Source organism: Pongo abelii, chromosome 2 (assembly GCF_028885655.2).
Source record: "Pongo abelii isolate AG06213 chromosome 2, NHGRI_mPonAbe1-v2.0_pri, whole genome shotgun sequence".
In the NCBI taxonomy this organism is placed as follows: Eukaryota; Metazoa; Chordata; class Mammalia; order Primates; family Hominidae; genus Pongo; species Pongo abelii.
This window is the reverse complement of record NC_085928.1, coordinates 6,720,769-6,782,478: the sequence shown is the minus strand read 5'-3', so window position 1 is coordinate 6,782,478 and position 61,710 is coordinate 6,720,769. Positions and strand designations below refer to the sequence as shown.

The window sequence follows — 61,710 nt, the reverse complement described above, 5'->3', positions numbered from 1 at the left end:
TGGGAATTCGTTACATATGGAATTTTTCTGTATTTAGTGAAGAGATCTTAATCTTTGAGAGGAGCCATTAAAAATCGGAGTCACTTTTATCCAAGGGAAACAAACAAAACACTTGGGTTATGACTCATATGTGGCAGGAGGCTGGCTGGAACCTCTTGTTGAGAAACAGACTGGGGTTGCTATGGAAACTGGTCTCACACTTCCTCACCAGAGCTCGGCCCTCCTAGAGGCAACTTGTTTTCTGTTATATATTTTTTTTAAATTATTTTTTGAGACAGGGTTCCACTCTTGCCCAGGTTGGGGTACAGTGGTATGATCCCAGCTGACTGCAGCCTCCACCTCCAGGCCTCAAGCAATCCTCTCACCTCAGCCTCGTGAGTAGCTGGGACCATGGGCATGCACCACCATGCTTGTCTTTCTGGGGTTTTGAGATGATGGCATTGCCATGTCTCTGCAGAAATAACTTCTTCAGGCATATGTCAGCTACAAGGAGGCATTATTTAAATGAAACAGTAGGTTCTGGAAAACAGGAGTAGGTTTGGGAAAGTTATCACTCACCTGCTTGTAAAAAATAAACTGCTAGCATCAGAGTGGGCAGTTAGCAGCCTTCTTTCAGAACAGGAAGCAAAATGAATGAAAAATTAATGCCGCATGTGTCGGGCATTCTATGGGCTTTGTCTCATTTGGCCCTCACAACAACCTTGTGAGGTAGACAAGTGTTGTTCCCATTGTACCGATGAAGGAACAGACTCAGATCGTTGATTTACCCAACATCACAGCCAGTATGTAGCAATCTTTGGCTCAGAACTCAGATCTCCCATGTCAACTCAGGATGCCTTTGGCAGTGGAGCACACTGCTGCCCCTTCCACTTTTTCTAGCACATTCTGAAGATGCATGAAGCCTGAGTCATTCACTTTAAATCAAGCCAAAACAAAGTGGGCTTCAGTATGGAAGACTTCTGAGTGCTAGAGATACTGAGTTACCCTTAAAAAAAAAATTAACCACTGAAAGCTCAGATTTCCCCAAAATTCAGTTCTCAATCCTATGGCTGAATTCTTTACAGAAATTTTGGAAAGAATGCCAAAAAAAAAAAATCTGAAACTAAAAATAGGATGTTTGTCAAAGTCCCACACCAGAAGATAATTTAGAAATTTATTTCAAAATTTTTAATAAAAAATACAGTGATATTACAAATTTGGTTTTCCAAAGCTTTCAAATTTTTCTTAACATTATTTTTCTTTTTAAGAACACTTTTGAAGTCGGCAGTAATTTAAAATCCTTATTAGAAAAAAACCAAAGCCCAAGGATTTTGCGTTTAGTCATCATCTAGGTATACTGCGTGTTTTCCATACTGCGTGTTTTCCGAAAGCATCCTTTAAGAGTTTGGAGATTTGATGAAATTGCTCATGTAATAAGCAGTTAGTGAATACTATTGAATCCTAAACCCAGATAAGTCATCTTGGGCTGGCTGTGTTTTTCGTGTGAAGAAACTCATTTATAGCACAGGCACCCCAGGCCAATAGAGATAGATGATTACAGATCACTGGTTTCAGAAGTTCTGACCCCTTATTCAGCTACCAAATACTTACTTACTTGCTAAAGGAATTACTCCCAGCAGACAAAAACGGTTTCTGAATATGACAGAAAAGGTACACAAAGTATCATTTAAGACATCCTGGTTACAACATACTTTATCTTTAAAAGGGTGTGAGAGTAGTTGGGGAACTTAGAAATTCTGTGACTTAGGTGTGGGTGGATCTTATTTAGGAGGACTAAAGCTATGGACACAACACGTGAAAGAACCACTCCGAAGCAGTCCTAGGAGGCCCAGGTGCCCACATCGAAAGCACTCCCGGGTGAAAGCAGCCAGGCAGGCGTGGGCATTGTACAGCAAGCCTCAGGCCTCAGTTCTTGATTGTGGTTGACGGGGGGTCACCATGAAGGAGCCCATTTAGTATAAAGCTTCCAACCTTTTCTCTTAATCGTTTCTTTAATCTTTTAAACCATCTTCAAGTGCATAGGGGAGTTTCTGATGCCAGAGGATGAAAGCAAGTGCTTTCTCCACCCTCTCCTCCCAGAGTGAAAACAAATCCTTTTGCTGATACTTGTTTCAAATGCATCCATTATAAAGCTTCTCAGTGACACAAAATACTGAAACTTTTTATCAGTCAAACCACATACCCCAATTTAACACCTTTCAGTGCTCTGAATTCAATTGACAGACTAAAGGGTGCTCCTGTAACAGTCTGAAATATTAATCATTCAAGTGTTTTTTTTGTTTTGTTTTTTGTTTTTAAATCTTATTTCAGAAAACTTCCTCTTGGGGTAGGAAAGTACACATGAAGCAGCAAAGTAATGAAGAAAAACTTAAATAGGGCCTTCAGAGATCCCACACACTACAAAGATTCTGCCAAGCCATAAGATAAGTGTGAAGCCCAATATATGTCCAGCTTTTCTCCTCAGGACATCTTCAGTGTTTCTTCTCTTTTAAACACCAAATCAGGTTCTAGCCACAGACTGTGTTTTGGGTGTGCCTGCTTTGTGGGGTCCATGCCCAGTGTGTCTGCTGGTGACCCAGGACTCAGCAGTAATGACTAACGGCTGCCCTTCAGGATCACAGATGTGCTTGGTGGTGGTGGCAAAGCATGGCACTTGTGTGCAGTGATGAGAAGCAGCACACAGCAAGGCTGAGCCCTTTATCAGCAGGCCTCCGTAGAGCGTGTCTGCATCGTCAGCTGCCAATGGGCTGAGTGGCTGGCCATACCCACTCAGTCCAAGAGAGGAAGGAAACAGCAGGAGAAGCTGTCAGCTTGCCATTCATGAGCTGCTGCTGCCCACCAAAGCTGCTTACTGGCAAGAAGTGTGGGGAAGACATGAGCTGGTGAACACCAACCTGGTGCACATGCTACCAAGTCTGGCCCCTGAAGAGGAGAGCGGGTGCAGAGTCCAAAACCGACCAGGGCTCCTGCTCTGGCATGGAGCTGGGTCAGAGGTGAGGGATGACCTGGATCCTAGGGCTCACGCAGGTGTCGGGCGGGTGCCAGGGTCTTTTCACTCCAACTTTTTGGCTGGCACCCGTGTCCGAGCAACAATGATGGGCACAAGGGCCAGGCCGGCAATGAGGAGGGCCCACAGGGGTCGGTAGAAGAGCCAGCCAGCCGCCACGGTCAGCAGGGTCAGCGAGGTGGCCACGCAGAAGGCAAAGGCTTTCAGGCCAATGTTGACCAGGTCTCGGAAAACAGGAAACCAGTCCACTGTGGAAAGGAGAAAGGTGATGAGGTGCCACCTTCTCTACACCTCACCAGCTCAGCAGATCACTCCTGTCCCTAGATGAGGATGGGCCCATGTTGCTACATGCATGAGGAGGGGAGAGGATCAGTGGGGTGGAAGGCAAGGAGCCTCATTCTGAGAGCTAAGGGAGCACAGGAGCCTCTGCTATGAGCTGCGTGGTTGGGCACATTGTCTAAGCCACCTACTCTACCCTGCTCCAGGGGAGAGGATATAGCAGTGCTTTGTAAACTTTAATAGTTTATGTGGAGAGTAGTCTGAGGCCAGTATAAAGACATTTACCTGTAATGCTACAAATAACCTGGGTCCTGCACACTCATACAAGAGGCTGTGGGTGGAGCCTCCTGTAGGTGCCTATTTAGGCCTCTCAGCCATTCCTAGAGGTGTTGGTTCATTCATGCAGCAGGATGTTACTGATGACTTATGTGCCCAGCACTGAACCAGCAGGTGCTAGAGGAAACAAATTAGCCTAAGCATTGGCCTCTCCTCAAGAATCTCACAGACTATTGGTCCAATAGGATAAAGCCCAGAATCCAGCTACATTCATGAGGAATTACCCTATGCTTGCCTTGTGTGACCTCTCCAGGTTGGCATTCCATAGCTGATGTCCACTCAGGGAATCTTCGCTCAGTTCCCAGGAGGCCACCAATGGTCTGGAATCACTGGGTTTGTAGAGCAAGCCCTGGTGCCCCATCATGCCTGCAGCACACCCTGCAAGCCACTACCTGGCCTCATCCTGATCTGTTCCCATACACCACTGCTACTCAGCCCTTATAATGAGCAAAGTTCATGTTTCTGAACATTGCCTGTGTGTTAGGCACCATGTGCACCATCTCATGAAGTGCTCATGCCCACCCTGTAAGGTAGGTACTCTTCTTAACTCCATTTTACCCACAGGGTCACTGAGACTCAGGGAATTAAGAAACTCACCACCAGTCCTCCTGTTAGAAAGTGCCAGAACCAGGATTTGAACTCAAGACCATATGGACCCAGAGCCTGGGCTCTGAGCCATTGCTGTAAGCCCTGTCTGTCTCTTGCTGTGGAGTCTTACACACGTTGGTATTTATCAAATGCATGGGGGACTGTGTGCTTCCCTGCTGCGCTCCCGACTCTCCCCACCCACCCTGGGGGTCGCTCCACGCTCTAAGTCTGTCCTGAGTCTGGCGCATTCCAGATGTAGAGTGAATTGGGATCACAGACATCAGAGATCCAAAGAAGGGCCCACTGAGACAGACACGAGGAAACCAAGGCTCCAGAAGGGAACTGGTCTGCCCAAGGTCACACAGGAAAGAAAGAGGATTCCATTTAAATGCTGATCTCTCGCTAATGTGCCCACCACATCACTGTCTTTCTGAGCACAATTCAGCTGTCCAAAGAAAGGTTCAGGGAAAGAGTCCTTCCCTTCCCGGGCCTGTTTTCCCAACTGTAAACAAAGGAGGTGGTCCCCCCTAGCTCAGACAGCCCAAGATGTGCAGCCAGACCTATTCTGACTTGTGCATGCTGAGTAGGGAAGAGTTTTCTATTGGCACCCAGAGAAGACTTGACCCAATCATGTGACTGGAAGGGACACACACCAGGGAAAGGCTTGGATGGAGGGTCCTCTGAGGAACCCCATCCTCCTGGGCCCAGAACATACTTAGTCACCCTGGGCACTCAGATGCGGAACCACGCTGGGCCACGGGGCTCCTACTGGGCTTGCTGGTGCCAACCTCAGGTGAAGGAGCGGCCCAGAACTCTCCTTCATGCTCCAGACTTGCTGGCTGCCCAAATCTAGCCCAGGTTTTGGAGTGAGAAAGGAAGCATGATAGTTTTGGGTGTTTCCTATTTGCCACATTTCATAAAACTCTGCATGTGAGGGGTGAAGTGACTGAAGCTGAGATGGGAAGGGAACGGCCAAGCATCCAGAGCTTGGATGTGACAGATTTCAAATCCAGGTCTGGCAGGCTCCCATGTGGTATTCAATTGTGGATCAAAGGAATGAGCAAATGATCGAGCCAGCAGATGGATGAACCTTCAGGCTGTGGAGTGAGACCAGTGCCCCAGAGTCAGCCCCACCCAGCCTCGCCCCTGGCAGCTCCTGCCCTCAAGCCTGCCTTCCTCTGCTCCCTCATCCCAAGGCTATGGAGCCAGGACAGAGATGAGCCGAATACCTGGTATCTGCACAAGGGCCATCCCATCAGGCCAGAAGGGCTGAGATGACGTGACAGGCAGAGGAGGCCCTTTGGGGGTGCAGGAGGGAGGGCAGTGACCCACCCCGACACCTACCCAAGGTGTAGAGGATCCGTGTCATAAGGTTGAGGCCCATGAACATGGCCATCCAGCCGGCTGCCCGCAGGCCCCAGGTCTTCATGGAGTTGCTCCTTAGTTCTCTATGAAACACCTCCTGCAGGACAAGGTGGGGGCAGGTCAGAATGCTGAGGGCTGGCGGCATACCCAGTCGGCAGGGCAGGTCCTGAGGGGGCTGTACCAACTCGGGAGCTGTTGGCCATTTCTGAACAGGCCAGAGGGAGTTGGGGCAAGCCTCCTATAGGGCTAAGTCCTTCTGCCCATCTGTAGAGCACAGGGCAAGGCATGAGATCTCTGTGGAAGGTACGGGCCTTCCTCAGCTCAGAGCCTGCCAGCACCTGGACCCTTCAGCTCACAGTCTCACCTGGAATGAGCGGGACCCTCCCCCCACCCCTGAGCAGGTTTGAGCATGCCTGCTGGGCAGCATGCTCTGCGCTATGTGTGTGATCTGTTTAATCTCAGACCCTCTCCACATGGCTTGGGGACACTGCACCCTCCTTCTCAGGCTCCATCGCTGTTGCTGCCCCTCTTCCTGTCCATTAGATGCTACAATTCTTTAGCTGCTTCAGTCCATACTCTCTCCCCGGACATCCCATCTGCTTCCTTGGCCTCCATATGCCATGACCCTCCAATTTAAAGCTGCAGCTCTGGCCCTCTCCTGGGCCTCACAGCCCTGCGGCTCCCACCACCTCCACCACCTCCTCGACATTTCCACTTGACATCTCAGCCTGTCCAGTGCTGACACTGGCGCCTTCTCCATCTCAGCACATGGCACACCCACCCACCCACTCACATCTCTGGGAAAGGCATGGCCCGCTCCTCCCCTACCACCCCATCCAGTCCAGGCCACATATTCCCGAGTCTCTCACCACCGTCTGCCACAGGAGCCTCACTGGCCCTGCTTCTATCACCCACTCCGTGTTTTCCACACAGCCACCTGCCACAGCCCTGCCACACCCCCCGGACACCGACCCTACTGCCGGTGCCCTGACCCTGCTGGCTGCTGTCCCCAGTCCAGGTCGAGTGTCCTCTCGCCTGTGTGTATCTGTGCATGGGTTTGCTCTGCCTACAGCGATTGCCTGCAGTCATGCCTGGCCAGCTTCCTACATATTCTTCGAGCTTTGCTTGAACCCCATTTCTTCAGAGGGCTTTCCCTGACCCTCTGATCTGAATCAGGCCCTCTCTCAGAGTCCATAACAACAAAAACAGGTCACATTCATCACTCACCATTTATTTGATACTGTCCTAAGTGTTTTACAAGTATTATTTAATTCTCAGATTCACTCAGTGAGGTAGGAATACTTACCTCCACTGTACAGACGAGGAAACTGAGGCTCTGAGAGGGTAAGTCATGTGCCCAAGGTCTCACCTCAAGCAGTTAACTAAACGCTACATTTCCAAGAGCAGGGAGCATGTCTGTGAAGTACCTGGTGTTCAATGAAAACTTGCTGAATGAATGAATAATCCTCAACAACCAAACCAGTTAGGGATGATGTGACTATTACTAATAGTACTTAAACATTTTTCCCTTCACGAATGAGGAAACAGGCTGAGAGATCAGCACCAGCTCAAGGTCCTGTAGCAGGTGGGAGGCAGTGCCAGGGCCGTCTGCAGCGTGCCTGCTTGGGCAGCTGTACTCTCCTGCCCCGGGACTGGAATCGGGACATCCTGACTTTTGCCCTGAGCTGCCTGCCTGGCTCTGGGCCTTTTCTTCTACTTGGCAGAGACCCCAGACCTTGTGTGGGGGTGGGGGCTGGGCTGGGGGAAGACAGGGCTTTGGGGCTGCTAAGCAGCAGGAGGCCCAGGGGGTGAGGAGGCCGCCTGAGCATCTGCACTGCAGAGCCTTCCTTTCTGGGGCATTACCTAAGCCATGGGCCCCATCCACTCCTCTCTGGAGGGGTGGCTCCGTGAGCTGGGCCTCAGCCCTGGGAGAGAGAGCAAGGCCTGGGCTGGGCCTCCTAATTTTAGAAACTCGCTGGGGACCCTCAGCTGCTGGTGGAAGGGTGACTCACGGCCTTTTAGGCTGGGAGGTGGCAGCCCTACCCTGAGGTTGGTAACTGGGCTCCTGGGCAACAGCCTGACCACACCCTAGCCCTGGCCAGGTACCAGGAGTTGGTGAGGCCCAAGCACCACCACAGGCTGAAGGCTAACAGGACAGATGGCTGCTGAGGATCTAATAATAGGAACAAAAGGTCACAGCTAACCCCTGACACCTGTCTGCTGCCTTGCCCCTTTCTGGCCCTTCTGGAATGAAAACTCCAGCAGTCCTGGTTAGGGCAGGTATAGAGTGCCCCACCAGGGATACCTGTGTTCATCAACAACAGAAAAACTAAAGACTCGATATTTCTGCTGCAGAGAAGGATTGCCTGCCTAGAGAAGACAGGCTAACTTTTAAGGCATAAAACTGAACTAATCAGCACATCTTGGCACCCCTTCTCCTTGGGACCCAGGGGAGGCATAGCCCTCCCTATTTACAATGGGAGAGGGATACTCAGGTAGCTGAGGCCCAAAACCCTTCCCCGCCCTCCTGATGTTCTGGAAGGACAGACTTTGGTGGAGCCACCCCCACCCACTCCCTCTCCCCGCTCTGGGCTGTGGCCACAGCACTCCGGGTGCCCCCTTAAAAGGTGAACTCTTTTGTGCCCGGACTGGGCTGTTCTTGCTGGAACTGACTGACCACTGATTCTTCCAGGGTTAACCCCTTCTCATCAGCAAAACTCACTTGTCAGAGGCCCTGCCTGATCACTGTAGAAACGGATGTCCTATTCTAACGTCCACTGGTATCAGAGCACCTGTTCTCTTTCCAACACTCGGCACAATGCATCAGTACTTACAAGTTTCTGTCTCTCTCACTCCTCTACCGGACAGTCTGTGAGGCACAGTGAGTTTAGTGCCTAGCACAGTCCTGCACACTGAAGGTTCATGACAGACTCAGTTCATCCACAATCCCCAAACGCTGAAGTGCTCCAAAATCCAAAACTTTTTGAATGCCAACATAACACCACTAGTGGAAATCCCACACTTGACCACATGTGACGGATTGCATTGTATAAAATCACCTTCAGGCGATGTGTACAAAGTATACATGAAACATAAATAGATTCTGTGTTTAGACTTGGTTCTCATCCCAAAGAGATCTCATTATGTATATACAAATATCTGCAAATCCAAAAAAATCTGGAATCTGAAACACTCCTGGTCAAACACTTTGATGAGGCATACTCAATATTCCGCTATTTCTTCTTCTTGCCTCATTCACTGGCTATGACCCCTGGTAGTGTGATCTTATTAAATAACCACTGGAAAGAAGGAAGGACATGCTTGTTCCCCCACCGGACGAGTGGGGCACAGCACTCACCTCTGCTGAGAAGTCCCCGTGGTGCAGAAGCAGTAACGTATCCCCAGACTTGGTGGAGAATGGGACTAGCTGGTCACCCCGCTGCCGGGCAATCACAGTGACCTGGTCAGAGGACTTGGTGTTAGAGCTGAGGGGTGACCAGCGGGAGACACGCCCATGAGAGCCATGGCCCACCCTCCCGGGACTGGGTGCCAGCTGGGGAAGTGAGCACAGAGACCCTGGGGCTTCTCTATACATCCACCTGGGGTGCATCGACCCCTGTAGCTCTGGCCGAGCGGCTCCATTCAAAGCTCCAGGCAGCACCTTAGGCAGCGGGCAGAGCAGGGGATGGGGCGGGACTGCACATAGGCCAGGAACGCAAGACCAATTATTGACAGATCAAAACGGGCTTGGGGAGAGGGTCTGCGTGTGACTGGAACACCTGTCATAAGGTGCGACTATGAGACCCCTTTTGAGCTGCCCTTCTTAACGTGGGGTCCATGGATGGCTGTGGGGACATGGAGCTCTGAAACTGCTCAGAAGCGTGGCTGGCTGAGAGTGCGTGCGAGCGTGTGCCTTTCCCCAGGGAAAAGGGGGTCCAAGCACTCCTGACATTGACCAAGGTGTCTGTGTCCGGGGAAGTCGTGAGGCTCTGACTTAGTGTCTGCCCCTGGGAAGCCAGGTTACCACGTGAGCTGGGCCCAGGTCAGGGTCATCACCACTCAGTCCAGCATAGGAAAAGGAGACGCGCAAGTCTCCCACCTGGGGGTGGAAGAGAAGCAGGGAGAGTGAGGAAGGGAGTAGCTGGCCCAGGCCCAGGTCCAGGATGCCTTGGCTACGCCCCTCAGGCTCTTCTCCCACCTCCACACCCGTGCCCAGGCTGTGCCGTCACCCAGAGGGCCTCTCCCACTTGGCCAAGTGCAGCTGTGCATGCAACTGAACCGAATCTGCCTGGCGCAGGAGCCTGATCCTAGGGCCCTGACCCTCCTATTTGGAGAGCCCAAACCTCTCTGCGCACCTCTGGATACTTGGGATTTTCGCTGTGGTAGAAAAAGTCTCCACGGCGAATGATGTCCACATGAGGGTCCTCCAGCTTGGACAGGCTCAGGGACTTGAAGTTGTCGACTTTGTCGATGAGGCCTGAGGGGACCAGAGTGGTTAGAAACCCATGGGACCAGATGAAAACCTCAATCTGCAAAGTCCCTGGCCTGACCCCCTTCCACCGCACCCTTGGAGCCTGCACACGTGGCACTCCCACCTGCAGTGCCTCTTTCTGACTCTGTCTTGTCCACAGCTTCCCCTGGGTTAGACCATCTCCTCCAGGAAGCTTTCCCTGTGCCCTCTCCCACCAAGTCAGAGTGACCACAGCACTGGGGTGGCCTTAGCCCTTTTCCCTTCCATCAAGGTTACGGCCATCCACGTCCAAGCCTAACTTGCCTCCTGGGTTGAGAGCTACTTGAGGGCAGGCCCAGCTGGCACACAGGCACCATCCAGCAACAAAGCAGACAGAAAGCAGCCAGGCCAGGCCCAGGATCATCCAGCCTCCCCAGGACTATCTGGGCCCTTGGTATCTTCTCCCACCTTCATGGGTCAGGCCCAGGAACAGAGCCCCCAGGGTTACTCTGGCCCATGGTGCCACCTTATCCCTTGCAAGCTTCTCTTTGGAGTCAATGGGGGGTGCCTGTGATGAGCTAGTGCCTTCCCGGCAAAGGTGGAACTCAGAGGGGGAGCCCTAGGCCGAGAGCACTGAGCCACCCCATGTCTACTACTAGCCAGAGTCTGCTTGAGGAAGGACTGTCTCAGCAGAGTCTACTCAGCAGACACCGGCACGCAGCAGGGTGAGGATGCATGCCTGAGTCATTCTCTGGAACAACCCAGATTTCAGAGGAACATGGTAGGATGGAGTGGGGTCAGCCCTTGCTTCCTGGGGATTCGCCTTCCCCTGGCCCCCCAAAGCATGGTGCTGGGAAAGGTGCAGACTGATCCTGTGCCTTTAGCCATCTGAAGGCTGAGTGCTGGGAGCTCCGGCCCTGGGAGGGGCCTTGTGCTTCTGGCACGAGCTCCTCTGGAGAGGCCTGAGACTTACCTGACGAGAGGAAAAACCTGCCAATTTGGACAAAGGGGGCTGTTGCCGTGAATGACTCCACTGCCATGGCACTGTAGGAGAGAGGAAGCTGTCAGAGATGGGCACCAGTGTGGGAGCTGCCTGGGTCCCTTTGGGTTGTTTGTGCTGGGCAGGGTCCCCACCCGGGGGTTCCTGCAAGTCGAGATTAGCCCAGGCACAGCAGACATCTTGTCTTGTCCACCCCCAGGGGCCCTGTGCCCCCTCCCCTAGGCTGAGCGCCCTCACTCTGTCTCCTGTTCCCCGGAGCTTCCTACCCTCTTGCCTAGACCCCTGCCAGCCTGTCCTGCCCCACCCACCGCCGTCAGATGTATCTTGTATGGACTTTGCACCCCTCACTAGCCCCTCCCAGAGCATTCCATCCCCTGACCATCTTACTGGCACAGCCCAGACCATTGCTGAACAAGGCCTGCTCTCTAGCCACACCCAAGTGTTATGCCCACCTCACCACTGGCATGCCGTGGAGCTAACCTCCCTCTGCTGAAATCCTGAGAAGCCTGAGCAAATGCCACTGCCTCTGGAAAGCCTGTCCTGATTGTCCTCCCGCCCATGGCAAACCATTAACAAAATGCTTCCCTGGCCCCGTGTGTGCAAATCCCCTTAGACACTTAGTGCAGGCCTTACATTTGTGACTTATCTGCGGGGAGCTTGTCTGGGGTCAGGGGAGACAGGTCTCTGTGTTCCTGGTGCCCAGCACGGGGCTTGGTCTCAAAACCATGTCCCACATTTTCAACCCATGAGGCAGGATTAACTCAATCCTGTTATTCAGATGAAGAAACTGAGGCTGCAGACCTGCCAGTGTAGACAAAGCTGCACTCAGGCCTGGGGCCTGGCTCTCACCTGGGGTTTTTGTGGCCAATCTCTCGGTCGAAGTTTTTGCTGTTGATGATTTCTGACCTCCATTCGGTGTCTGCTCGGGGAGAGGAATCAACTCAGAGCCCGGGTAGGAGTTGCACGTGGCTGAGACCCACCAGCCCAGCTCCTCCTGTCTCACAGCCAAAGGGGTGGGTCAGGGAGCCTCAGTGGATGGGTGGGAGAGCAGGGCTCTGAAGACTGGCACCCAGGGATCCTGATGTCTGGTGCTGAATCCTTCCCATGGCCCCACCAACAGCCCTGCTGTCCAGCCACTGCTGTGGGCCCCCACCACGGGCAGAGACCATGTAAGGGGCCCAGCACTCACTGTAGGAGTACCTCGTCTCCTTCTTCACCTGCTCATCCTCGGTGTACTCCCTGCAGGGAAAGCAAGGCAGCCACGGGGGTTATAGCCTCGTTGCCCCAGGCAGTCTGATCTCTAAGCATCTGAGCAGGAAGCAACCTCGGGGCTACCAGATCAGACTCCCCAGATGGGGCAGATGCCTTCTCTACACCAGCCCCCAGACAGGGCACTCACTCCTGACAGACAGACAGCTCCTGCCCTCCAAGGCGCTGCCTGGAGGAAAGCGCTCTCCCATCCTGAGCTGAAATCTGCCCCCACTGGCCTTACACCAAGGGGCCCAGCCCTGCCCTTTGGGCTCAGAGATCTGGCTGCATCCTCTGCTCCAGGACAGCCCTGCAGGGGGCCTCCTGAAGCTGCCCTTCTCCTGCTCCTTCCACCACCTCCCCACCTGTCGGTCACAGTCCATATGATTCAGGTGGGGCTGAACCCACCCCCAGCTCCAGGTGACCCCAGCCCCGATCAATGAGAACCTGCCCCGGGACTCCTGTCAGAAACGATAAGCTGTAAGTGGAGAGAAGATGGGACCAACACAGCTGATGGAAGGCTGAACACAGACAGATGCAGTGGGGTCTCAGGGGTGACATGCTGATCCTAATGACAGTGTTTCAGGCCTGCTCCAAGTCATGCTTCAAGCTTGTGCATCTCTGGAACTTCCCAGATGTGGGAGCGACTCAATCCCCCTTTCCTCTTGGAGCCACTCTTCACTGGATTTTTGCCACTTCCAAATCACTGGCTATTAATTTGGGGATAATTTCACACTTTTCTGATAGGAAGATGTTATACTTGAATTTCAAAGATTATCAAAATGAAAGGCATCTGCATGTTATCCTGACACCTACACTTCACTCCTCCTTTACCCCAGCAGAGTTTTCACCCCCTGACAGCTCACCTGGACTCCTCAGTTTCCACCCATTGGTACATCTCCACGTGCCTCCGCAGTTTCACAGCAGGAAGATGGACCCCATAGTTTGGATCAGACAAAAGCTTCAAACAGAATCAAAGAAACCAAAAAAATAAAGGATAAGATTCATGTCAGCCCAGAAAGCCTGGCTCAGGCTCAGGGGAAGCTGGACTGCAAGAGGAAGAAATAGAGAAGGGGACAAAGGTGGAGAGCCCTACACTGCTTTGCAAGGGAGAATTGAGGACACTCCCTGTCCCAGGTTCTTCACACATAGCGCCTGTGACCGTGACCCTCACAGTACAGGCCTGGGCTGCATGGCCCAACGGCATGGTGCCAACAGTGTACAGGGTGTTCAAATAACAGGAAAGCTCTGGTGCCCAGCGTAGTTTTGTGGCCTTGCACTGGACACACATGGTCATCACAGTCATGAGAGCAACTCCCTGAGTACCAGCCACTGTACCAAGACGTTAGTTACCTAATCTCACCAAATCCTCAAGGCTGGCCACAAGCTTGTTACCATTACCATCCCCATTTTATACATGAAGACACTGAGACTCAGGATAGACAAGTCCACACAGCTGCTGAGCGGTGGAGTCAGGAATCACACCCATGTTTGACCATCTCCAGCGCTTTCAAATCCTCAGCCAGACAACATCCAGGATGAGCCCCGAGCCACTGACAGGTCAGCATCCCCTGCCAAGCCTACCTTGGATGTCCGCAAGGCGCCAATGATGTGCACCAGCCTTCCTTCATTCTCCGGAGCCACACTGTGGATGCTGTCGGGGGACACCACAAGCGAGAGCCCCTCAGCCAATGAGGTTGCCGTCTTCAAAGCGCGGCCCTGGGAGCAAAGGGGAGTGGGGATTTCAACAGCTCAGGGGTGGCTCAGCATGACTGTGCTTGTTGCAAAGTATTAGGGTAGGATGGGGCCTCGGGGAGCACTGAGACCCATCTCCCCACTGTACAGTTGGAAAACTGAGGTCTAGCAAGTGGACAGTAAGGACTGGAACCCAGATTCCTGCTTTCCCAGGCAGACTTCTTCCCACTGCCCCACTGGTTCCCACTAGCCGCCACCAATCTTAGCACTGCCCCACTGGTGGGAACAGCTGATGTTTCTGCCTGCCTGTCCCTTTCTCCCCATTTTTCTCTGCCTTCTTTTTTTTATCTTTATGTTTAAGTTTTTTGTAGAGATAGGGTCTTGCTATGTTGCCCAGGCTGCTTTCGAACTTCTGGCCTCAAGCAATCCTCCCTCCTTGGCCTCCCAAAGTGCTGGGGTTACAGGCCTGAGCCACCATGCCTGGCACTCCTCTCCCCTACTCAGCCCATGTGGTTTACCTAGGTCTATCTGAACCCTTGTTCAAATCATGTGACCCAGACCTTGCCAATCAGAACATGTGAGTGACCCCTGGCCATGCAGACTGATTCAGAGAACTGAGAGCCAAGCCAGGACACTGAGAGATTGCCTTGTAACTGTTGCTATATTGATTTAGAAATATACTGTTGCATCATGAGGTCCTATTTAAAAAAAAAGGAAAAAAAGAAAGAGAGAGAGAAAGAAAGAAAGAAGAGAGAGAGAAAGAGAGAGATAGAAAAAGGAAGGAAGGAAGAAAGGAACGAAGGAAGGAAGGAAAAAAGGGAGGGAGGGAGGGAGGGGAAAGAAAGGAAAAGAAGGAAAGGAAAGAAAGGAGGAGAAACAAATGGTTTTTCTCTTCCCTGGGCTAAGTGGTTGGATGTAAGCCAGTTGCTGGGGCCACATTTGCCATCACAGATGAAGTGCCTGCCCAAGAAAAACACCATAATAGAGAAAAACAGGCAAAAGATGAAGAAATGGAGATTCCTCGTGACCCAGCGTGAACACCTGGATCCAACTACACCTGAGGCAGGCACTAACCCCTGGATTTTCAGGTGTGTGAACTGATCTACTCCCCTTCCTGCTCACATCAGCTGTGGGATGGATCACAATGGAAAGAACTGTGATTAACTCAGTATCCTTCTTTCTCTTTTGTAAAATCTAGGCCCTTTATTACAAAATCCAGCCTCTGGGTTCATAGCCTTTGCTCTCTGACATGGTGGGGACTCTCACTCTCCACAGGAAGACCCCAGACATTTTACCTCATTGGTGAAAATTAGGTAGAAGGAGAGCAGGAAGGCCATGAGCCCCACGAACATCCCACCCCAGGTCTCGCTCAGCCGCTCCAGGAAGCCTGGCTGGGAGCCGGTTTTAACTTTGACATGTTCTCTCCGGGTACTGGTACTGGAATACTGAAGAAAAAGAAACATAGTCACAGAATGAAAACTATTTTGTAAAAATAAATTAAATTAGCTATTTATTTATACACAGTTTTTTTTTTTTTTAGTTTTAACTGTATGTGGTAAAAACACACAGATATTCAATGTGCAGTCTGGCAGGTTTCCACAAACATATATTCCATCTGACCAACATCTAAAGCAAGGTACAAAATATTTCCATCACCCCAAAAAGTTTCTTTGTGCCCCTTTCCTGCCAATTCTCTCCCTCTCCACCAACCAGAGGTAACTGGTGGGGATGGGGAGAATCTGAATTTGAATTTCTCCTACTGTAGATTAGTTTGTTTCTTCTACAACTTGAGAAAAATGGAATCAGGGCACCAACTCCTTTCTGCCCAGCTTCTTGGACTCAGAGTACTACTTCTGCAATTCATCCATGTTGTGGTGTTTATCAGGAGTTTGTTCCTTTTCATGGCTGAGTAGTACTCCATTTATGACTATACCACAATGTGCTGAATCATTCGTCAGTGGATGGGTATCTTGGCAGCTTCCAGGTTTTGGCTGTTATGAATAATGCTGTTGTGAATATTCATATATGAACCTTTATGCAGACATGTGCTTTCATTTCCCGTAGGAATATACTTAGGAGTACAACTGCTGGCTCACAAAGAAGATGTATGTTTAAGTTTTTATGAAACTGCCAAGCTATTTTACAAAGAGGTTATTAGAGATGTATTTTTAATTAAATTCAGCAAACAGTGGCTGAGTTTTCTGAGGGCAGTGCTAGCCCTTGTGGGGTCAGAAGTAGACAGTCTTAGGGCAGTGAGGTCACAACCATAAACAATACTAGAAGGTCACACAGAATGTCCTGTGAGGGGGTTGGACTCAGTGCTCAAGGAGTGACTCCTTCCACCTGGGGTATCAAGGCAGGCTCCCTTGAGTGGAATCTTAGAGGCAGACCTTAGGGGAAGAGCAGACCTTAGGGGAAGAGCATCCCTAAAGGGAGAACCATATCAACAGTGATGAGGAAGTAGGAAGTGGTTCTGGGGGAGCAGCTGCCTATCTGCTTTGGCTGGGTTGTGGGAGCGATGGAGGAAGAAAGGGCTCGGAGCTAGGCCTTTCTGGGCAGGTTCACAGTGGGCCTCAAACTCAAGGGTGAGTGGATCAGGCTCTGGTCAATAACAGAGGCATGATTTGGGGTGCATCCACTGCTGATCAAAAGTGTCATCGTCTAGGGCAGGATTCTGGAGCCAGAAGAACTGGGTTTGAATCTATGCTCTGCCACGTACCAGCTACGGGGTCTTGGGCAAGCAACTTCACCACTTTGTGCCTTCCACTTCCTCTGTGCATGGGTGGCTCAGGGCCTAGGGCATGGTAAGCACTGTACACGTGTTAGCCAGTAGAAATGCCACCACATTTCCCTACAACTGAGACTGGGCTGGCACTAGGCTGGGGGTGAGCTGACAAAAGTCACAAAGATGTAAAGTGGGGCCCAGCTAAGACAGGCCCCATCCTGGTACTGGGGGCCAGAGGAGTGATTTGAGTCAGAATCTCTGCTTGAACAAAGCTGATGTCGCATTCTGATTGTCTTTGAGTATCACCAGCCAAGGCCTCCAGTGACCAGATGTCCATGAATCCAGAAGTCGTCTTGACTTTCCATGCCATTTGGAAACATTAGGTGAATGAATCACCACATAAGGGCAGGTGACCATCATAATGATGACAATGGCAAACACATCGGTCTATCACAGGCCAGCCCACAGGCAAGCCCAAAGAGCTGGATGTCGTAACGACCCCATTTCACCAATAAGAAAATCTGGCTCTGGGTTAAGTCATCTTTCCAGATCACACAGCTTCTAAGAGGAAGAGTTAGGATTCAAATCCGGGCAGACTGGAGGCTACTCTCCCATTACTCATTCCAGTCTGTGCTCCCCATCTCTTGGGCTACAATGTGAGTTGAATGTTGGGAGCCAGCGGCAGGCAGCAATAGGAAAAGAAGGTGTGTCTTCCTCTTGGGCCTCCCCTCAGCCAGCATCAAGATAAGGGGCTCAAAGATGCCTTGGAGGGAAGGAAGAGAGGTACAGGAGGGTGCCCCTCAGGCTAGGGGAGGGGTGAGGTGGGCAGTGACATGACATACCCAGCCCACATTCTGAACCAAAATTCCCAGTAAACATGGAGGATCATAAAGGATCTATATATCTACACATATTTATATATACATATAGTATGTATTACATGTATATACACATTATATAAACACACACACACACACACAGACAGACATCCCCAGTGACACATCCCCTCCCAGTCCTAGCACTCAGGACTTAGAAGAAATGAACAATGAGTGGTGGGAACAGAGGCTGACACATAGGCCCTGGAAATGGACAGAACTGGGTTCGATGCCCAGGTTCACCAATCACTTGCTGTGTAAGCCTGGGTAAATTGCTCTACCTCTCTGATTCTGTTTACTCACGTATAAAGTGGAGAGGGGAATAGTACCTTCACCACAGGTACTGCTGCTGCTATACTGATTGAGAATTTTGTTGCCTCCCTGCTCCATCCCACTATCTTCTTCCTCACCCAGCCTAGTGGCTGCTGTAAATGTGTACCCAGCTACTGGATGAACCAAAAAATGCTTGGCAGCAGAGGATACTCAAATGCATGTATATTCCTTGGTGAGGGGTCAGGTCTCAATGTACCCAAGATGATCTCTATCCACTGGGACCATTTGTGCTACCCTGCAAGGACAGACTTGTTTTCAAGCATTAAGTACCTACCACACACCAAGCACTGTGCTGAGGAGTCTCCCTTAAATATCACAGTAACTGATCCATGAGGCTACATAAACCTGGAGAGATGAAAGCCACACAGCTACTGGGTGAAAGAATCTGGATTGCCCCCAGGTCTCCCTAACTCCAAAGCCTGCCCTTTTCAGCATATTCCCATGTCACAGCATGCCAAGCTGGCCACGAGAGCTTGGGCAGGTGCCTTCCCCTGCTAGGGAAGTTCCCCATCTGTAAAATGTGGTGGTGGTGATGGGAGCAGACAAAGAGTCCACATACTACAGACAGGCTGGTCTCCTGACTGCCCTCTCGCCTGGCCGAGCCTGAGTCTCTCGGAATACCTCTGAGGCCTTTCTAGGTACAACATTCAAGGCTTCTAACCCTCCTGTGGGCCCGAAATGTCCTGGGAGTGTGGATGATATTAACCCGAGACAAAGTGTACTAGGGCTGTGGGTGATACACACCCTGGCCTCTCAAGGGGTGTGAGAGGCAGAGAGGACGCTTGGGGACAGAGGCGGTGTCTGGAAATAGGGTGTGACAGGCAAGGGGATAGCTGCTAGGACACTCTACCAAAGCAGGAGGGAGGGTGTGTCTGGGGCTGGCTGGGCTTCTAAGCGGGCCCTAGAAGCACTTTCACAGAGGAGGGGAGAGGTGAGTCACCAGCTTCTCCCACACCCAGCACCCTGGTAGGAGGCGCTGCTTGTTGAATGAATGTTGGGCTTAAACAGTTTCCCGAGAAAGGCTGGTTGCAGGGACAAGAGGCCTTGAAGGAACAGCCCTCAGCCAGGCCTTCTCCAACCAAATCCTTGCTAGGAGGAGGAGGGGCCCCGACAGTAGAGAAATGCTCCCTCTCCCCCAACTCCTTCGCTCCCAGCCCAGCCTAAGCTTTTTGCAGCATCACAGCTTCGGCTTACAGAGCCTCCCTAGGGCGGAGAACTCTCTGCCCGCCTGGACAGCCCTGTCTGTCCATTGCTGGACAGCTCCACTTGGGCTGGATCGCCTTCCTCCCTCCCAAGAGAGTGGCCCCCCTCTCTGAGGTAGCGTCCAGCTCTCATAATGCGTAAGTTTCAGGGCCCCAAGGTACAGGAGGGAACTGGGAATGCAAGGAGGGGCCGCGGAGAGGCGTACAACCACATTCCAGTACGGGAGCAACACCTCCGAGTCCGCCTCCGCACGAACGCCGAGGACGAGGCGGGCCAAGGAACACGGACAAAAGCCTGGACAGGCCAAGAGATGAACAGAGGGATGAGCTGGCGAAGGCACAGATACGGCGAGCAGAGGGAGATGCGGGCCGGGCCGCACGGAGGAGCTCCGGGCGGCGAAATGGACCCAGAGGCCCCCGGGGAAAAACCCCAGGGCGACGGGGAAGCCTGGGTGTGGCCCGGCTAGCCCGGGGATACTCACATTCGCCGCCATGGTGGGACCCAGCTCGCTGCCGCCGCCTCGCGCTGTTCAGCTAGGAAGTGGCTGACGACTGGAGCGTGGTGTCCAGCGGCCTCTTGCCAGCCCCAGCTTCGAAAATCCGCGTGGACTCCAGGGCCAAGCGGGACTTACTGCAGTTACCGCCCCCTGTGCCCAGTGTTTCTGCGCATGCGCGCGGCGAGACGTCCTGGAAACTATAGGGTCCGGGACGTTGCAGTACCTCATTGATGCGCCTGCGCACTGCAAAGCTTTCGGGGAAATGTAGTTTCTACTGCCCGGAGAGCTGTCGAGGGGCGCGCGACCTGCTGGGAAATGTAGTTTCCACCTGAGGTGGGCCCGGCCGCCGTTGCGAGGGCGCCGAGGCAGGCGCGCGGCGGGCAGGCCTGGGAGGGGGCGGGTCCGCGCGGGCTTCGGAGGGGCCCGCCCTGCCAGAGGAGAGGGAGGTCACAGCGTAAAGGTGCAACTGCCGCCACCGCCGCTTCTGCAAGGTCTCAGGGACGGGCTGCAGCCATGTCCTATTGCCGGCAGGAAGGTAGGGAGGGCGGGCTGCCATGGAGACCGGCCTACGAGGGCCTGCGGGAGACACGCGAGCCCCGGCGCCCCGCGACCACGCCGGGCGCGGGTCACCTGAGGCGCGGCCCGGGTGCCCACCCTGGGACACTCGGAGGCGGGCCGGCTGGGGGGTCGCTACTCCTGTTTTGCGGATGAGAAAACCGAAGCTCTGGGGGGAACGGGGCTGGTCCAAGGTCACAGTGAAGCCCGAACCCTGACCTCAGAGGGGCCTGTGCGTAGGAAGTCGTAAACTAGGTCCGGTTGGGGCACGGGAAGTGCAGAGCACGTTGCGTGTGGCTCGGAACTGGGAATGTATGGTGGTTAATTATTACTACCGCTGCTGCCATACCCCACGTGTTTCCATTTTGCACGCGCCTTTTAAAAGGCGCGTCCCGAAAAGTTGCCACTCGGGGTAGCGTGTGCTGTGCTGGAGTGCTAGGAGTTCCACTAACGGTAATGTTTTTGAGCCCCCTGCTACCTATCAGGCACTGTTCAAGGAAACTTGCCTGGCTTGTCTCACAGATCTTGCTGCGACCTTTGTAAGTTAGGCTCTGTTGTTGGTCACATTTTACTGAAAAGTAAAGTTAGACACAGGAGACATGGCTAAAGCCACTCAGCCAGCAAATCGTGGAGCTGGGGTTTGAGCCTGGGCATTGTGACCCCAGAAGAGCCTTATCCAATCTAGTGCCCAGTGGATTGCAGGGAGAACCCTGCCTACCTCCCACCCCAAAGTTGAGCTCCGAACACCTACTGCTTCCTTGATGTTACTCTACCCAAGAGCTCAGAAGTACCCGAGCCACAGGTCGCAGGGCCTCCCCACACACTGCCACAAACTGGCTCCTTGGCCCTGAGCTCCCATCTAACCCCTCCAGGCCCCGGTATCCAGTGTTGTAAAATGAGATGTTGGGCTTCATTGATACAGCAAATATTCATGAAGCACCTTCTCTGCGCCAGAGAAGGGGGATGGATGGTTATAAAACTACAGAGAGAGTTGGAAGTCCCCCAGAAATTATTTGGTGAATACTCCAGCTCCGTCAGTTAATTCAAGCAATCTGAAGCCCAGAGAAGGGGGTGGCCTACCTGTAGTTACACATCCGGTTAGGAGAATAGCTCAGCCTAAAATGCTGAGACTTTTCCCTGGTAGCCCTGTCTGCTTCTGGAACCTCTCTTCTTCTGGGTCGTAAAGCCATAAGACTCACTCTTTAATGAGTACTATTATATTTCCGCTGATTACTACTTAATGTGTGCCATAAGCAGAAGTCCTCAGCCCTCACCACTCTTGTTTTTAATTTCGAGTGTTTCTCTAATTTACTTCATTTAGCAAATAATTTTTGAGCCTTTGGGTATAACGAGGCTGTGCTGATAAACAAGACCCTCCTTCTCTTTGAGGATTTACAGGAGGCAGTTTTCTCTGGAAAAGGGAGGCTAGGTCCATCTGCCTCCAAAACATGGAGCCCTATCTTTTCCTGCTTCAAAGATCTCTCTTAGTTTGGAAATGAGTGAGAATTGAAAGCACTCACTTATAGGCCTTCCTTAGTATTTATCTTATCCATACCACTGTCCCCCTAAGAAGTCCCTAACTTCCTCCCCCCCACCCACTGATCCTTTATGCTTCCCATAGGATTAAAAAAAAATGATCCCAAACTTCTTAACGTATCAGAGCTTATGTGATCTGGCCCTGTCTGCCTTTCCAGCCTGGTCTCTTCCCACCCTTTTGCTGCCCAGCCTCTAGCCACTTGGCTATTCCCTTGGTTTGGTATAGCCTGCCTTCAGCTCTTCCATGTCTGACTCCTCATCCTTTAAAATTTAGCTCCAATATCACCTCCTGACCCTTTGTGTCTTTCACATCCTGAACTCTCTGAAATGACCTTTTTTATTTTTTGCCATCTTACTTCCTGCCTGTCTTCTCGCACTAAGCTGAGAGCATCAGATGGGCTGTGGAATCCCCAGCATCTAGCACAGGGCCTGGTGTACAATGGGTGCCCAAATCTTTATTGAATCATGCGTTTACCTGCCCTCTGTCCTGAGTGAATCACTTGCCTGTGCAAGTTTATTTCAGGGGTCCACCTGCTACCCAGCCTTCGGGTTAAACTCCTTGGTTTGGCCACACTTCTCCCGTGTCAGCACCATAGTGTTTCTTTCTTAGTTTCCTCTTTCTAATGCAGAGCCTGCCCACTCCTGTTCAGTCAACATTTATAGAGCACATGTGATGTGCCAGCCATTGGGCATATAGTGGTGAGCAAAGTGACACATTCTCTGCCCTCCTGGCATGGTGGAAGAGATTGCCATTAAAACATCGCCAGACGAATGCATGATTACAAACTGTCATAAATGACATGAAGGGAAAGCACAGCATGCTATGATCATTTAGTGGAAGGCTCTATGGGGTCTGAGAAGGCTTCCTGAGGCTTCAGACATCCTTTTAAATGCCACTTTCTTAAGAAAACCTTTTGCAATCCTAAACACGTGTGAGCGAACACTACTTAAAACCCTCCTTTTGCCCTCCAGGCTTTGCCCAGGATGGTTCCTTCTGGAATGTCTATTCCCTTCCTTCCCTCCCTGAAGCTCTTTGTCAGGGACAAAGGTAGGATCCCTCCCCTTCCGTCTTCTCCACTGGATGCCTGTGTCGTATTCATCTGTGACCGCCAGGTACTACCACAGAGCTGGAGCTGAGGAAGGTTTGTTGAGCTAAACTTTTAACACTTGCATTCTTCTTACACTCTGTCTGAAAGCTATTTGTGTATTCTTCACAGACACTTGATTCTGTATGGGGGAGTTGTATCTTTCAAAGGGGTTAGATTCTAAACATGAAAGTCCTTAGCAGTCAGATTTATCAAACTCTTAGAAACCCCTTACCTCACTCAAAATACACCACAGGCACCACTCGCTCTGGCTTTAGATCTCTTTCTTGGGTTGAGCTTCAGAAAGTAGTGGTTGGAATTGTATCACAGGTGTATTGAATCAATTTAGCCAAAAACGAAAGAAGATAAGTCCTTAGTGCAGGTTGCCATTCTCAAACATGACCCTGGGGAGTCAGCATCCATGGGAGACAATAAACTACTTCCTCTGCGGGACACAGGGGCATTCCTTCTAGGGTGGATGCGCTGAGAGATTCTGGCGTATAAAGATCCTCCCCTTTCATGGGGGAAATCAAACTACTCATCCAAGGGATTTTTTGGTCTCACTTAATGCTGATAACCATTCTGTCTTCCTCCTTTCTGCTGGGACTGGGTGACAGAGCAGGAGCACCGTCATCTCGGACAAACACTGGCACTTTAAGTTCCAGCTCCCTTTCTAGCCTCATGCATTTCAAGGAAGTCACTTCTCTTCTAACTACAAGCAGCCAGAAAGAGCAGACAGTAAAACACAGACAAGACAGCTGGGACACAGAGGGAGGTGGGGGGAAAGTCTCTTGGGTGACTGCAAAACTTCACTCTCATACAATGGGCCCCAGTAAAACTAGGCCTTAATAAGCACATTTCTTTCCCTTCAGGTGCACTAAGATAGGGAAGCTAAAAGCAGTCTTGGGGGGATATGCCTGCAGCTGCAGAAAGATGTGTGGAAACAGACACACGAGTCTGCCTCCTAGATAAGCACAACAAAGAGACACAGAAGCAGTGCAAGCCTCTGATAAGCTCTCCCACCCTGAATCCTTAAAAACTCTTAGTCTGTAAGAGAGTGTGGCTCTGACCTAACTCAGCCAGCAGCCCCTCTCAGGTTTGTTTAAAATAAACCTGTCCCTGTTGACTGAAAAGCCACCCTTTGTGTTTCTCTCCTCTTTAATTCTTACACCGGGGTCTTCAAGCCCTAATCCAGAGTTGTTTCTCCATTCATTTTTTTCAACAAATATTGAACACCCACTTTGTCCTTGGCACTATTCTGGGCTCTCAGGATACTGCAGTGAACAGAATAGACAAAAATCGCTGCCTCTGAGGAGCTGACATTCCAGTGGGGGCATCAAGTGGTAAACATACATAGTATGTTGGGTGAGGAAAAGCACTTTGGAGAAAGATAAAGCAGGATGAGGGAGATGGGCAGTGGTGAGGGACGGTGGCATCTGAGCAGGAGGTGAAAGCAGGGAGAAATCGCTGTAAAGCAGGGTACTTGAGGGAAGGGAAGGTGCTCCTGGAGGACAGAACACCCTGTGCAAAGGCCAGAGGTAGGCATGTGCTCAGCATGTTCAAGTAAAAGCAGAGGCCAGCGTGGCTGGAGTGGAGGGAGTGATGGTGGGAGATGGGGTCGAAGAGGTGAGGGATGCAGCTCTTTCTGGATGTATTTGAAGATCGAGCCATTCTAACTTGCTGTTGGAGATGTGAGAGAAAGACGGGTTGGGGTGGCTGTACTGAGAGTAAAACTAAACAGCTGGGGGTGGAAGGTGTCTTTGTATCTGACTGCTCACTCAGTTCTCTTCTCAGCCCCACCCTGAAGTCCTGTTCACAGAGTAACCCCTCAGGCCTCCAGTTCCCCACTCTGACCAAGGTTCTGGGGTGGGGACTGAGTTGATTCTGGGTGACCTCCTCCTTGTGTACTTTGAGTTCAGCTTTCTTCACTGGTTAAGTCAGAGAGCACTCAACCATCAGCTCTCCCATTTCCAAAACATTATTGACATCTCTGAGCCTGTGATGGTCTCTTTTCCTGGCCACGCTATCCTTGATGCCCTTTAAAAATTACTGTCGAGTGGGATTCCAGCTGACAGCAGAAACTCGTTTCACCTCCCCAACCACGTGAGGTAGGTAGGTGGAGCTGGTGGTAAGGCCTGGTTTCTGAGGCCCAGATGGTACCTGAGCTCACACAGTGGGAAATGCTTAAGCCCAGATTTGAACTCCAGTTCTCAGACTCTCTGTGATATTGAAATATTGAAGCCACTGTGCACCAGAGGGTTAAGGTAGTTTTCCACCTCCTTCAGAACATGCATATTCAACTGCTTTTAAAGCTTATCTTAGAAATAAAAACACAATCACTTTTAAATTTTATTTCTCTAGAGAAATTGCTGACAAATGTCATGAGAACTACTAGTCTAGCTGATTGCCCCACTAGTTGGCATCTTACGACTAGTCTGACCAGTTCTTTCTTTCACAGTTAGGTCTGTTAGGAATAGGTAAGCCTTGTCTTTGCAGCAGTCCTTGAATCGACTTTTAAATGTTCCAGAAAGCAAAGGCCCTCCAGGACAGGCGTGCAATGGACAGTTTGTAGGGGACATACTCTGGATCTTTCAGACCAGAGTTCCTGTTCCTGTTCTGCCTTCATTTACTGCATGTCTTTTGGTCTGTTTCTTAGATCCTGTGGTCTCTGTAAAACGGAGATAAAGTAATACCCACCAGTGAACTCACAGATGTAATAAAACACATTGCATAGGACAAAAATGTGTAAAAGATACAGCTGTTACTGTTCTACTTTCGATCCAGTGTGAACTGTGCTGCAAGAGAAAATGTCCAGGAAGGCGCATGTGAGGACTTGGCCCAGTGGGAGGGACCTGGAATTCTCAGTGGGATTGTGCTAGGCTGGTGTTTCCTAACCTGGCTGTGTATCACAGTCACCTGTGAAGCCCGTGAGCTACATGGACATGGCACAGAGCTCGATTCAGCTTTTCTTGGGTGAGGCCTGGTCTCTCTATGTATGGCAAACCCCAGGAGGGCCTCATACTTTACCACGTTTGGACCCTTTGCTTTCTGTGCCTGTGACTGGGCCTCACCGTTGGGCTGTGCTGAGCTGCCATCTTGGTAAACAAAACTGCCAGAGCTGAGTTGCGAAATTTGCATCAGCTCATTCTGCTTAGCGTTCAACATTTTTACAGATTGCTTTTGAGTATTTTGGAAACTGGCCAGAATTACCAAGGTTACTAGGTACTTTAACAAGCCCTGGCTGCCTGGTCCAAAAGCTTTCCCAAGTCAGCCACAGGGGAAAAGCAGTCTTCTGTTGGATGACATGCAAGGTATTGAGGCAGCGACCAGCTCTGGGAGCAAAAGCCTCCAGTGGGTTGGGGGTTCTGGCCCTGTGTGCTGAGGGTTTTTTGTTGTTACTCTGTCCTAGTGTAAGAGACCCTGTGCAGTGTGGGCATGGCGTAAGGCACCAAAGTGCCCTCCCTCTGTCCCCTGAACTGTCCTTCTCACTGGAGATGTCGCTCAGTTTTTGTTGTCACCACCCCCTGCCTTCCAGAAGCCTCTTCCTTAATTACTTCAGCCCAAGCATGGGCCCAAACCTTTTTCCTTGCTTTCCCCTCAGCATAGCTGTGACTGAACTTTTCTAAATATAAACAAAAAGTATAAAGTAATCAGAGATGCCCGCAGCTTTCACAGAGCCATGTTTCTGCAGGTCAGGCCTCTGCGCCCACAGTAGCCACTCACTCAGAGCCATGCACTGTGGCTCTCTGCCAGGCACTTTTGGCCATACCTGAAGAAGTCTTCTTAAATGCTTGGCACCTCCTATCCCCTTCCAGATGAGGGTCCCAGTACCCCAGATCTCCTAGGATCAGAATGCATGGTCAGTTGGTCTGTAGAATTTGTCATTCACCTTCACCAGGAAAGTACAAGAAAGATCTTGTTTGTTTACTTGGCAAACATTTCACTTGATTCTAAGCTTTTTGGGGCAGTGGTTGGGTCGGAATTTATTGTATTTATTCATTGCCCAAGGTGCACAAGCTCTCAGGCAGTGCCCAGTCATGCTAAGTGCTCAGTGTCAGCTGTCAATTATTCTTGTGCAAATTTTGGTACGGGGCAGTATGGGTATGTAGAAAGGATCTCCAACAGTGTAGACTTCAGAGAATCCTGTCCTGTGTGGCCCAGCAAGTTACTACTCAGAGCCTCAGGCTCACCACCATTAAAAGGGGATGCTGCTACCTCCCTCTCAGGGTGGCAGTAGGATGGAGGAATGAGCTCACGGAGGACCAAGAGATGGACTGGCTCTGTCTGTTCTCCGGGGACAGCTGGAGAAACTGATGACCCACCGTGCAGCGTGGGGTACTGAGAACAAGGTGCTCCTTGCCCACAATGGGAATATCTGACACATACCTGTGGTGTGGTTAGCTGATGGCCAAAGTTTTTAGGAAGGTGAGGTAAAGTGTTGACAGCTACAAGGTATAGCGGAGAGGGCTGTAAGGACCTGCCTTCTGCTTAACTGAGCCTTGGTTTTCTGCTGTACTCGATGGGGGCTGAGGGTGATAATACTTCATAGGGGGTCACTGTAAGGCAGTTAATGCACCCACCCTGGTTTGGCCAGGACTGATGTGCTTTTCTGTGCTCACCCAGCCTCCAATGAGGAGAAGCTCCTAATATAAAATGCATTTGACTCTCACTGGTCTGTTTTCCTGGAGCCCTCAGACCTTCTGGCAGCCAGGCCCCAGGGTGAGGGCTCTGGTTGTGAACAAGGTGCTCTGCACTTTAGGCCTGCTGGCTTTCCCATGCTGGTCCTCACAGGACCACAGTCCTGACCCTAACCACTGTTGGGTTTGTCCTAAAAAAATAAACTGCAGATGGTCACCGTTAAAAAGATCTGAGAAGTGCTCCTCCCACTGCCCCCCTCCAGTTATTATACTTGTTGGGAAATGGTCCCCAGGCCTCTTGGACTGTGGGGAATGGAATGGCTGCAGTGTTCCTCATCTTATGACCCTTCCTTCTTCCGGCCACGATTAGGAGCCCAGAGGCCTAGTGGGGGTGCTGGCTGTGGTCACTCTTAGACCACCTGTGTACCCAGCCTTTCGGAGGCAGGGGCCTGTGGCCACATCAGCTGTGTGGGCTGCAGTGATCTGTAGGCTGAGGACCCACATCATTGCACACTCACTTTGCCAGCATGCTCAGTCTTCCTCCAACTTTTTATGCATTCTGAACCCTGTGGGTCAACCCCTAGGACACTCTTTTTCTTCAGTGCTTTTTTTCCTGCCCTGCCCCTTATCCATCCCTTTTTGTTTCCTACCCCTAGCATATGAGAGCAGTTTGATGGTCACCTCACATAGGGATGGCATATGGGACAGTCTTCAGACTTGGTTAGTGTGGTGGCTGCTTTGGGTTTAAAGCTGATTCACTGCTCTTGAATGAAATATTTCTTCCTCTGTTCTCCAAACACTAGGGAAGGATCGAATCATATTTGTAACCAAAGAAGATCATGAAACTCCAAGCAGTGCTGAATTAGTGGCTGATGACCCCAACGATCCATACGAGGAGCATGGTGAGTGACATGTGGCCTCCCAGGGACCCACATCAGGGCACTGGGGAGAAGCTCAGTGTTCTTAATTCCTTTCCCTTGTTTTCCTAGCCAAGGCCGAGGTTTCAGGTATCTATTCTCAGCCATAGACCATCTCTGAGGGTAGTGGTTTATCTTCCTCAGAGGTTTGAGGGACTGTGCTTTCCAGCCTTGTTCTGATGTACTTCCCTGGCACAACAGTTAAGTTTTGGGAGAGGGTGTTAGTAGATTCCAGCAGTTATAGGTAGGTTAAGGTGACAGGGCATTTGCTCAGACAAGTTGCCAGACTGTATTCTGCCACATCTACCAACTTTATTAGCAAGTAGACAGTCATTCACCTTGTTCTGTAAGGTTGGTGAAGTGCCTGCTGTCTCTAACTGCTCCAGCAAGCACCTTACATGAAAAGGTCACTTGCCACAGACAGCTTTCCAGCAGCAGGATTCAACTAACCTAGTCAGAGCTGTTGCACACTCCTTGGTTAATGGCTGAATATAACAGTGGTCGCTTAGGCCTAGGACATTGTTCCAAAGGATTTGGGCTGCTAAACTCACTAGATACTTACTGCTGCAGACTGTATGAGGTGGATGTGTGTGTGCAGTGTCCACGAACAGTCTACGTATTGTACAGTAGTCACTTCACCAATCAAAAACCACTTCTAATGTCCATGATGACAGCTAATCTTCCAGTGCTAATTGGTAATTGAAGAGCTTGAAGCAGCTGCCTCGAGAATATAGGCTCCTGATTGGAATTTCTCAAATGCTAACTGATGTGTGTATATTCCTTGTAGGACCCTTCACTTGTTGTCCTGACTGCTCCTAGGGGTTAAAGCATAAAATACATATCCAGCACCCAGTGGGAGCAGTGGGAAATGCAGACATTATACAAAGTGTTAGCATTCTGAGAAAGACAGCTGCAAGGGTAATCTTGATCAAGGCTTACATGTCAATTCTAGTACCTTGCTTATCTTTAGATCCATATTAAGCACATTTCATTAATTGATCAAGACTGTGGAGGCCTGCAGGACAAATCGGGCCTTGTTCTGTTTGCCTCACAGTGTTATTAAAAGCAGTATGTATCTGCTTTTAGACTGGTCTGCCCCCTCCAGATCCCACCATTCTTTCCTGTCCCTGTTGTTTTTTTTACCTGCTTCTGTCACTTGCAATGTATCTGCTTGGATTGTAGGTATACCATATGATGCATTTGGCTTTACAGCCCCTTATAGTGAATACTTTGTAAAAAGAAGCCTATAAAACGCAAAGAACTCTGGGACCCAAGTTTCAAGCTCTTAAACTGCAAAATTAGTAAGTGGACCAAGTAAGCCACCATTTTATGCCATCTACTTGCCTTCCAGCATCCAGCTCTGCAGCTGAGATGGTGCTTGGAATAGCTAAGAGTACCAAGAAAAAAAGGTGGCAGAATTAATTTTCCTAGAATCAAAACATCAAGAGGGCCTTAAAGATCATCTGATCCAATGAGAAAACTGGGGGCCTGGGCGGGGGCGGAGACTGACTCAGCCAGAGACTGGAACTTCAGGCCTTAGACTGCATGTTTGACAACACACTGCATCTGAGCTTTATGTAACATGCCAAAGGTACCCTCTGTGTGGATTTATATTGTGTCCCTGAAATGCAAATTGGCACCATGTGCTTTGTGAGGAGGTATCTCATTCCAGCTCACCTGCCCCTAAGAAATAATGAAACAAGGACTCCTGGAGACCTAGGTTATAATTTTTTTGTTACAATTTTTTTTAATCAACCACTTGGTCAATTTGCACTGGGTTGTAATTTTTAAATGTCAGTATTATCCCTTTTGGAAACTGGTTGTGCAGGTTTGTGAGCAGATTTGAAGCTCCAGGGGGTAGCATTTGCAAATGTTTTTCCAGCACTAAGGTCCCTGTCAAGAAGTGGTGAGATGTAGGGGAAGGGACATGGGCTCTGGGAATCCTGTCAGCCCAGTCTGCAGTCCTCACTTGGACCATGAACCCCAGAGACTGCATGAGTAAACTGGGGTTAGTAGCACCCACTGCAGAAGGTTGTCAGAAGGCTTATGTGAGTTACCAAGCATAGCTTAATGCAGGAGAACTTGATCTGCAACTGCTGATGGTCCTGGGGGTCTGCGCCTGCTAAGGGGGCAGCACTAGTTGGCATCGTCCTTGCTATCCCTATTTTACAAGTAAGGAACAGGAATAGCTACAGCAGATCCATTGATCAGTGGAGCTTCCCAAGCTGGAATTGAGAGGGAGGCGGGGTTTCACCTAGGACTTTGGACGTTAGTGCAGAGTGCCAGGCTTGTGTAATTTCACAGGACCTTTTAGAGGCTCTCTTAGAAAGTACTTTGAGTCTCTTAATAAGAATCATGTAAGAAACTTCTGTATGAATCCTGTGTCTGTCACAAAGCTGAAAATGAAGCCATCATTTTGAGAGCATTTTGGAAAATCAAGAAATACTATTTAGATGTGAATAAAGTTCAATGATAAGAAAAGATATAAAAGTCAAAAGTAAGAGGCCTATTAATATAGTGAAAATGAAAACCCATCTATAACCTTGCTTCCTGCCCAACACATATGTGCAGTTTAACAGGTTTGGTTGATTTTTACAAGAATGCACTCGCACTAATGGTATGCCACCAGCTTCTCATTGTGCAGCATGTCTTGGACATCTTTCGTCGTCAGTACATAAGGAGCAACCTCCACCTTTTCACCAGTCCCCAGGCTATGCTGAGCTTCTGAGAGCAGCTGCAGGGCAAGAGGGGTTCAGGGGGCAGGGAGCATGGGGGTGGGGTGGTCCTGATCATCCATATGGGGAGGGGGATTGGAAAGAGGAGATCAGTACCTCAGTTCCTTAAAGTGTTTGGGCTTTCAAAAAGCTCTTCACTAACCATCCAAGTGATCTCCTCTTCTTTGGGTTAAATGGGTCCCGGTATTTAATTCTTGGAGCACAGCCTCAGAGCACTGGGAGGTGGCTTAGAATAAATTAGTGTCACACATGGAGAAATATGTCATTGGTGGCTTCTCTCCCAGGTGGGCCAAGGAATGCTGGATATGTGCTAGGCTTTAAACCTAATCCAAATCGAGGTGTGGGTCCATAGGCAACAATAGTTCCTGTTCTGCACTGCCCGAGTAGCCTGTGAGGACTGGACTAGTTTTGTATTTTCTGAAACTTTAGAGAACATCTCTCTATCTTCCTGTTTTAGGATTGATACTGCCAAATGGAAACATTAACTGGAACTGCCCATGCCTTGGGGGAATGGCCAGCGGCCCCTGTGGAGAACAGTTCAAGTCAGCCTTTTCCTGCTTCCACTATAGCACGGAGGAGATCAAGGGGTCAGACTGTGTAGACCAGTTCCGGGCCATGCAGGAATGCATGCAGAAATACCCAGACCTCTATCCCCAAGAGGATGAGGATGAGGAAGAGGAAAGAGAGAAGAAGCCAGCAGAACAAGCAGAAGAAACAGCTCCCACTGAGGCCACTGCAACCAAAGAAGAGGAGGGGTCAAGTTAATGAAGGCCACAAGGCACTGGGCTCCAGTCCTTTTGGAGTGGACCTTTTGCAAAAGGCCTTGTCGTCACCTTCCAAGAAAGTGTCTTTCCCTCTGTTGTCCTGTGCACTGTAATATACAAAATAACTTATTTTGATGATCAGGGGTCTTGACCTCTTGACATATACACTGAAAAAAATGGGGGTTGTATGTATGTGTGTCCTACCTAAACCTGTAGCCGCCACTTTTGAATTCTCAGATTGCCCTGAATTGTGCCACTTTTAAATAACGTTCTGAATAAGCTTAGCAACTAAAAACCATTACCCAAGAACGTTTCTTGTAAGTGAGCTGACTTATTCTGATTCATTATATTCCTTCTGATAGATTTTATACCCCTTGGAGAAATAATACAAGTACTAGAAACAAAAACATCTTCTCTTAAAAATGCTGGGGTGGGGCCATATCTACTAGCAGAGGCCAGATGGTCAGATACAATTTCTGCAAACCCATCTTGACCTTGAGTATGTGAAGGGGTACTGTACTTCATTCCTGATACATTTTGGTTTCCATGTAGGTGTTGAGCTCCTGGTTTTCTGTGTTTGGACGATGAAGATTTGGACCCTCCTATTCATAATCCCTTTCTAAGTGAAAGGAGAGGCTGGCTTGGCTGTTCCTTGTTACTCCAAAAGCCCTGGTTTGGGGCCCATGTTCACACTGGCTCTCAGTCTAGTCAGGTGCAATGTTCTTGAGAGGTGGGGACCTAATTACCAGAGTAGCAGCAAGAGAGGAAACATTGTGAATTAAGTATTCAATTAAAAGGAAACATGATTTCTACCTGGTTTTGAATGTGTCCTTTGTTTTCACTAGTAAAAAATGTTTTCTGTATAAAAAAGTATAAATTGTGAACAATTCAATTGAAATTCCTCTTGAAAGATATTGGTAAACCAATTTGAGTCCGTTAAAATTTTCTGTGTTGAGTTCAAAGGAAACTCAATTTATATGTGAGCAGATGCCTTCACACAGACATTGCAGTTAGTCTATGAGGTGGGGAAGGCTCTTCCTGTTTGAAAATAGATTAACTTGCCTAACTGCTAGACAGTTTTCAGGCTGTGGCATAGTAATGCCTCATTTGTCTCAAATGTGTTAAGTTATTTATGTAAAAAATTGCCTTAAAACTTAGTAGCTTGAAACAAGGAATCTGGGCATGGCTTACCTGGGTTCTCTGGCTCAGTGTCTCATGAGGCTATGATACTTGTAGTCATCTCAAGGTGTGACAGGCCTTTCAAGATCGCTCCAAGTGGTTTCTGGGAGGGTTCGGTGGGTTGAATCTTGTGGGTTGTGGATTGAGGGCCTCAATGCCTTACTGGCTGTTGGCCAGACACCTCTTTCAGTTCCTTGCCACATGGCCTTTGCCTTAAAGAGTCAGCTCACAACATGAGCGGTGGCTTCCATCAGAGCAAAGCGAGAGAGCAAGATGGATGCCAGAGCCTTTTCATCACCTAATCTCAAAACTGACACTCCATAACTTTACCATAGTCTATTTGTTAGAAGTGAGACACAGCCCACACTCAAGGAGAGGGACACAAGAACATGAGTAACAGGAAGCTGCCTGCCACACTGGAGAATGAGGCACCACCACGTTAAAGCTTGAAAGCTTGAAGGCATGGTTAAAATGCAAGATTTGTGGTTCAGAGGTGTATGGAGGTAGAGAACTGCTCTCTATACCCAGAGCTTTTTTAAACCTTGCTTGATTAGGAGCTAAGAACCTGGAGCTGGCCAAGTATGGAAGGCGTGACAGACCCTGACTTCTTTTAACAGAGTTTTGCACATTTAAAAACCATATTTCTTTTGTTAAAATTTTGGTCACAATCAAGATGTTACTGTTTTGTGACCATGTCATGTACCCCATTTATTTGATGCATTCATGGAGTCTACAGTTCCAAGCCCTAGGGACATAGAGTGATTCATTCATGGTACTGCCTATGAAGCTACAATCTAGCCAGGAAGTCAACATTTACTAGAAAGCAGAAAGGAATGGATGAATGTTACATAATGGTGCTGGATTTTCAGGACTGGTTTCTTCCAGCTATGGTAACTTACAACAGAGATTCTCAAACTGTCTGCCTGACTCGACTTGGGTTAGGCAAAAGGTTCCATCCTTTTCCACTTTTCAGTAGAAAAACAAATTGGTGATAAGGAATTGGCACCGTATAAGCAATTGGAAGTGGGTGGAGATTATGCATTACTACAAGGGGTTTGGATAATTCATATTTAAGTTGCTGTGTATCTTTAAATGTAAGAACACCAACAGATCAAAGAGTTAATGATTCAGATAAATGCAGGTTGATAATTTTTAAAGAACAGCAATAATTGAAACAAAGGGCTGCTCAAAATAACACTGACTTGGAAATGCAATTACCAACACAGTGTTTTATGTCTGTTTTGTTTTGTTTTGTTTTAAGAGAGTTTCGCTCTGTTGTCCAGGCTGGAGTGCAGTGGCATAATCATGGCTCACTGCAGGCTCAACCTCCTGGGCTCAAGCGATCCTCCTGCCTTAGCCTACCAAAGCGCTGGAATACTTGGCCTGTTTTTTATTTTTGTGATATAGGCAAGTGCAGCATATCAGCCAAGCTTCTTGATAGAACACTACATTCTAGTCCTTAGTTCTAGGACTGTACAGATTTTAACTTATGTATTTATTTTAGAAACAGGGTCTCGCTCTGTTGCCTAGGCTGGAGTGCGGTGGCACAATCATAGCTCACTGCAGCCCTGGACTCCTGGGCTCAAACGATTCTCCCACCTCAGCCTCCCAAGTAGCTGGGACTATAGGCATGCTCCACCATGACTGGCTAAGTTTTTATTTTTGTAGAGATGGGGTCTCACTATGTTGCCCAGGCTAGTCTCAAACTTCTGGCCTCAAGCAATTCTCCTGCCTCAGCCTCCCAAAACACTGGGATTACAGGTGTAAGCCATCATGCCCAGCAGAGACTCATTTTCACATAACGGCTGCTTTCTTGTAGTTTTGAGACATTATGGGTTACTAAAATATTTTGAAGTTAAAATCTGAAGTCTGATATAAAATGGCATAGTAATTGCACATGAACAGGCTGGCTGCAGCTAAAAGCAGCTCTTAGATTTTCATAGTGGAGCCAGAAAAGCAGAAATTTCATTCCTTGCCTTTTTCATGAAATAACTAGCCCAAGGTTATATTGTTAATGGATAAGATTATTGTGAGGGATAACTCAAATGAGAAATGATGTTGCTGTCTTTGAGAACTGGGGATTTTGGTGAGGGAGAAATGAATAAAGATGTAAAATTGATAAAGTGTAGTAAAATCCCTTAGTTCACAGTTTGAGTTTGGATTATCAGTGTAAACTCGATGTATTTTTTTTTGATAAGACTTTTTAGTTTTTCCATGGAAAATGCCTAGAAATAAGTCCAAACCCAATAGTAATGTATTTCACTACTACCCAGATTGTGGTCTCCAGCATTTTTATTAAATGATCCCAAGACTTCTTCAAGTCTGAGAGACATGTACACGATGAGCTTGGAACTTCTTATACTAGGAAGTGTGGATGCTATGCTATCAAACCTATGAGGGTCGTGTCAAAAAACTCAGGACAGATTGAACAGACTACCATTTGCCAAACACAGGACAGTCTGATCATCAGTAAGGATAATGATTGCAATATACTGAAATACATTAACTATGTTTAAATCCGTGAGCTCCTAATGCTGCAGAGATAACTCAGGTCACGTTGGATAGTACTGGGAAACATAGTGAAATGGTGACAACCAAGACTGCCCCGACTACTTGGGATGCATGGACACCCTTTCAAAAGACATATCAACCTATCGCGATGTATGTGCCATATTTGGACCTGATTCAAACAAACTAATGAATATATATATAATATATATGTATATATATCTCAGGAAAATGCAAACATTGAACACTTAATATATTGAATACCATTAAATTTTCAGTTATGGTAATGCCACTGTGATTATGTTTAAAAAGGAAAATCCCTACATTTGATAGAAATATATTGACTTTTGTTGATGAAGTTATATTACTAATGGGATTTGTTTCAACATAAGATGGAGAAGTCGTAGGTATAGAAAAAAAGAAGATTGGCCATAAGTTCATGACTTTTGAAGCAGGGTAATGAATGCAAAGCTAATATTATACTATCCTTTCTGTTTTTGTGTGTATTTCAAGTTTTTCTATAATAAAAAGTTTAAACCTTGGAAAAAGATACCATAAACAGGGTAAAAAACAGTTGCAAACCCAGAGAAGGTATTTGTAGCACATATGATTGGCAAAAGATTAATATATAGAATATCTAATGGACTCCTAATAATAAAACTACAGATAACCCAATAGGAAAATGGGCAAAAGACATGAACAGACTATTCACAGAAAATGAAACAAGAATGTTTAACATTCATTTGGAAATATATTTATCCTCATTATTCATCAAGGAAATACAAAATAGAAAATAAAACAAGTTACAATTTCGAACTTACCAAATTGAGGAAAATGAAAAACGTTGATCACAGTGTTGGCTAAGATGAAAACTCTTACACATTGCTGGTATGGGAAATAAATTTATAAAACTATTTGGAAAACAATTTAGCATAAATGAATGTAAATAAACACAGGCATAATTTAGGAACAAGCAAATTCTGTGGTAGGACCATAGAGAAAATATGGCACATATGACCAGGAAATATCTTTTTTTTAAAAAAAGTCCCAAAAACATTTATTCGCCAAACTTCCTAACTCAATTTTAAGCAAAATATAACAATGAATTAATAATCTGTGCAAGTGCTGACAGGCATGCAGACTGGTGTGACCTCTATGGAAGGGATTTTGAGAATATCTAACAACAACTACAGATGCACATTTACCTTTTGAGTAGGTAAGCCCGCTGCTCGGAATTTACCCTGAATCCACATCTCCACAAATAAAAAACAAGATATGCACAAAGTTATTCATTGCAGCATTAGATGTAATAATACAAGACTGCAAACATCCTAAATGCCTATCTATAGGGGACTGGTTGAATAACCACGGTACATTACACAATTGAGTACTATGTAGCCATAAACAAGAATAAACATCTCCATGAACTAATATAAACCAACTTACAGGCAATGTTAAGTGAAAAAGTAGATATGGTATGTCCACTCAAAAGGCCTACAGGTTACAGCACTCAGTAAAATTAAGTATGCCTATAGTCCAGATCTTGGTTTCCAAAAACCAATCTCTCATTAAAAGGGCTCCTTGGAAAAATGGCTGATTCCAGGTCAAAGGCAGGGGAAAGGCAAGATGAGCCTGGAACATCTTTTTGTGCCAGAAAGTAAGAAAATGCTCAAAGATGAATGGGGGCATGTCAGAAGGACGCAGCTATATCTGTTAATAGTATAGTACCCAGAATACATAAAGAACTCTTACAACCCAATGATAAAAAGTCAAGTAGGCTGGGCGTGGTGGCTCACGTCTGTAATCCCAACACTTTGGGAGGCCGAGGCAAGAAGACACTTGGGAGCCTGGGAGGCCAGGGCTACAATAAGCCATGACCATGCCACTGCACTCCAGCCTGGACAACAAAGTGAGACCCTGTTTCGAAATCAAACACAAAAAACACAGAAGGCAAATAACCTAATTTAAAAATGAGCAAAGAATTTGAATAGACATTTCTCCAAAGATATATAAAAGGCCAATAAGCACATCATAAGATGCTCCTTAACATCATTACTCACCGAGATACCTACCACCTTCATACTCACGATGATGGCTGTAATGTGAAGAAACTCAAAAAAACAAAAAGCCAGGCTGTGTGTGGTCCTCACACCTATAACTCCAGCACTTCAGGAGGCCAAGGCGGGAGAACTATTTGAGGCCAGGAGTTTAAGACCAGCCTCGGCAACTCCTGTCTCCAAAAAGTAAAATAAAAACTAAATATGGCTTTACAATGTTATTCTCTCCAGAATTTCTGATAATTTCAAGTGAGAGAGGTAAACATTTTTAGTTACATGACCAGATACCCCATACGATTCACAGACAATTTAATGTATCTCCAGTCGGACGATTTACCATAAAGCAAGCCACCAAAAATTGTAAGCAGTCTGGATTCGTGTTTATTGAAACCAGTAATTAGAGACATCTTTTTTTCCTCAGTTAAGGTTCCACATAACTGCATACTGCACCTGCATAGAGCCACATCCCTGAACTAAGGCTGTGGGGCATAATCTGCAGTCATAATTTTAAGTTAGAAGCACCCATAAATTTAGTATATAGACGACAGTGAACTTTCACTTACAGCATCAACATTGTTAAGGTCATGATGTACAGAGCAGTCACTTTCAAATTCATTAAATTAATAAAACATGACAACGTCTTCAGTTTAAATACTGATTTTCAAATGCCCATAAAAAAGTGCAAACAACATAATCTAGCAGCCTATCTGTTGCATTTTTAGGAATGACCAATTCATGGTCTTTATCTTGGCCACGTATTCAAAGTTGGGCTTTTCTTTGATTTTTTTATTTTAAAGACAAATAGCAGATGTAGCCATTATACTGTGTATAAATGTCATAAAATTGTCGTTCACAGTCTACCATACAAGTGTATGCTGCAAATAAAATGAATTTTACTTTAAAATGTAAAGGCTGTTTATTATTTGGCCTTTGGTTTCAATGCTTGAAAACCCCAAAATAACAAAACTCATCTCCCTTCCTCCTACCTCCCAAAAAGAACCCTGCAGCTCCACAGACTAAGTGACCCCACCTTTAGTGTGACCATAAGCTGTTTGGCATCTGTTGATGACCAGGAAACATCTAAAACAATATTCAAAGGAGCCTTGTTTACATGTTCCTAAAAGACTGGGTAAAGATATTTTGTTTGATTCATGCAATGTCATTCTATAAGAAGTGCTGATGAACTACAGCTTCACATGTCGACAAGGATTATTCTCAAAACAGAAGGCTTAGTATAGAAAACAACTTTCCAGGAATGAATCCAGAATGATTCCATATATATATAAGCTGTGAAATTAACAAAAATCTTAAGATATATTTGTATAATATATAGCAAAAACTTTAAAATGAAAAGGGAAATAACACCACGTGATTTATTTAGGAGATTTTTGTTTCCATGCATTTAGAAAACTATACATAGAGGCTTCAAATACATCAATAAACTCCCATTTTGTATAAGCTAAGTGGTGGCTTTGGTAGGGTTAATTCTATTTAATATAATAATTATTATTCTTTCACATCAATTTCTCAAAAGATAATAAAGAGAAATATAACTTCAGAGATCCCTTGGAATATTTTGGGGGCATTTGCAAAGTAGGAGTCTTTTTTGTTTTTCCATGTGGATAGCCAATTGTCCCACCATATTTTATAATTGACTTAAAGTGCCACCTCTGTCAACACTAAGTTTACACATATATGGGTGGATTAGTTTCTCGACATTCTGATTCATTGGTCTAATTGTATAAACCTACATGAACACCACATGGTTTTATTTACTATAACATGAAATTATACTTGATATCTAACAAGCCAAGCTTTCTGTCCTTTATTTCTCCTCTTCTTTTTATCCTCTCCCTTCCCTACTTCCTTTCTCTTCTCTTCTTCTGTCTCCAATGTTTATTGTTATTCTGGCTGCTTGTTCTCTAATATTAATTTTAAGATCAGATGGTAAATTTCTAATGGTAATCCTTTTGAATTTTGATTGTTTATTAATTTGGGGGCTAAGAGTTATTCAGGGGATTCTGTGTCTTCCTATCCATGACTACAGCATAACTCTTATTTGGGCCTTCATTTGTGTTTTTATTAAGTTTTCCACTTAAGTTTATATATATTTGTCCTAGGTACCATGTACTATGAATGGTATTCTTTTTAAAAATTGCATTTACTATTATGTATTTGCTAGGGAATGAGAATACTGTTGAGTGAATATGGATTCTATATATAGCCATCTTGCTGAAGTAACTCCTTATTTCTACAGGTTTCTCATGAATACTGTTGAATATTACATTTTGAAAATCGTATGAGGTGAAAAAGGTGATTTTCCTTTCCAATAGACTTAATTTTTTTCCTTTAGAGCATCCCTTACAATACTGAATAGCAGAATTTCACATCAGCACCATGGACATACTAATGACTCTAAAAGGAATGTTCCTACTTCCTTATCTTTAAAAATGTTTTCTGGCCGGGCGCGGTGGCTCACGCCTGTAATCCCAGGACTTTGGGAGGCCGAGGCCGGCGGATCACAAGGTCAGGAGATCGAGACCATCCTGGCTAACACGGTGAAACCACGTCTCTACTAAAAATACAAAAATTAGCCGGGCGTGGAGGTGTGCGCCTGTAGTCCCAGCTACTCCAGAGGCTGAGGCAGGAGAATGGTGTGAACCCAGGAGGTGGAGCTTGCAGTGAGCCGAGATCGCGCCACTGCACTCCAGCCTGGGCGACAGAGCAATACTCTGTCTCAAAAAAAAAAAAAAAAAAAAAAAAACCTAAATTTTTCCAAAGATATGCTTGTAGACCATTTAAAGAAGTTGTCTTCTCATTTGGATTGCTAAAGTATTTTATTGTGAATGAATACCAAACTTTCTAGATTATATTCTTCTGCATATATTTATATGATCATATTTTTCCTTTAATATAATAATGTGGTCATTTACTTGGGCAGATTTTGTGATACTGAACTCACCTTGCGTTATCGAGATAATATTTTATTATGTAGTCTTATGGTTAAATCATTGCTGAATTTTATTTTCTGACATTTATTTAGGAAAAGTCCATCAGTGTGCACAATACAATTGGTATATAATTTTCTCTTATTTAGCTCTATTTACTCTGTTTTGGTCTTAAGGTTACTCCAGTCTGATAAAATGAGTTGAGTATCTTTCCATATTTTAAAATTATTTTAATTTTATTAATATTTTTATATTTTATTATTATTTAGGGATTATACATTTACAACATTAAAAAAATTCCTACAATCCTATTTTTTGGTTCAGAGGGATTTTTACTAATGATTCAGTTGCTTTAATGACTTGATTTATTCAGACTTTTTTCTTTAGTTACTTCAGAAATGAATGACATAATTTAAAAGTTTGAACGAATGAACATATATAACATTCTATCTCATAAAAAGAGATTGCACATTTTTTCTGGCACCCAAAGAATATTTCAATAATGACCATAAATTAGACTAATCAATTAGTAAATTATGTCAAATCAATATATAATAGGCTATGATCTCTATCCTCATTATAATTAAGCAAATTATAATATAAGATATAAAATATAAGGTATTAACAACAAAAGGATAGTCTAGAAAAATTGCCTATCTACTTTGAGCATGTTAAATTCCAACCTAAACAACTTTGGGATTGTGAAAGATATCAAAACTGAAGTTTGGGACAGGAACAAATTTTCTGTGAAGGAAGTATTAAGGATACATATCTTGAGTTCAGTTCCTGAACTCTAGGAACTACTAGCTTTATAAAACCTGGATATAAATAATTCAATTTATACAAATATCTTTTTTGTTAAAATGGGGACAGCAAGTCCTAACATTATGAAGCACAGAAAGTATTCAATTTTTGAATTACAAACACAGCATAAAACATAAGAAACATTAAAAAATAAGCATAAAATGCTTATTATAATAACAGAAGGAGCATCGGACATCACAAAATCAGTATTTCTCATGAGACTCTGTGGCCTAACATAAACTTCTTAGACGCTTTTCTCTTAAATGTACAGTAGTGTTTTTTTTGCTGACATAACAGACTAGAGACACAGAAGGACCTTCTATTACAAATACGTAATAAGTCATTCAGTTAATAGTGTTGCTCCTAAAAAAAAAAAAGAATATGTTATAAGCCATGTATAAAGTAACCTTTTAAATGTGTAACTGAGTTTATAAAATAGTATGGGAAATTCTCAGGGGATTAAAATGAAGAAGAATCTGGAACTGGGAAACCAGGTTCCCCTTAGGTTTGTTTTTTTTTTTTAGAGTAATTTTAACTTTTAGATTCAGGGGATAGATATGCAGGTTTGTTACATGAGTATATTGTGTGATGCTGAGGTTCGGGGATATGAATGATCCTGTCACCCAGGTAGTGAGCATAGTACCCAATAGGTGGTTTTCCATTAAGTCCTTGCCCCCATCTCCCTCCCTCCCTCCTCTAGTAGTCCCCAGTGTCTACTGTTCCCATCTTTATGTCCCTAAGTACCCAATGTTTAAGTTTCCACTTATAATGAGAACATGCAGTATTTGGTTTTCTGTTCCCGTGTTAATTCACTTGGGAGAATGTCCTCCAGCTGCAACCATATTGCTGCAAAGGACATGATTTCATTCCTTTTATGACTGAATAGTATTCCACAGGCTATATGTACCAAATTTTCTTTACCCAGTCCACCATTGATGGGCACCTAGGTTGATTCCATGTCTTTGCTATTGTGAACAGTGCTGCGATGAACATACAAGTGGATGTGTCCTTTTTGTAGAATAATTTATTTTCCTTTGGGCATAACCCCAGTAATAGGATTGCTAAGTCAAATGGTAGTTTTATCTTTAGTTCTTTGATAAATCTCCAAACAGCTTTCCACAGTGGCTGAACTAATTTACATTGCTACCAATAGTATGTAAGTTTTCCCTTTTCTCTGCAGCCTCACCAGCATTGTTATTTTTTGTCTTTTTAATAACAGCCATTCTGACTGGTGGGAGATGATATCTAATTATGGTTCTGACTTGCATTTCTCTAATGATTAGTGATATTGACCATTTTTTCATATTTAGCCACTTGTATGCCATCCTTTGAGAACTGTTTATGTCCTTTGCCCACTTTTTAATGGAGTTGCTTTTTTTTCTTGTAAATTTGTTGAAATTCCTTAGAGATGCTGGACATTAGACTTTGTCAATTGCATAGTTCGCAAATTTTTCTTCCATTCTCTGGGTGTCCATTTGCTCTGTTGATAGTTTCTTTTGCTGTGCAAGAGCTCTTTAGTTTAATTAGGCCTACTTGTCAATTTTTGTTTTTGTTGTAGTTGCTTTTGGGAACTTAGCCATAAATTATTTGCCAAGACCGATATCCAGAATGGTATATCCTAGGTTTTCTTCTAGGAATTTTATAGAGGTCTTACATTTAAATCTTAATTCATCTTAAATTTTGTATATGGTGATAGGTAGGGGTCCAGTTTCATTCTTCTGCATCTGACTAGCCAGTTATCCCAGTACCATTTATTGAATATGAAGTCCTTTCCCCATTGCTTATTTTTGTTGACTCTGTCAAAGATCAGATGGTTGTAGGTGTGCAGCTTTATTTCTGGGTTCTCTATTCTGTTCCATTGATCTATGTGTCTGTTTTTGTACCAGTACCATCCTGTTTGGGTTACTATAGCCTTATAGTATGGTTTGAAGTTGGATAATGGGATGCCTCTGGCTTTGTTCTTCTTGCTTAGGATTGCTTTGGCTATTTGGGCTCTTTTTTGGTTTCATATGAATTTTAGAACAGTTTTTTCTACTTCCGTGCAAAATGAAGTTAGTAGTTTGATAGGAATAATGTTAAATCTGTAGATTGCTTTGGACAATTTAAATGATATTAATTCTTCCAATCCAGGAGCATGGAATGTTTTTAAATTTGTGTCATCTGTGAATTCTTTCAGCAGGGTTTTGTAGTTCTCCTTACAGAGATCTTTCACATCCTTGGTTAGATGAATTCTTAGGTATTTTATTTGTTTTGCGGCTATTGTAAATGGGATTGCCTTCCCAATTTGTCTCTCAGCTTGAATGTTACTAATGTATAGAAATGCTACTGATTTTTGTACAATGATTTTGTATCCTGGAACTTTACTGAAGTCGTTTATCAGGTCTAGGACCCTTTTTGTGGAGCCTTTAGGGTTTTCTAGGTATAAAATCATATCCTTGGTGAAGAGGGAGAATTTGATTTTTTCCCTTTCCTATTTGGATGCATTTTATTTCTTTCTCTTGCCTGATTGCTATGGCTAGGACTTCTAGTACTATGTTGAATAGGAGTGGTGAGAGTGGGCATCATTGTCTTGTTCCAAGTCTTTTTTTTTTTTTTTTTGAGATGGAGTCTTGCTCTGTCGCCCAGGCTGGAGTGCAGTGGCACAATCTTGGCTCACTGCAAGCTCTGCCTCCCAGGTTCATGCCATTCTCCTGCCTCAGCCTCCCAAGTAGCTGGGACTACAAGCGCCCGCCACCTCGCCTGGCTAATTTTTTGTATTTTTAGTAGAGACAGGGTTTCACCATGTTAGCCAGGATGTCTTGATCTCCTGACCTCGTGATCCGCCTGCCTTGGCCTCCCAAAGTACTGGGATTACAGGCGTGAGCCACCGCGCCCAGCCTTGTTCCAAGTCTTAAGAGGAATGCCATTTGGTATCATGTTGGCTGTGGGTTTGTCATAGACAGCTCTTATTTTGAGGTATGTTCCTTTGATGCTTAGTTTGTGGATGGTTTTTTACCATGAAGGGATGTTGGATTTTATCCAAACCTTTTTCTGTGCCTATTGAGATGATCATATGGTTTTTGGTTTTAATTTCATTTCTGTGGTGAATCACATTTATTGATTTGTATATGTTGAACCAACCTTGCATCCCAGGAATAAAGCCTACTTCATCATAGCGAATCAACTTCTTAATGTGCTGTTAGATGCAGTTTGCTCATATTTTATTGAAGATTTCTGCTTCTGTGTTCATCAGGGAAATTGGCCTGAAGTTTTCTTTTTTCTTTCTGTTTCTGCCAGATTTTGATATCAGGATGATGCTGGCTTTGTAGAATGAGTGAAGGAGTCCCTTCTCCTTAATTTTTTTGGAATAGTTTCAGCAGGATCTGTACCACTTCTTCTGGGAGATACTTTAAAAGCCCTAAGTAAATAGATGTCCTCTGTTCAGTATAGGAAGTCACAAAGTTTCTGAGATTTCAATTCTCAGAAACATATCAGTTTAAACATTCATTGCAAGCCCAATCATAATCTCAGCAGCAATTTCTATAGAACTTGATAAACTTAATGTAAAATGTATTGGAAAGGCAAAGATTTCATTATCCAAAACAATCCTGAAAAATAATGAAGCTGGAGGACTTATACCATTTCACTTCCAGTCTTATTACACAGAGACTCTAATTGGAAAAGTGTGGTATTGTCAGAAGGACAGATACATATATTAATGGAATCAAATAAATACCAAAGAAATATACCTTCTGTGTATATGGCCAACTGATTTCTGACAAAGGTACAAACCAATCCCATGAAAAGGAAAGTTTTTCAACAAATGATGTTGAAATAACTGGATATTCACATGAGAAAAATGAACCTTGATTAGCACCTCACAGTATACACAAAGTTTAACTCAAGACAGATAATAAATTTACCTACAGAAGCTAAGAATACAAAGATTTTAGCAGAAAAAATAGGATACTATCTTTACAATTTAAATAGGCAGAGATTTCTAAAGACACAAAAAGCAATAGCCATAACAAAAAATGATAAATTAGGTTTCATAAAAATCACATTCATCAAAAGTCACAATTTAAAATATTAATAAGAGCCATATGCTGAGAAAATATTCAGAAAGCACTTACCTGCTTTATTTAGACTTGTATCTACATTATACAAAGAACCCCTTAAACTCAAGTATAAAAAGACATAAACAGAGACTTTAAAGAACAAGACAAATAGGTAGCCAATAAATGAAAAATTGCTCACTACCAAAAGTCCTTAGAGAAATGCAATAAATATGCCAATGAGATTCCATTACACATTCACTAGAATATCTAAGATGAAAAAGGCTGAAACAACAAAAATATTGGCAAGAATGTGAGTCAACCATCATCTCACATATTGTTGGTGGGAATGTAAAATGATGCAATGACTCTGGGAAAAGTTTTAGCGGCTTAATTGAGTCAAATATACATTTACCTTTTTTTTTTTTTTTTTTTTTAGTTTAGACAGGGTCTCGCTCTGTCACTCAGGCTGGAATGCAGTGGCCCAATCTCGGCTCATTGCAACCTCTGCCTCTTGGGTTCAGCAATTCTTGTGCCTCAGCCTCCCAAGTAGCTGAGACTACAGGTGCGTGCCACCACACCCAGCTAATTTTTGTATTTTTAAGAAACATTTTCTAATTTTATTTTTATTTTATTTATTTATTTTCGAGACAGAGTTTTGCTCTTGTCCAGGCTAGAGTGCAATGGCTCAATCTTGGCTCACTGCAACCTCCACTTCGCAAGTAGCTGGGATTACAGCCGCCCACCACCATGCCCAGCTAATTTTTGTATTTGCAGTAGAGACGGGGTTTCGCCATGTTGGCCAGGCTGGTCTTGAACTCCTGGCCTCAAGTGATCCACCCTCCTCAGCCTCCCAAGGTGCTGGGATTACAGGCATGAGCCACCACACCCAGCCTTACACTTAGTTTTTTATTCAACAATTGCACACTAATATATTTATCCAAGTGAACTGAAAACATTACCATAAAAAAGACTTGTACATGAATTTTCAAAGCAGCATTCATGATAGCCAAAAATTGGAAAGAACCCAAATGTTCTTCATGTTTAGAAGCAAGGGAATGAGCAAATTGTGGTATTTTAATTCAATCGAACACTACTCAAAAATAAAAGCAAAAATAACACTGAAACACATAGTAACATGGATTAATTTCTCAGACATTATTAGACACAAAAGAGTAAATAGTGCCATATTTTAGTTCTATGTCCTAGAAAACTAAAAAATAATCTAAGGAGAAAATGATCAGAATGGTGGTACCTCTAGAAGGGGAGGACTTGACTAGCAAGGGATATGAGTGAACTTTCTGAGTCAATTGAAATGTTTTATATTGTGATAGGCATGTGAATTACACAAGTGCTTCGATTATCAAAATTATATGGCTAAGATTTGCATATTTAAATACAAGTAGATTTTGATTCTACACTGAATTATAAAATGATGATGAGGAGGAGAATGAGGATGATTAACAAAGAGATTATAGCGAGTGGGTGGAGATATAGATGACAAAAGAATGGAGAGTTAATACATAAGGAACTCACGTAGCCCAATTGAAAAAAAAAATAATAACCTGACTTAAAAATGGGCAAAGGACCTGAACAGACATTTTTCCAGAGAAGGCACACAAATAGTCAAGAGGAATATGAAAAGGTGCTCAACATCACTAATATTGGGGAAATGCAAATCCAAACAACATGAGACATCAAAAAGACAAAAGCTAACAAGTGCTGATGAAGACGTGGAGAAAAGGAAACTCTTGTACCCTGTTGATGAGAATGTAAATTAGTACAGCCATTCTGGAAAACAGTATGGTGGTTCCTCAGAAAGTTAAACCTAGAAAACCATATGACCCAGTGATACCAGTTTTGGATATATATCTAAAGAAAATAATCAGTATCTTCAGGGTATATCTGCACCCCTATATTTACTGCAGCATTATTCACAATTGCCAAGATATGGAATCATCCTAGATGTCCATCAGCAGATGAATGGATAAAGAAACTGTGGTATACTGTATATATCCAACAGAATGCTATTCAGCCATAAAAAATGAAGGAAATTCTGCCATTTGCAGAAACATGGATGAACTTGGAGGGCATTATGCTAAGTGAAATAAGCCAGACACAGAAAGATAAATACTGTATGATCTCACTTATATGTGGAATCTACAAAAGTCAGACTCATAGAAGCAGGAACTGAGGGATGGAGGAATTGGGGAGATGTTAGTCAAAGGGTACAAATGTTCAGCTATAAGATGAGCAGGTTCTGGGGCCCTTGTGTACAGCATGGTGACAATAGTTAATATTGTATTGTGTGCTTGAAATTTGCTAGAAGGGTAGATCTTAAGGGTTCTCTCTATAACAAGGAAAAGATAACTACCTGAGGGGAGGGATGTTTTAAGTGGCTCATTTGTGGTCACCATTTCACAAAGCATACGTATATTGAATCATGTTGTATAACTTAAATATATATAATTTTTGTCAATTATACCTCAATAAAGCTAAAAAAAGAATGGCAGAAAGTTTATAATTGCTGAGGCTTGGTAATGAACACATAGAGGTTCACTAAGTTATTCTATATATTTTGTATGTTTTAAAAAAATTCTACAATGCAAGAAGAATAAAAAAAGAAAAACCAATAATGATTTTTTTCATGTCCAATGCACACCTTTAGAATGGTCTTGGTTAATTGTAGAAAGTGATAAAGAAAATTTCTTTTCAAACCTGGGAACATAGGCGTAACTAGGAGACTTGATGACTTTCTTACTTGCTTACTTTTACTTCTCGCTGCTTGAAGAAGAGCTGAACTTAGCTGGCTGCTGTGTCTGCTAGATGGGGCCTCTCTGCTGTCTGCCGTGGGAGACAAACTTTGTTGCTTGGCATGTGTAGTTACCACCCTTTATGCCCATCTACCTGCTGCTCAGCCTGTCTGGTTGGCAGCCACAGATCAAGTGCTCCAAATTTCTGATGAGGGGCAGCAAGGGCTGACCTGGGCAGTAGACCCCACATGCCATGGACTGGGTCAGCTCATATTACTTATAGACAAGTGATGGCTTATGGCACTTTTTATTATGCCAATAACCTCGGTGGTCTGTATTTTGCCTAGCAAGGTACATACTAACGTATTTGCCTCAGCATTTTACTTCTTCCTCTTTCGACCTCCTTGAATAGGGAGAATTTTTGGCCCCTTTCTTGCTTTCTTCCTAATGAATTTTTTTAAAATTGAGAGTTATTCAAGATCAAGTTGTATAACATTTTTGCTTTTACAGAATGATCACATTTGAAGCCTGGGGATTCCTCTACTGCCAGAGAACCTTTTGTTCACACCACACTGGTCCATCATGATGTACTTCTCCTTCATTGCCCTGGAAGTCTCAGGGATTGGGTTTCTCAGTACCTCAGCCTCTGAATGCAAAGCTTCCTGCCCCTCGGGGTGTGTTCTCCATCTCCTGAAGGGTCTGGGCCACCAATAAGCAGGGCCGGGCTGCACATTTATATCACTTTTAGGGCCACTTTAGGGATTCCTGGAAAGTGGGGAAAAATAGGCTCCAAAGGGATTTCCTCCCTTCCCCCATGGCCATAAGAGGTATTTTACATTTTATTTAATCTGAGAGAAATCTGGGAACCTGAACTGAGAGAATGGAAGTCATGGGATACATGACCAGTACCATCTGGAAGCCACATGCTCCCTGTGAGAGCAGCCCCAGGGATGAGGGTGCCTCACACACTGCGGGGAGAGGATACACAGAGCCCCTTTTGAACTTGTGGGAGGTGGCAGGAACCTCTCACTCCAGAGTAGAGGCATTACAAAGTGTGAGGTGGCGTTGGACTAATTTGATTTTGGGACTGAAATTAGAGAATTTGTATTGTCTACATGACTTCAACCCTTCCAATCCCTCCATGCGATGTGACAAGGGAGCTTAGAGCAAGTTTTGAGCACAGCTCTTCCCAGATTTTTTTTTTTTTTTTTTTTGAGACAGAATCTCGCTCTGTCGCCCAGCCTGGAGTGCAGTGTCGCAATCTCAACTCACTGCAAGCTCCGCCTCCTGGGTTCAAGCGATTCTTCTGCCTTGGCCTCCCAAGTAGCTGGGACTATAGGCACACACCACCACAGCCAGCTAATTTTTCTATTTTTAGTAGAGACGGGGTTTCACCATGCTGGCCAGGCTGGTCTCAAATTCCTGACCTCAGGTGATCTGCTCACCTTGGCCTCCCAAAGTGCTGAGATTACAGGCTTAAGCCACTGCATCTGGCCACCCAGATTGTTATTATCTTGGAGAGAATCCGGTAAAATTAAGAGGCAGGTACATTTTCTTTTTACTGAAATACAAAGAATGTGATGTGATGATAAATCGAAGTGGAAGCTGTTTAACAAGAAAATCACACTACTTTTATTTTATAATTGGGTTATCAGGGAAATTGATTCTCACACAGGACTGTTCGGGTTAGTATTTGCTGTGTCTTTGGCTCAGTATTTGTGATGAAGCACCTCTGCATTTTCCTGTTTCCTTACCTCGGAATAATAATTTCCCTGCCCTTTTTTTCTCAAAATACACATAAAATATTGATCCTACAAATAGCCAAATGTAAGTGAAGTATACAATCTTTTAAATTTGTACAAGTAATATGTAATCCTCACCCACAGGTATTTGGGGAAATAGCTCCCATTCATATAACCGAATATTTTTCAAGTTTTTCTTCTTCTATCCTGGAATTCATGTTTTCACAGCAACTCTGTACTGGCGTCTAGTTGGTGATTTTGCCTTCCCTGACTGTGTCAGCCATTTCTCTACAGTTCTCTGTAATTCTCAGCTCAAATTGTGCCACAAGGTAGAGCATTTTGCTCCGTATACACATGGTTCCAAATGTACTTGCATGGTGCATTGTAAATACCTCTCAGAGCCCTTTTGTGTTGACAGTAAAGGTGAATTTGGCATGTATGATAATGACAAACCAAAGTATGCTCTTTGATGTATCTAAGGTACCTTCCTAAGTGCTGGATGTAAATCGTAGTATTTGCACATCATCTCAACCCTGAGAGATGTGCATGATTACACTGATGCTGCAGATAGAGAACACAGATGTGCCCTCCCTTCCTTGCTTTCCCCTGTGACCTGTATACCACAAGGGCATTAGTACCGAGCTTGGACTGAGGTCTACTGGGGGGTTTCCTCCTTCCTTTACTGTCTCCACTGATCTCCTGACCACTGGCTCAAGAGCAGTGATCTGAGGCTTCTTCATGAGTGTGTGGTGTGTTTGATGACATCGTGTATCACAGGACTGCCCATAAGTTTAATAAATGGCAGGATGACACAGTGTCTAACATGGTTGCTTCTTTGATCAGGATAGTAAAGGGGGTCTTACCTGTGCTACCTTTCTCCTGAAGGAAACTCACACTTCACTATCCACTTTGGGAGATTCTGGTGGTGACTTTTCAAAGCAATGCTCAGATTTCTACTGACACCTCTTACTCCATTTATGTTTTTTTCTCCTATTCTGTCCACTTAGCTTTTCCTTCTTCTAGTAAGCCTTCTCAAATGTGACCTGTTTCAGAATTTCTTCCATGTTATATTTCCTGTGATCTATGTCATTACATCCAGAGCTTCAGTAGTGGCTTGTTTCCTTCAGTGTGTAAAATGTGATTTCTGTGCTTGGCACATCACTCAAGCCAGGTGCTGTCTCAGCATCCATGACTCCTAAGAGCCGAATTTGAGGTGGGCCTTCTAGCTCAGCCTCCTGACGGACAGGGCTTCATTCTGTCCCCTGTTGTTCTAGACCATGCTGTCAGGTGTGAGTCGGGTGTGAGTGTCATGAGGCCCGGCTGAGAGAGGACACACTAAGAGGATTTCTTTCAGCTTGTTTAATGAAGGGTTCATCATAGTCACCAGAATGCTTTCTCATAAAAACAATCTAGTAGCACAGAAATAGCTACATACCTTTATATTATTCACATATTGTATAATATTGATATAAATTTAGGCCCTTTATATTCGATGTGTATGTTTCACTGATACAGTTGCATGTGATCTCACAAGCTGGAGACAGTTGAGTGATTAGAGTTTTATTTTCTGTTGTCTTTCCTGGCACTCCATGGGAGCAAATAAAAGTAAATGCTTGGAAATGCATCAAATTATGTCACTTTCCTTAGTTGATATTCTGGGAAAGGGAGATCAAGTTTTCTAGCTCTACCTGGGGAATTTCTGCTACAGAAAAAAATAAGACTTTCCAGTATTTTTGAAGCAATAATCTACCTAAAACGTGGTTTCCTGAATATTATTGAAAATTCATGGCATCTGCATTTTCCTGCCTTTCCTTAAACATTTATGTTGGCAGGACTGCAGTCCCTTAAGAAATACTGAAAAGATTAGTCCTATACTCAAAATTACAAATATGAAAACATGCTACTTATTGGTTTACAACGTTATAAGGCTCAATTTAAAAAAAATAAGAACTGGCAAAAAACTTGTATTTCACCAAAATAAAGGAGACAAGTTTAGAATTTTTAATTTTCTTATCTCATTATTTTAAAGTGTTATATGTAAATGCTATTATGTATCTTTTCAATCATATATATATATATATATATATATATATATATATTTTTTTTTTTTTTTTTTCTGAGACAGAGTCTCACTGTGTTGCCCAGGCTGGAGTGCACGGGCACAATCTCGGCTCACTACAAGCTCTGCCTCCCAGGTTCATGCCATTCTCCCGCCTCAGCCTCCCGAGTAGCTGGGACTACAGGCACCCGCCACCATGCCAGACTAATTTTTTGTATTTTTAGTAGAGATGGGGTTTCACCGTGTTAGCCAGGATGGTCTTGATCTCCTGACCTCGTGGTCCACCTGCCTTGGCCCCCCAGAGTACTGGGATTACAGGCGTGAGCCACAGTGCCAGGCCTCAATCCTATATTTTTAAAACATTCTCAGGATAGATTTTGTAACTTACATGAGATAGAATTATAGAAAATAGGTACTTCTTTCAATTTAATATGTTATAAGTGCATGAAAGACACAGAAGACCATTAAGAACTGTGTGCTTAAAGACAGCATGGGACATGTAAATCTCAGAGACAACTGGATAATTAATGTTTTTTGTTGTTTCTCCTGAGCATATCACAGGAGTAACCTTATTTTGCTAAACATTTGAATAAAGAAAGTGGTATCATTTTAAATGATTAATACTTAATACTTTAATTACTAATAATTAATTACTAATTACTTAATACTTTAATACTTTGATTAATACAAGATTTTTTAAAATGCTACTATAAATTTTCTATTTTAGAAAACAGAACATGTCCAAGTGTTTTAGATCAAGTACCCACCTAGGCTCTTAGTTCATAAATGCTATCCTATGTTCATAGCTCCTAAATAGTTCAGCCTCTCTTCAGTAACATACACTAAAGAACCATATGCCCTAAAGTAGATGAGAAAACTATTGATTTTCAGATGACAAATCTGAAAATATGTGACTGGACCAATTATGCAATGTCATGTATGTATAAGGTTTGAGATAAAGTAGATACCTGTATTACTCAGGTGAAATATTCCACAAGTTGCTCTTACCAAATTTCCTAGTAGAATTTTAACACTTGGGCCCCATGACTGAGAAAATATCCTTTCTGACTTCAGGAAGACATGAAAGCTTGAACTCCTAGGGAGAACCATCTCTTATGGTAGAAGTGGAGCGATGTCTTCTAATTATGTCTGTGGAAAAAATTATTCCAATCTAATTAAATTATGACTCTAGTTACCACTGTTTCCATGTGCCTAAGAATGAAGAGAAAAGAAATTTTGGAATGTGGTCCTGCTAATAATTGATAAGTTGACTCTACTCATTTAGGCTAGGTTTTTCTGGCATGAGTTTTAACTACATAACTATCTTCAGGGATTCAGAGAAAAGACTTTAAATCCCATCAATGTCCTAAGAACAGAGATTGTTGAAAGTCTGCTATTTTGGTGTGCATTTCTCCATGCCCTTTTAAGCATGAATGAAGCTGGAAATTTATTAAAATAACTGCATTCTCTCAATCACATATACGAGGAATTATATAAGCATAATAGTTGAAATTTCAGTGGAGATCATTATTTGCCAAATTCTATCCATATTTGATACATTTAGGTTTTTTCCCGCACAAATAACATCTCTAGAAGTAAGTAATATGATTCTCTGTATTTACAGCTGAGATAATCAGGGTTCAGGTGTATAGATGACCACTCTAGGCCACACATTTAGTAAATGCCAGATCGGGGTTTAAATTCAAGTCATTTGGCTTCAGAGTCCACACTTACCAACATTTGGTCTCTTATGATTAAGAGTATTTCTCTGTGGTCCCAGATGCTCAGGAGGCTGAGGTGGGAAGATTGCTTAAGCCAAGAAGGAGGAGGTTGCAGTGAGCTGTGATCACACCACTGCACTCCAGCCCGGGTGACAGAGTGAGACACTGTCGCAAAAAAAAAAAAAAAAAAAAAAAAAAGAGTATTTGCCTGGCAATAAACAACCAAAATAAAGATAGCGCTGAGATAATATAAATGTATACATGGTTATACCATTGATACTCATTGTATGAGGGGGGTCTCATTTCCACATCTGTGAAATTCTCCTTAACCAAATAGTAGAGCTCTTCCTATGTACTGTACCTGGAACTTTACCGGGTTTCTGCAAATACAAATGGAAACAACTCATTGCTCCTGCCTATGAAGAAGTAGAACTATGGTAAAAATAAGAAAATGCCTTCCCAATAATAGGGAGTTGTACTATGGAAGTAATGTGGAATCCCAGCAATGGGAATCATAGTCCAGCCATGATGGCGTAGTCATGGGAGAAGAGAGAGGGTGGGGATGGCTTCCAGGAGGGTGTGAAGAAGGGGTCCAGTACTGAAGGGGGAAAAGATGCATCAGAATTAATTCACGTATTTTGATGATGGCAATAGTGTTGGTTGAGATTGATGAAGGTAGTAGTAATATCTGTGATATTTTTCTTGCTTTTCTCCCTAGACATTAACTATGCGCTTATTTTCCCCATAAGATGAATAAAAACAACAAACTTTCCAGTTTCATAGCCATAAGAAATGCTGCTTTCTCTGAAGTCGGCATTGGGATCTCAGCCAATGCCATCCTCCTTCTCTTCCACATCCTCACATGCCTTCTCAAGCACAGGACCAAACCCACTGACCTGATCATTGGTCACGTGGCCCTAATCCATATCGTGTTGCTGCGTGATATGTTGTTGCCCACAGGGTTCATAGCTACAGATATTTTCAGGTCTCAGGATTCGGGGGATGACATCAAACATAAGTCAGTTACCTACATGTACAGGTTGATGAGAGGCCTCTCCATTTCCACCATCTGCCTGCTGAGTGTCCTCCAGGCCATCACCCTCACCCCCAAGAGCTCCTGTTTGGCAATGTTCAGAGATCCTCACATCACAAACAGCGTTGCTCTCTCTTCCTGTGGGTCTTCCACATATCCATTAGTGGAAGCTTCTTAGTCTCCAGTCTTCCCACCAAAAATGTTGCCTCAAATAGTGTTACATTTGTCACTCAATCCTGCTCTGCTGGGCCCCTGAGTTGCTTCCTCAGGCAGACAATTTTCACACTGATGACACTTCAGGATGTCTCCCTTTCAGGGCTCATGGCCCCCTCCAGTGGATACATGGTGATTCTCTTGTGCAGGCATAACAGGCAGTCTCAGCATCTTCATAGCACCAAACTTTCTCCAAAATCACCCCCAGATAAAAGGGCCATCCAGAGCATTCTTTTTCTCATGAGTTTCTTTGTGGTCATGTGCCTTTTCCCATTTGCTGCCTTAACACTTCTGTCAAAAATTAGTTGACCATAAATATGTGGGCTGACTTCTGGACTCCCTCCTGCTCCATCAAACTATATTATCTATTATTTCACCAGTACAACACTGTCCTATACTAAGGTAGTGCAAATTCTCCAGCTTTGTTCTTTTTCAAAGTTGTTTTGGGTTTGCTAAGTCCTTTCCATTTCCATATAAAATTTATAGTCAATTTGTCCATTTCCACCAAAAAAGCCTGCTGGGATTTTGATCGGGATTACAGTGAATCACTAGATCAAGTTAGGAAAAACTGACACCTTAGCAATGTCAAGTCTTCTGATTGCTGAAAATTGTACACCTCTCCCTCTATTTTGATATTCTTATATTTCTCTCATCAGTGTTCTGTGGTTTTCTGTGTGTAAGTCTTGCACATATTTTACCAAGTTTATTCCTAAGTATTTCATAACATTTTAATGCTATTCTAAATGGTTTTCTTTTTCAATTTTAATAACATTTTCAATTAATAACATTTTAATGCTATTCTAAATGGTTTGCTTTTTCAATTTCAACTTCTGACAAGTATACAGAAATACAACTGATTTTTGTATATTGAACTAGCACACTTATTAGTTCTAATAGCTTGTTGTGGATTTCTTAGAATTTCTTTTACATGGAATGATCACGTCATCTGTGAGTAAAGACAGTTTACTTTTTCTTTTTCAGTCTGAATACCTTTTATTTCTTTTTCTTGCTTTATTGCACTGGCTAGAACTTCCAATACAGTTTTAATAGGAGTAGGGGTAGGGGAGGCAAATCTCATCCTGTAACTCCATCATGGCTCACAGCAGAAGCCTCTCTTCGTGTTTTTAAGTTTGTACTGCACATCTAGGTCTTTAAACTACCTGGAAATTCAGTAACCAATAAGAAATAGGCATCCAAAATGACCTATTTCTATATGAATAGCTAATTGCCCCAGCAGTATTTACTCAATTCTGAATAGCTAATAGTGCCTGAGTAGCTAGGACTACAGGTGCATGTCGCCATGCCTAGCTAACTTAATTTTTTTGTAGAGATGGGGTCTTGCTATGTTTGCCCAGGCTGGTCTTGAATTCCTGACCTCAAGTGATCTTGCTGCCTCAGCTTCCCAAAGCGCTAGGATTACATGCCAGAGCCACTGTGCCTAGCGCTTCTACATAAATTTAGAATCAACTAGCCAAGTTCCCTGGAAACCTTGAGGATTCTGGTTGGGACTGCTGTGAATTTATAAATTAATCCAGAGAGAATGGTTAGCTTTTCAATGTTGAGTTTTCCCCAACAAAGGTGATGTGGTTTGGCTGTGTCCCCACCCAAATCTCATCTTGAATCGTAGCTTCCATTATCCCCAGGTGTCATGGGAGGTAATTGAATCATGGCGGTGGGTTTTTTCCCGTGCTGTTCTCATGATAGTGAGTAAGTCTCACGAGATCTGATGGTTTTGTAAGGGGCAGTTCCCTGCACATGCTCTGTTGCCTGCTGCCATGCAAGACATGCCTTTGCTTCTCCTTCACCTTCTGCCATGATTGTGAGGCCTCCCCAGCCATGTGGAACTGTGAGTCCATTAAACCTCTTTTTCTTTTTCTTTTTTTTTTATTATACTTTAAGTTTTAGGGTACATGTGCATAATGTGCAGGTTAGTTACATATGTATACATGTGCCATGCTGGTGTGCTGTACCCATTAACTCATCATTTAGCATTAGGTATATCTCCTAAAGCTATCCCTCCCCCCTCCCCCCACCCCACAACAGTCCCCAGAGCATGATGTTCCCCTTCCTGTGTCCATGTGTTCTCATTGTTCAATTCCCATCTATGAGTGAGAACATGTGGTGTTTGGTTTTTTGTCCTTGCGATAGTTTACTGAGAATGTTGATTTCCAATTTCATCCATGTCCCTACAAAGGACATGAACTCATCATTTTTATGGCTGCATATTATTCCATGGTGTATATGTGCCACATTTTCTTAATCCAGTCTATCATTGATGGACATTTGGGTTGGTTCCAAGTCTTTGCTATTGTGAAAAGTGCCGCAATAAACATATGTGTGCATGTGTCTTTATAGCAGCATGATTTATAGTCCTTTGGGTATATACCCAGTAATGGGATGGCTGGCTCAAATGGTATTTCTAGTTCTAGATCCCTGAGGAATTGCCACACTGACTTCCACAATGGTTGAACTAGTTTACAGTCCCACCAACAGTGTAAAAGTGTTCCTATTTCTCCACATCCTCTCCAGCACCTGTTGTTTCCTGACTTTTTAATGATTGCCATTCTAACTGGTGTGAGATGGTATCTCATTGTGGTTTTGATTTGCATTTCTCTGATGGCCAGTGATGATGAGCATTTTTTCATGTCTTTTGGCAGCATAAACATCTTCTTTTGAGAAGTGTCTGTTCATATCCTTTGCCCACTTTTTGATGGGGTTGTTTGTTTTTTTCTTGTAAATTTGTTTGAGTTCATTGTAGATTCTGGATATTAGCCCTTTGTCAGATGAGTAGGTTGCAAAAATTTTCTCCCATTTTGTAGGTTGCCTGTTCACTCTGATGGTGGTTTATTTTGCTGTGCAGAAGCTCTTTAATTAGATCCCATTTGTCAATTTTGGCTTTTGTTGCCATTGCTTTTGGTGTTTTAGACATGAAGTCCTTGCCCATGCCTATGTCCTGAATGGTAATGCCTAGGTTTTCTTCTAGGGTTTTTATGGTTTTAGGTCTAACGTTTAAGTCTTTAATCCATCTTGAATTAATTTTTGCATAAGGTGTAAGGAAGAGATCCAGTTTCAGCTTTCTACATATGGCTAGCCAGTTTTCCCAGCACTATTTATTAAATAGGGAATCCTTTCCCCATTGCTTGTTTTTCTCAGGTTTGTCAAAGTTCAGATAGTTGTAGATATGCGGTGTTATTTCTGAGGGCTCTGTTCTGTTCCATTGATCTATGTCTCTGTTTTGGTACCAGTACCATGCTGTTTTGGTTACTGTAGCCTTGTAGTATAGTTTGAAGTCAGGTAGCATGATGCCTCCAGCTTTGTTCTTTTGGCTTAGGATTGACTTGGTGATGTGGGCTCTTTTTTGGTTCCATATGAACTTTAAAGTAGTTCTTTCCAATTCTGTGAAGAAAGTCATTGGTAGCTTGATGGGGATGGCATTGAATCTATAAATTACCTTGGGCAGTATGGCCATTTTCATGATATTGATTCTTCCTACCTATGAGCATGGAATGTTCTTCCATTTGTTTGTATCCTCTTTTATTTCATTGAGCAGTGGTTTGTAGTTCTCCTTGAAGAGGTCCTTCATGTCCCTTGTAAGTTGGATTCCTAAGTATTTTATTCTATTTGAAGTGATTGTGAATGGGAGTTCACTCATGATTTGGCTCTCTGTTTGTCTGTTATTGGTGTATAAGAATGCTTGTGATTTTTGTACATTGATTTTGTATCCTGAGACTTTGCTGAAGTTGCTTATCAGCTTAAGGAGATTTTGGGCTGAGACAATGGGGTTTTCTAGATATACAATCATGTCATCTGCAAACACGGACAATCTGACTTCCTCTTTTCCTAATTGAATACCCTTTATTTCCTTCTCCTGCCTCATTGCCCTGGCCAGAACTTCCAACACTATGTTGAATAGGAGTGGTGAGAGAGGGCATCCCTGTCTAATGCCAGTTTTCAAAGGGAATGCTTCGAGTTTTTGCCCATTCAGTATGATATTGGCTGTGGGTTTGTCATAGATAGCTCTTATTATTTTGAGATACGTCCCATCAATACCTAATTTATTGAGAGTTTTTAGCATGAAGCATTGTTGAATTTTGTCAAAGGCCTTTTCTGCATCTATTGAGATAATCATGTGGTTTTTGTCTTTGATTCTGTTTATATGCTGGATTACATTTATTATTACCCAGTCTCGGGTATTTCTTCATAACAGTATGAAAATGGACTGATACAAAAGGCATGGTAGATCTCCATTTCTTTAGGTCCCCTTTTATGTCCTTCAGTTGTGTTTGTAATTCCCCCACAAAAAATTAAGCATCTTTTTTCAAGTATGCTCCTACTTATTGGTTTTGCTATTACCATAAATATTACCTTTTTTAAAAAATTATATTTTCTAACTGTCACAATTAAACCATACAGCTCTTTTTCTATTACCTTCTTCCTGGTCATCTTTAAACATGCTTAGATTTCCCTTTGCCTAAAAATACCCTCCAGTTGGCCATGGAGCTGCCTCTTCTGTTCTTAAATAGTGTAACCTCAGCTTCTTCATTTCCTACTTAATCCCTACCCTCACCTTGCTTTTGCTTAGCTACTCAGGCGGAAACTGCTCTGTCAGAGATGACCATGGGCATTCGGTTATGGAATTCCACAGCTTTTTCTCAGTGTTTCTCCTATCTGAGTTACACATGACACGAATGACATCCTACCCCTTTACTCCTCATGTTCTCTCTTCTTCTGGCTTCCACAGACTGGTATTTCTCTCACATCTCCCAAGTGCTTCCCCTTCTCCACCCCTCAATTTCTCTTCTAACTTTCATTTCAGGAAGAACTTATACCTGACTCAGGGATAGAGGCAAAGCCTCTCCAGGGAGGTAGAGTTTGAGCTAGCTCTTGTGGCGAGACTAAGGTTTACCAGATGCACAAGCAGGAGAATGGCACTTCTGGCAGAGAGAATAGCATACGCAAGGTGGGGACAGCACAGTTAACCAGGAGCCTCCTGGACAGCTTGTTATGTGTAGAGCTTCACTGTCCAATGTGGTGGACACTAATCACACGTGGCCATTCAGTACTTGAAATGTGGCTAGGTCACATCAAGATGTGCTGTAAGTGCACAATACACACCAGATTTCAAAGACTTGGTACCAAAAAAGGAATGTAAGATCTCATTGATTTTTTTTCCTGATTATATGTTTAAACGGTATTTTGGATATATGGCTTTAAATAAAATACATTTTAAAAATTAATTTCACCTGTTGCCTTTTCCTTTTTTAATGTGGCTATTAGAAACTTAAAATTATGTACGTGACTCCCATTATATTTCTGTTAGATGGTGAGTGTCTAGAGTGTAAGAGCCAGTCAAAAAGGAGAAGCAGGGGATTCTTTATCGATTGACTTTCTTCTTTCTACTCCTATTGATGACAATAAAGCTCAGGTCCTAGCTGGGCATGGTGGTGTGCACCTGTGGTCCCAGCTGCTCAGGAGGCTGAAGTGGGAGGAAGGCTTGAGCTCAGGAGTTCAAGGCTGCAGTGAGCTATGATTGTGCCACTGCACTCCAGCCTGGGAAGCAGGGAGAGACCCTGTCTGAAAAAATTAAAAGAAGGAAAAAGAGCCAGCCATGGCGGTTCACACCTGTAATCCCAGCACTTTAGGAGGCCGAGGGGGGCGGATCACCTGAGGTCAGGAGTTCGAGACCAGCATGGCAAACATGAGGAAACCCTGTCTCTACTAAAAATACAAAAATTAGCCAGACATGGTGGCAGGCACCTGTAATCCCAGCTACTCAGGAGGCTGAGGCAGGAGAATCGCTTGGACCTAGGAGGTGGAAGTTGCAGTGAGCCGAGATCGCACCACTGCACTCCAGCCTGGGTGACAAAGTGAGACATCGTCTCAAAAACAAAAAAACAAAAAAAAAAAACCCACTATGTCCTGCTAGCCTTATGTAATACAAATCAAGTCACTAAGTTGTCCATGGATAAAACATTCCAGTTAACTTTAATTTTAGACAAAATATGTATTAATTAAATATATAAATTAAACATATGTATATTGGCCTGCCTTGTGATGAAAGCTAATGATCTATGACTATGGCATATAGTTGATATTCACCTCTGTTCCCAATGTGTTTATACTTCAAAACTCAAACTCACCAAGGAAAGCATCTTCTAAATCTTACGGCAGTCAGCTTATTTTCCTAAACTGTTACTACAAATAAGACACCTGATTTGACAGTTCCTATAAGAACACATTATACATTTTAAATTGGATGTGGTTTTTACCTTAAACTCTAGTGATGGCAAAACCATTTTCCTCCAAGCTGATTGGTTATGCAGGTCTATAATACTGCTTAAATGTAACCTTCCTATGCCAAGGTTTCTGACAAAGAGGAATCTTTTTATTTTGAGCCTTTTTGGTATTGAACATGATCTCTGCAAGAAGAATTTTTGTTTTATTATATTATTGAGAAATAACTGCATCTTGCTCCTTGAAAAAAACAGTTCAGGTCCTAATCGCTTCTCACCTAAGGTCATTTCCTTTTTTTTTTCTTTCTTTCTTTTTTTTGGGGGAGACAAAGTCTCACTCTGTCACCCAGGCTGCAGTGCAGTGGCGCCATCTCAGCTCACTACAACCTCCACCTGCTGGGCTCAAGTGATCCTCTCACCCCAGCCTCTCAAGAAGGTAGGACCACAGATGCACACCACCATCCCTGGCTAATTTTTGTATTTTCTATGGAAATGGGCTTTTGCCACATTACCCAGGCTGGCCTCAAACTCCTGGGCTCAAGTGATCTACCTGCCTCGGCCTCCCAGAGTTCTGGGATTACAGGCATAATCCCAGAG

General features: G+C 44.6%; 2 protein-coding genes and 1 pseudogene across 4 annotated transcripts; 2 read left to right on the top strand and 1 right to left on the bottom strand.

Annotated features, from left to right (window-relative positions):
• Positions 1 to 1,139: 1,139 nt before the first annotated feature.
• TMEM43 (transmembrane protein 43) lies at positions 1,140 to 19,772 on the bottom strand. Of its 2 annotated transcripts, NM_001132401.1 has the most exon segments (12): positions 1,679 to 3,255; positions 5,555 to 5,672; positions 8,934 to 9,035; positions 9,600 to 9,674; positions 9,931 to 10,052; positions 10,999 to 11,069; positions 11,875 to 11,944; positions 12,215 to 12,264; positions 13,140 to 13,234; positions 13,858 to 13,992; positions 15,264 to 15,413; positions 19,586 to 19,662. In NM_001132401.1, coding segments are annotated over 12 exon segments (1,203 nt in total). In that variant the 5' UTR covers positions 19,598 to 19,662; the 3' UTR covers positions 1,679 to 3,052.
• Positions 19,773 to 19,919: 147 nt separating this feature from the next.
• Positions 19,920 to 32,641, top strand: CHCHD4 (coiled-coil-helix-coiled-coil-helix domain containing 4). 2 transcript variants are annotated; one of them, XM_054551260.2, is made up of 4 exons: positions 20,340 to 20,608; positions 22,664 to 22,833; positions 28,217 to 28,315; positions 31,523 to 32,641. In XM_054551260.2, the coding sequence occupies exons 2-4, from the start codon at positions 22,773 to 22,775 to the stop codon at positions 31,828 to 31,830; spliced, it is 468 nt and encodes a 155-aa protein (XP_054407235.1). In that variant the 5' UTR covers positions 20,340 to 20,608; positions 22,664 to 22,772; the 3' UTR covers positions 31,831 to 32,641. The 2 variants fall into 2 exon arrangements, with proteins under 2 accessions (XP_002813171.1, XP_054407235.1); XM_002813125.6 differs by lacking the exons at positions 20,340 to 20,608; positions 22,664 to 22,833 and adding an exon at positions 19,920 to 20,135.
• On the top strand, positions 54,384 to 55,189 carry PONPYGV1R-PS1833 (vomeronasal 1 receptor ponPygV1R-ps1833 pseudogene; annotated as a pseudogene).

Bases quoted from the DNA above. Each gene is read 5' to 3' on its own strand.
- TMEM43 (XM_009238394.3), bottom strand. The intron at 10,053-10,998 runs GTAAGTCTCAGG...TGGTCCCCTCAG, and splicing joins CAGGTTTTTCCTCTCGTCAG to GCCTCATCGACAAAGTCGAC. The intron at 9,036-9,930 runs GTGCGCAGAGAG...TCCTCTGACCAG, and splicing joins AAAATCCCAAGTATCCAGAG to GTCACTGTGATTGCCCGGCA.
- CHCHD4 (XM_054551260.2), top strand. From the start codon at position 22,773: ATGCCTGTGTCGTATTCATCTGTGACCGCCAGGTACTACCACAGAGCT. The intron at 22,834-28,216 runs GTTTGTTGAGCT...TCCAAACACTAG, and splicing joins CAGAGCTGGAGCTGAGGAAG to GGAAGGATCGAATCATATTT. The intron at 28,316-31,522 runs GTGAGTGACATG...TTCCTGTTTTAG, and splicing joins CGATCCATACGAGGAGCATG to GATTGATACTGCCAAATGGA.